This window comes from Artibeus jamaicensis, unplaced genomic scaffold (genome assembly GCF_021234435.1).
Source record: "Artibeus jamaicensis isolate MK-2021 breed Jamaican fruit bat unplaced genomic scaffold, CSHL_Jam_final contig_482, whole genome shotgun sequence".
NCBI classification, from domain to species: Eukaryota; Metazoa; Chordata; class Mammalia; order Chiroptera; family Phyllostomidae; genus Artibeus; species Artibeus jamaicensis.
The window spans coordinates 11,364,847-11,436,935 of record NW_026521857.1 but is presented as its reverse complement, the minus strand read 5'-3'; the positions used below and the strand labels follow the sequence as shown (position 1 = coordinate 11,436,935).

At 38.3% G+C, this 72,089-nt stretch overlaps 2 pseudogenes; one reads left to right on the top strand and one right to left on the bottom strand.

The window, feature by feature from the left end:
• Positions 1–3,376: 3,376 nt before the first annotated feature.
• On the bottom strand, positions 3,377–3,492 carry LOC119038731 (uncharacterized; annotated as a pseudogene).
• Positions 3,493–19,583: 16,091 nt separating this feature from the next.
• Positions 19,584–51,842, top strand: LOC119038727 (PDZ domain-containing protein 11-like; annotated as a pseudogene).
• The last annotated feature ends 20,247 nt before the right edge of the window (positions 51,843–72,089 follow it).

The following is a 72,089-nucleotide window of genomic DNA, read 5'->3' as shown; positions in this document are numbered from 1 at the left end:
AGCTGAACTGTGTGAGCAAGTGTTCTGTGCAACTAACTCGACAAAAATTGTGTTCCTCTGATTCAAGGATATTTCTTAAGAGTCAGTTCCCATCAGATATCTATGTTCAGAAAGCCATGGGTAAAGTTAATCTCATATTTAATGCTTATAAATATTTAAGTTTGAGGGGCAAGTTTCAGCATTAAAACTGGGATCCAAATTTGCCTTTATCTCCAACCTCCTTGTCCCTGAGGATGCAGCCTCAGGTCAGTTTCATGTACACAAAATACCTGCCTGACCCGGAAAACTTGTCATTAAAGGGAATATGTTTGCCAAGGAGCCAAGTTCCTTCAATCTTGGCCGTTGAGAGCAAGTAAGGGTCAGAGCAAAACCAAGGTGGATTGTTTCATCAAGTTATTTCTGTTAAGTTACGTGGAACATCAAGAAATGTCAAAGAGCCTAGAAACAGAGAGATGTATTTCCTAATCCTCTCAAACAATGGCTTTAACCGAAGCAAGAGAGGATTCGACAGAAGAAAGAATGAATTGTCTAGCCTTGTCATGTCCTACTGTTAATAGCACAAAGGCTATATTCACAGTAGAAAGATACTTTCCCTGTCTTTCAAAAGAGACAACGTATTGCAAGATACTTTCAGAAGTCCTTCCTCTCAAGACTTTGTAAACAGAACTGGTTCTTGAACAAAGTCAAAGTTTTAACTCACTAGACCGATTGCCCTTGTATTTTCAGAACCCTAATGGAATACGTGCCCCGGGTGCTGCAGCCTGAACAAGGGACATGCTCCTTCATTTGTCCTGTTTGCAAAGTGACAGACACCCGTGGATCACCTTTCAATCTGTGAAACAGCAATTTCTTTTTCAAATCTAAATATCTATTCCCCACAACAGCTGCATTTGACACAGAGTTTTTCTCCAGGTATTATGTTCCAAAGAACTTTTCCCCAGCCCCAAATCATCTGGGTTCTAAGTCATATCTAAAAGCTGTTACAGTGTAATCTTCTGGCTCCTTCTGGGTTTACCCTGTGCATCATAACCTCCCCTACTTTTCCATAAAAAATGAGTTCGGAATCATAAGTATGTAAAAGATAACCCAATATTCTCCAATGGAGAGAATTTTAAATATCAGAACAAGTGATACCAAAGGACAGACATGTTTGAACAAAAACTTTCTGTGTTATGAAATCTGTCACCCTTCTCAACAGGAAATCATGCAATTTCAACACCAGACCATCAAAAATTCTTAGTTGTGGCTCTCTTCATAGACCTTAGGGATTTTTTGACTATTAATTGGACAGGAAAGCAATTATATTCAGATTGTTTTTTTTTGAATAGTAAAAGTGTTTTTAAAATATTATATGTATGCACTTTACTGAGATGTTACAAAATAATTCTTTTGTAATTAAGTAACCAGGTAAGCAAAGTATGTATTTGTCTCACATTTACTGGTCTTACTAGTTCAGGCACTCTAGATAGAAGCTACTTTGTACACCAGCTTCAAAGATGATATCCTGTCCGAAGTAAATGTTTGTATACCTGTTGAACTACAAATAAACTCCAAATGAACTCTAACTCCAAATCCATGTAGGTGAAAAATTTTTCCCCAAACTATGCTACACCTTGAGTGACCCAATGCATGGCAGAGTCAGAGTTTTTTGTTAGTTGTTGGCTACATTTTTATATCACGTGTGAAATAAACCCCACTATTTTCTCTATCACCTCTTCATTTTGACCATCCCAACAACTTATATGTTTGCTGAGGGACTGATTTGGCTTTAGCCATTGCTGCTTATTGACAAAAATGAGTAGGTCAAGTTCATGTTGTGCCCCAACTCACCAACAGCATACCATTAACTGCTGCTTTGGAGCAATGCTTTGCCTTAATTATGTAACATTGTATTTTAGTGATTAAAAATGGGCTATGTTTTTACAAGCTCAACCCTATAACTGATTTTTACAAAAAATTTTAGACTACAAAACTTCAGACTAGTGTGTGAAAACATGGAATAAACACGCCTTAGCAAAGAAAGCAAAAAAAGTAAAAGTCTTCATTTTGAATGCATTTATTCACCCTATTTGGTCTGCTGGAAGTAAATGTATACATTCTAGGGCATTCTTTAGAATTTGACATCTTTAGAGACATTCTTTTGAGACAGGGTAACAATCTGTCCAAATGCTGCCAGCGGGAGATGCCAAGGAGAGAAGGGACCCCTTGCCTTCAAGTGTGGGAGGGGGTCTCAGAGGCCCCTTAGTGACTGAGAAACAGAACTCTCCTATTGTATGTGGATATTTGGCAGTTGGCTGCTGCCACTCAAGCTTTCATCCACACCAAGGCAGTTCCAAATAAGAGGAGAGCCCAGAGTTTGTTTCTCTGTCCTACTTGGGTAATAACTAAACATTTCAGTGAGAAGCTCTTCACTCTAGCAGAAAAGATTGGTCTGAATTATCATTGGAACGTCAACTCCTCTTGGAAAGGGTAGGGTACACAAACTCACACTTTTATTCTCTGTAGGTTTTTCCCCAAAAAATGATTTTTATTCTGTGGGCAAAACTTTCTCTTCCTTATTCTCAAAATATTTTTTGTGCTTTCCTTCAAAATGCCAATTTGGAAGTTGTAAACTACTCCTCTGAAACAATAAAGGGTAATTATTCTCTTTAAAACTAAATCACAATATTTACTGAAAAGGCTCTGTATTTGACAGATTTGGACCCTAAAAAAGAATAGAATTACTCCAGAAGCTATGTGGAAATACAAGGCCATCGGCAAGCATCCTGTGTAAAATGAAAGGCCCCCATGCCTGTTTGACCTTGGGAAAACTAAAGCGACTAGATAAGCCATGATAATTACTAGTTTTTAAAACTTAGCAACCCTTTTTTTATTACTTGTGAGCCTACAATTCTGCCTCAAAAAAGTAAATTAGCCAAATGCATGTTAACAATAGACATTTAAAATTATTATAAGGATTATTAATATCTAATATTTTATTGGCTAGTGCAACCTAGTCGGTGTTTTCAATTGTATAAAAGTAGCATTATTATGGCAATTTAGTCAACATCTATGTGTGTCCAGATGATTTTCAAAAGGAAGTCCAGGTAGATAAAGTAAATAGAATAAATCATTAGACTGTTGATTTGCATTACAAAACAATAAGACAAGAAACACTGTGTATTTTATTAAGCCAAACATAGATGCCTAGACATAGTTTCATATACATCTAATTCCTTTTATTTATCTATTTATCTGTCTGTCGATCCATCTGGTTCAATTAATCTGGTGCTCAATTAACCTTGTGCACACCGTGCACCATATTGTAACTTCTCAGGTGGTGACGTACTTGAAACTATCATTCATCTTCATTTTTAAAAATTTACGTTTAATTCATAGATATTTAAAATACATGAAATATGCAGTCCTAATAAGGAGTCACCTAGTTCTTTTATTTTAAACTGATAAGAACAGATACTACACTTGATCTTAGCCAAAAAGCCAAGAAGCGATGGTTCTTTTATCTTAAATCACAGGTAAGGAATACATTGAATTGTTAAAGTTCAAATTCAGATAGTAGTAGAAGAAAAGAGGCTAAAATACATACATAACAAAATATTAAGTGGGCAGCAGATTTTATTTCACAGTAGTGGCTCTCCGAAGAACCCCCAAGGTTCCTAACACCCTTTCATGGGTCAGTGAGGTGAGAGCTATTTCATAAAAAAAAACAAGATATTGTTTTCCTGTTTCATTCTCATTCTCTCAAAAGTGTCCAGTGGAGTTTTCCAGAGAGTACATGATGCGTGAGATAATACACTGAATACAGAAGTAAATCTGAGGATCCAGCTGTCTTCTATTAAACCACACAATAAAAATGCTTTTTAGAATATAAAACAATGCCACCCTTATTTTCATTTTTAAGAAGATAGTTATTTTTCATAAGAATATGCATTTTCAACATGTAATGACATTATTATTATTTTAAACAAAGGATTAAACCTTGAAATATTTCTGTATTTTAGTTTATAATATAAATGTTGAAAAATATAGCCCACATTAACAAAAGCTTTTAAGGTCCTCAATAGTTTTTTTTTAATATTTCATCTTTTATTTTACCTTTAAAAGTTTATTTTTTATTGTTGTTCAATTACAGTTGTCCTCATTTTACCCCCATTACTCTCCCAACCCCCCACATTCAATTCTCCCCTCCCCATGACCTTTGTCCATGGGTCCTTTATACATGTTCCTTGATGACCCTTCCCCTTCTTCCCCCCCTTTACCCCCCCCCCTGGTCACTGTCAGTTTGTTCATCATTCCTATGTCTCTGGTTCTATGTTGCTCACTTGATTGTTTTGTTGATTAGGTTCCACTTACAGGTGGGATCATATGGTGTTTGTCTTCACCACCTGGCTCTCTTCATTTAGCATAATGCTGTCCAGTTCCATCCATGCTGGTGCAAAGGGTAGGAAGTACTTAATAATTTTTAAGCATATAAAGGAATCCTGAGACCAAAACATTTGAGATTGCTAATGCACAATTTTAGAAACCCAATTTATTTTTAAAGCCTCAATTATTAATTTTACCAGAATCAAAACTAGGGTGACACTTAATATAAATTCTCAAAAATTACTGGTTAGTGAGATTAGACCTATGTTTCTTACTTTATCGGTTCTAATAAAAAATATACAGCCAATAGAGTAACTTTAAATGCAGCATTTAATGGGATTCGTTCCATGTCTTCCATTCCTGGCCAACCAATCCTTCCGGACCCAACGTTTCATTAAAGCTAGTGTAGTAGGAGGCTTTTTGCTTGGTATCCATGATGCGTCCAATGAGTATTTGCTGCTTGACGTGAAGTAAGGCTACTTCCTCACTAAAGCCTGACTGAATTGTTTAGCATATTTCTTATGATAATCACCATGATGTCCGACGGAACCAGATGGGCAGGCACCAGCGAGTCCAGGGGTCCCCAGAGCCACCCGGGCCGCGCTCGAATCTTGAATCTGCTGCGTGCTCCCGTGTAAACGCGCACCTCTTTTTACAGAATGTAGAGCTAAACTTACCGTATAATAAATGCCACATGAAGGTGACTCAGAAAAATGCCTCATTCAGCTGCTGCTCAGAGCAAGTGAGTGAATGCTGATAACTTGGTTTCCAGAAAATATTTCGCGATTTCAGGAGATCAAGACACATGCACACCCTTAATTCCATGTTCATTCCCACCAGTAGATGTTAAGAGCAGCAAATTAAGCATGAGAGATAGTGCAAACACACAGAATGCTGAGGTGAGAATTGCAATAAAACACAAATCGGAACATAGACACAAAAGCTGAGAAATATGATAGAGAAATTCAAACATATTCAGCTAAGGTAGCAGCAAAAAGACAACAACTGAAATTGATCTATTTGAGCAAAGGTAAAAAGTTAGGTTAAGCCTTCTATCTGGTATGAGTTTACTGTTAAGTGAAAGAAATACTGACATTGTTTCAAATTACCGTTAATGTTATCATCTTACTAGTGTCTTTGTAATTCTAGCTACTCTTCAGAAAATGTCTTTAAATAATAAACATATGTAATGTATTCTCACTAAAAGCAAAGAAAGAAACCTTCTAGAACTCTCTTTCACCCTTGGCTTCTCCAATTTCATTTGGGTTGATTTTTCCAACTCATCTTTTCCAAGAAGATAAATTCCCCTTCTACTTGCCAGACTCAAGTCCACAAGAAGCGAGCATCTTGCAGAATGGATGGGCCGTACTCATCCACGCTGGAGAGCGCTCCCTTCCTCCCCTTTCAATGTCATCATGCAAACGTGCCGGCCTTGGAGCTTGTTCACAACCCATGACAACTCATCACTCCAACTGTCTTTCTAGTTTTGTCTTGTTCTTTTCCTTTAAGCTTATTTGAATTCAAATGATTAGATAACACGGAGTGCATTGCCAGAAAAGTTTTATTGAACTGGCTCTGATTAATTCATCTCTTCATCTATTCGTATTTTACCCAAATGGAATGAGATTGGAAAAATATAGTATTTTTTTCAATTAAAAAAACAGAAAATATGAATTTCCCTTAAAATGGATTATAAACTAAAATTTTCTAGGATCTGGTCACTCGTCATGGGATTGTAAAGTCCCCTGGTCTGTCCCATATTAAGTGGCACCAAAAAGAAAAGGGCAGCCTCATCTTTCCACCGTCTCACTCCGCAGAGCCAGGTGCTGGAGAAGCTCATGTAGCTTTATGGTGACAGGTCATCCGAGGCTACCATAGTAAGAATATATTTGCTGTGTAGACATTTTTTTAATGATGAAGTTTAAAATTTAAACAAATCTGAAATACAGATATTAAAACGTAAGTATTTTGGAAAAATATAAAAATTTGAGATTGTTTTTTGAAAAGTGCTTGAAGTGAATAATTAAACCCCAACATGTACCTTTTTCCTTATGGATGCTTAGGCATGTGAACTCCAAGAAAAGTCCGTTTCTGTGATAACTCTCAAGTGCCTTTCAGTTCATGTCCTTTACAACAGAGGCCCTGCCATTGAGCACCGCGTGTTCTCTATTTAGGTTTCCATAGCTGTGAGCGGCAGCACTTGGGGAGGGTGCAGAGTAGCTTGTGGAGAAATTAGGGGGACATTACATGCAGGAGCTGCCAGCACAGCATCTGTCTCCTCCTTAGTCTTGTTCCCACCCTAAAATTGCTCTCTGATACAGCCTTACCTCCATGCAAAACTGTCAATCACTTTTTCTGTATGTACTGGCTCTGTATATAAAACCAACTGATCATGTCATTTTGATCTTGTGTGACAGGAAGAGGCCCAATTTAGAAAGTGGCATCATAGAACCAAGAACTTTGTATCTCTCTCCACCGATTTCTCTTATTCTCAAAGACCACCCAAATCACATGGGAAATTTTTTTGTAATGTATTCTCCTTTACCAATATTATAGAAAACAGACTTGACTACTGAAAATGAGTAAAGGTGGAAGAAAGCTATCATTGTTACTTTGAGGGGAAAAGAAAAACAGTTTAAGTTACCAGTGAAGAGCAATTGAAATCGAATTTAGCTATAGAACAATTAATTAAAAATAAAGTTTTATTAAGTACCTGAAATTAAAACACCAAGGGCATAAATATGAACTACTCAAAAAATTATAAAACAAAATAAGGAATGTTCTCTTATTTCCATTTATTACTAGGGTGAAGTTCTCTGTTAAAGAAGCATTTGCACTCTGGGCCTGTGAATCACCTGTTAGTAAGCAAGGTTCTCCAGCCAAACACTTCTGGACAGAGCTAGTCGTGGAGAAAAAGATTCCCCTCCAGCTTAACAGTGTCAGTCCTGTGAATCAGGCCAATGAGTCTGAGCTCATTCAAAAAGACCCTTGGCTTTATATCATGATGAAATCACATTCCAAAACCCGAGAGAGGAGTGCATGTTCACAAATGGAAGAGCAGACACTCATTTGTTAACTTCAAGAAAATGTGCCTAAGTGCCTAGACCTTAATATGCTCAAACAGAGAAAGTAGAAATTTCAAGATTATCTGAAAGAAAAAATGGTTCTAGCACTATTTATATTTCCATTACTCTCTCCTCCTAAGAGAAAACCAATAAATTTTTACCAAGAGAGGTTTATCAGAGGTTTTCCAAAGAAACACGTTTCCAAAGGACTGTAGATATTTAAATTTTATTAATGTCCAATAAACTAATGAATAATATGTAATATGCATTTTCATGGTACTAATATTTCCACTTTTATCAAATAAAAGGATTTGGAACTATAGTCAAAGTAGTCATGTGATAACTTAAATTTGGAAAATTGCATCTTTGAATATATATAACTGGGTGATATAGCATGTAAAAAGACAGTTTAATCAGCTGATAAGATCAGTAAAAATAATACTGATTGATAAAACTGATACTTGTTTTTACTGAACCTATAATGTTCAATTTGACATGTTAACATAGCATAAAATATATAATTATACAAGTGACTTAGTTTTTTATATTAAGTTCTAACAACAGTACTTAAAAAAGATAAAAAATTATTCTATTCCTTTTGCCAATAAAGAAAGTGAAGCCAGCCCTGGCTGGTGTCACTCAGTGGATCTTGAGTGCCAGCCTGTGAACCAAATGGTAACCAGTTCTATTCCCAGTCAGGGCACATGCCTGGGTTGCAGGCCAGATCTCCAGTAGGGGGCATGCAAGAGGAAACCCACATTGATGTGTTCCTCCCTCTCTTTCTGCCTCCCTTCCCCTCTACCTAAAAAAATAAATAAATAAACACAAATCTTTTAAAAAGTTAAAAAAATAAAGTGAAGCCAGAAGTGAATAACATTTCCAGAGTAGCAGGAATAGTTCATGGCACAGTCCTATAGTAGCCTTCAGACTTTAGGGTCCTTTAAGAACCCTAAATAAAAAAAAAAAAAAAAAAAAGAAATAAAGAACAGAGATGGGGGTGGGGGGGGGGGTGGGGGGGGGGGGGAGGGGGGGGGGGGAAGAAAAATTTAAAAAAAAAAAAAAAAAAAAGAACCCTAAATGAAGGGTCCTAAAAGGACACTTTAAGAATATGTAATGAAGCTCTGATACAGTGCACATTTTGATTTCAATTCTGTAAATTAAATTTTAAAGATATTTTGATCAACTAAAGGCCATAAAAGATTTTAAGAAAGCCTAAAATACATTATATATATATATATATATATATATATATATATATATACTCCCTCTCTTTCTCCCTCCTCTATTGATAGATGTATAAATAGTTAGATAAATATATATCATACTGTAGCTCTATCTCACTTTATCTCTATCTAACTCTCTCCTCTGTAGGAAATCATGTTACTTCCCATCAGTCATCTGCTAGGAGAAGAATAAATAGGAATAAAACTCTTCAAGGGAAAAATATGAAAACAAATTGAACCTTCAAATATAAGGTACTTCATTATTATAGTTTTCTTGGTTTTTCTGATACTTCTGCAGTGTTAACACCCTCCAGGTCAGGCGTTTTTGTCAGTTAATGACCGTTTGGATCAAGGGCGCTCAGCCTTGCCTGAGGCCTCCAAGTTCTTCACTCTGACATTAAGTGACAGACTCAGGCAGCTCAGAGAACATTCTTACATGAGAGAATTGCTCAGTCAATGGAAGCTTTTCTACTAATAAACATGCAGCACATTAGTGAGGCTTTTGCCCAAAAATTTAATGACCCAAAACCAGTCTCCTCACACTGCAAATCAGTATGAACTCTGCGGGTAAACAGTGTCAGATTTTAATGCCAACATCAACACCATACTTGGAATTCACAAAACTCTACTGAATAACTATTTAGTCCTGAATGTAAGGCTATCTGAGGACCCAAATAGAATGACACCATTTTTCCGAAAACACTCCTATTTTAAATTTTTAAAAAAGAAGGCAGAGAAAGTGTGGTTTTAAATTAACTTTTTTTCCTTCTCTTGAATTTATTGGGGTGACATTAGTTAACAAAAATATACAGGTTTCAATTCCACAATTCCACAACACATCACCTGTACACTGTATTGTGTGTTCACCTCCCTGAGTCTCAGTGCATCATCATTTATACCCCATACCTCCTCCACCTACCCCACCCATGCACCCTAGCAATCACCACACTATTCTCCTTTTCCATGAGTTTTTCCTCTCTCTCTTTTTTGTTACTTTTTTTGCTCAATCCCTCCATGCCCCCAAGCCCCTGCCCCTGACAGCTGTCAGCCTGCTCTCTCTCTATGGGTCTGTCTCTGTTTTACTTATTAGTAGTTTGTTCATTAGGTTCTACATATGATTGAAATCATATGGTGTTTGTCTTTCTCTTGCTGACTTGTTTCACTTACCACAATGCTCTCCAGGTCCATCCATGCTATTGCAATAGGTGACATTTCTTTCTTTTTATGGCTGAGTCGTATTCCATTGTCTGAATGCACCACAGCTTTTTTTTTTAATCCACTCATCTGCTGATGGGCACTTAGGCTGCTTTTCATTACATCTGTTGAAATCAGCTTCATCATCCCAACCTCTCTGTGTGTAACAATCTTAATGTCATGCTGGAGTTATCACCTGCTTTCCAAAACTTTTTATTACAACACCTTTCTTTTACAAAAGACCTCCATTAGTATGGTAATGGTTCTTTCATCAAAAACAAATCTCTTTGATTTTCTCAAAAGGTCTTTCATAAAAGTGGAGTGGCCTATTGAGAACTTTAGGAAACAGGGGGTGCTCTTTGCTTTATGCCACTTTAGTTTATAAACATCCTCATAGAAATGTTCTGCTTTTGGAGAGTGGGAGAAACCTGTATACTGTGCCAAATAGAAAGGGCTGAAATAGCAATGGCCAATCTTCGCATAAACCTGGAAACATATTCATACATCAAACAACACATTGCTGGACTTTGTAAATGAAAGGGTAAATGTTCTTTATGGATGAAGTTTAAAGAGAGCAACAACACTTGTTTTTTTGTCAGGAAAAATCATCACTTCTCTTCAAAGGGTAGAATTGTTTTTGAAAGAGGTTATTTGAATAACAAAAATCAGAAGTCTTGAGACTATGGCATAGGAGTAAATTGGAATTTGTGCAAATTGGATCAAGTTTGGAGATTGTTCTCAGTTTTTGTGTATCCTTACATGACCGGTTCTTGGCCGTACTTTTTCCATCGCTGGTCTACTTCTCTCCCCTTCATACCAGCTTTTGCCTTTGTGTTTTTCATAAAGCTGAAGTTCATGACCGATTTCCCACTCTGTTACCTAAGAGCTTTACCAATGCCTGCTCTCATGGCATTCCGTCCTGTTTTCAAGGACCAGTTAAATCAACCAGTCTAGTGATAGATGCCCCCAAGTTAATCTCTTAAAGTAAGAGAAGAGAAGTGAAAAACAGGGAGGTTCTGAACTCTGATTCCCTATCTGTACGTATGGAGCAAAGCTGTTCAACAGAAGTTTAAGGCAGTATTTCTCACAGCAGACTTCATTCAGCAAACCAAAACAATGGCCCCCTTTGTCCGAACCCACAGGGGGGAAATGATGTCATTGAAAATATTCTCAGTGCCAGTTATCTTCCATATATATTTATAAGTAGTATCTTGGTGTCTGCTACTGCTTGTCCTCTAGGAAATGCTGGTGTTAGTAAGATTTACAAAGGTCATATAAAATTAACAACAGCAAACTCTCGTAAACAATATTTTCCCATTTTTTTGATTTTCCTCTGTATTTCATGCTCCACATGCATTAACTTAAATAGAACCCTGATGATCACTGTGTATATAAAGTTTAAATTCCTTTACTCTCATAATATCTGTAAGAAAAACTCAAGTTTAGTAACTATAGAAGTTAGGCCACACTAGCTGCTAAAACAGGAAAACCTTAAAATTTTATTGGCTAAAAAAATAGAAAAAAAATTCTCTTATATACAGCAGTGCAGTGAAAATGTTGTATGGATAGTCTTCCTTGCAGTGATTCAAGACTGAAGATCTTTACTGTAGCTCCACTGCCTTCAACACTTGACTTCCAAAGTCGCTGTGGAAGCAGAAGAGAGATAAGAAGAGGCACACACGCTCCTTAACCACGTCGGCCTAGAAAGGAACACTTCAGTCCTGCTCCTCCTCTGTTAATGAGAATCGGTCATCTGGCTTCATGTAGAAGCAGTGGGGGTTGGGAAATTGAGACCATGACGTGGAAGCCTCCGCCCAGCAATATTTCCATCCTCTGGTTAAGGAGTATAAAGCTTTCACAGAGGACCGGCCATTTCTGCTAGAGAAAGGGTAAGCTACTTCCTAGCAGCACTCGTTAGTAATTGGCGACTTCGGGATTTAAACCCATACTGGTGTCCAGATTGGAGCTCCTCCTTCCGATGCTGCACTTTTGACAGTATGGCTTATGGTTTACCGTCTCCTTCACTGACGTGCACATTAGGCTTTATGGTTGGGACCGTGTGTAGCACAGTGATATTATAATAATATATATTCTATAGCTTTCTGCAAAGAGCCCCATTACATCCTGAAATTCCATACCTAAAATAATCTCGTGAACTTCTGTTATAGGGTTGGGTAGTCATGCTCTAAGATTTTAATAGGTACCACAAATAGACATAATTTTCAGTATTTGAAAGACACAATTTTCAGCACTTTACCTATAGCATTTTCGCAGAAGAGGAATTTAAATGTACAGTTTGCCAAATCAAATATTATTCGTGTGCTTTATCTTTTTGCTATATCAATCTTATTTGATGAAGTCATATGTGACCTGGACAGTACTGTTTTTCTTATTACTGGCTTTTCTAATATAAAATTTTAAAAAGGCAAGTTTCTTATAAAATTTTAATGTTGAAAGAAACCATAATCCACCAATAAGCTTTTATGGCTCATTTCTAAGCACACCGGAAGGAAGAAACCCATCCGCCGGCCATTGCCCGACAGCAGTGGAGAATCATAGAAACTGAAATGAAGGAAAATGTGTAACGGTGGGGAAAGGCAACAGTAGCCCCTCCTTTATATTCTTTTACACCCTGACAGCATTTGCCACGTATTATTTCTAAGTAAATCAAGCCTCTCTAAAATTGTAAACAAAATTAAATTGCTACATAGCTCTTTAATTCAGTAAATTCAGATATATATATATATTCATTCCACAGTGCAACTGAACTGGTGCAGCTCATGCACAGCACCAGCTGAATGACAGTCTGTACCAAAAATAAGCTGCGAGGTCAACATTTTGCTCTTTCTAACCTTTTTGCTATGAATGACAACATAATTATAATTTTTAAATTAAATGCACCAGTGATTTGTACTTATTTTCCATTCAAATGGAAAGATCAAAAGTAAAACCCATAAATCACTACTAATATTGTTTTCCTAAATGTAAAAAATGGAGATAAATATAACAAAACCATAAGCAGAAAATTAGCCTTTTCAACCATTAATACTAATACACAGTCATCAATTCTATTCCACAAACATTTGAACAGTGGCCATGTACTACACATTGTAGCAGGGCCCCCCAAATATAAATAATACATTATTTTTCTCAAGATACTTGCAAAGTAGTTTGGGAAAATATGTGTATAAATTCTTCAAAAAACAAAATACTAATAACATTCATTAATGTACCTCCTCTTATAGATCACCAATGGCCAAGTCTTGGAAGGGGTTGTATATTCCTAGCATCTTTACAACGATCTGAAAGTGAATCACTAAATGTAACCCACTGAAAATATTCAAAAACCAAAACATTAGGAATCAGGATGAGCCTGTTTGTCACATGCATGTGCAGCCATGAGACAGAGGAAGGCACCAAAGTGGCAGTGGTCCCATCATTCCCATCGTGTGGAATTTCAGAAAGAGCTATGATATGAGGCAATGATAAATCAGAAGTTCAATGATCACATTATCATAATTATCCAACTGTCCACAGCTCTCAGTTAAACCCCCATAATAAATCTTGGTTAGAATGCTTGGCTTAGAAGGAGAAGCCCTTCTTTGGCTTTAAGTTTTCATCTCCAGCAAACTGCTGAGCCCAAACTAATGAGAAATTGAATGCATAAAAGCGATTGTGTAAGATCAAGATGGCTGGACATCACCAGCATCAGGGCAAACTGTACCTGTGGCTTTTACAAGGTAGAGAAGACAGTGAGAAAAGGACAATTGGGCAAGCATGTCCACTTACCACATGAAAGAAGGAGGAAAATGGTAGGGCCATGTTCATGCACAGAGTTGTTGTTTTTTTTTAACAGAGTTACCCCTTGCTACGAAATAGGCCAATTTTAGTTTTAGAATATGGCCAAACTAGCAATTCTTTTGTGGTAGGGAAAATGAAAGAAATGTGAGCAGAGTAGGAAAGGTTTAATAGAGAAGAGAGAACTTTCCTAAAATTCAGATTCTGCTATGTTTTATATTTTAGAAAATTTCTGAGAAAAATTTCAACAACTATTTGTTTTAATAAAAATAATTTGTATCATGAGCAAAGGACTTGAACAGACACTTTTCCAAGGAGGACATACAGAGGGCCCAGAGATACATGAAAAGATGTTCAGTATCACTAGCCATCAGAGAGATGCAAATTAAAGCCACAATGAGATACCACTTTACACCAGTCAGGATGGCTATCATAAACAAAGCAACAAACAACAAGTGTTGGAGAGGTTGTGGAGAAAGGGGGACCCTAGTTCACTGTTGGTGGGATTGCAGACTGGTACAGCCACTATGGAAAACAGTATGGAATTTCCTCAGAAAACTAAAAATGGAGCTGCTTTTTGACCCAGCAATTCCATTGCCAGGATTATATCCTAAGAACCCTGAAACACCAATCCAAAAGAACCTATGCACCCCAATGTTCATAACAGCACAATTTAGAATAGCCGAGTGTTGGAAGCAACCTAGGTGCCCATCAGTAAATGAATGGATTAAAAAACTATAGTACATTTACACAATGGAATTCTATGCAGCAGAAAGAAAGAGGAAACTTCTACTCTTTGTGACAGCATGGATGGAACTGGAAAGCATGCTAAGCAAAATCAGCCAGGCGGTGAAAGACAAATACCTCACCTTTAACAGAAACCTAATGAACAAAACAAACAAACAATCGAGCAAAATATGACCAAAGACACTGAAATAGAGCACAGGCTGACAGTGACCAGAGGGGAGAAGGGAGGGAATTTCAGGGAAAAAAGGGGAAGGATTTACAGGGACAAGTATAAAGGACACATGAACAATAACAAGGGGGGTAGGTGGAAACAGCAGGCAGGTGGGGGGAGCTGGGGGGTTGGGCTGGGGTAGGGGGAAAAGGCAGAAAACTATACCTGAACAACAATAAAAAAAAAAATAATAATTTGTATCATGATAGAATGTCATTACAAAATAAGTCCAAAGGGATATGTTGAACTCAATCAAAAGAGCAACTCACCTTTAGAAAAGTGGAGGGGATGCAGGAAGAGGAAGGAAGTTTCTCTGAGTTGGGCGATTTCCCCTCCACCACATGTAACGTCATGTCATTGTGTGACAGAAGTTACATCCTTGTTCTTTATCTTATCAGAATGCGACCTGTATATACTACAAATAGTTAATAGAGAATAGATTAATGTAATGAATACAGTCAGATACATTTCTTTGAACATTTAATGTACATTTGCTAATTTGGGAAAAATCTATAAGGCTGTAGAAAATCCAATAGTTTTTCAATACATTCTAAAAGAAGCCCAGTAATAAATATTAATGTAATAGGTAAGCCCTGTCTAAGAAGTAACTGAAGCCATTACTCTCAAAGCTATCCCATCAAATTCTGACATTTCATACAACTTATAAACATTTCTTCATTTCTTTCAAAAATATTGCTATATTTTCTTTTAAAGAGCCTTATATCATACTTCCATTTTTGCAGACCTATTGTTGCCGTGGACTATAACATAACTAATGAATAAAAATAATTTTAGAAGGGTGACATCACCATGGTGGCAAAATAAAAGACCTCAACCTCCGTCTCCCCATAAAGAACATCAATTAGACATCTGCCTACAATCAAATATAACACTGAGAGAGCTTAGGAAGCCACTGTGGAAGGTTTGGCAACACAGTGGAGCAAACATATTGAGAATAACTACACAAAAAAATAGGAAAACGGTTTTATACTTCCTACATCGTCCCATGCTCAGTGTCAAAAGGAAACTAACCTAGTCCCAAAGCATTCCCCTCACCAGGAAAAGAAGAGCAGGGGATGAGCAACCAGCTCTACAGCCTTTGGGGCACTGCTCAAAGGACACATTTTGTTCCACCCACCCAGAGACGGCATAGCTGAGACAGCGAGAGACAGCTAGGAACAAGGAGGAAGGTCAGGGACTGCCAGTGTCAGCCACATGGTGTGAATGACCATGCTTCCCAGGGGCCTGTTCTGTGGCTGACCCCAGCAGCCGTCACCACTGAGGACCTCAGCAGACCTTGCAAATGCTGTAGATTCTGGCATCTCTATCACTGAGGACTTTGTTGTGAACCCCAGGAGACTGCTTCATCCCAGCAGTTTTCATTGCCGAGGAAACCAAGAACCAGTACAGATGCCATGGACCCTTGTTGCTTTTGGCACTAAGGGCCCCGCAGGCTTTTGCTTCCCCGGAAACCAGCTGTCTGAGTTTCTCCCTATTCTCCTCCACCACAGGTGCTTCAGCCAGCGCTCTGTAGATGCCCCAGCCTAGGATGCACACCAGCAACTATCCCTGGACTCAGTGGCTGTGTGGGTGCACGACACCAGTTTGGGCCCTTGCACTTGATGCCCACTGCGGTGTATGCACCAGCCCCTGCAGAATTCTGAAAGCCCAAGGCTTCTCAGCAGCTCATGCACTTAGACCCAGCATGCCTACGGTCCCTGACTTCCACTGCAGTGTGCACAGGTACCCACGGCTAACCTCTGTAAGATGTACAAGTGCACATTGACAGCCAAATCCCTCAGACCTGCTCATAGGCCCATACCTGACCCCAACCCTCATTACTGCTTTTCACCACCATGTGTGCCTCCCTGCAGCCCTGCATCTGCACACCCAAGGCCCCTACTTCTCTTGTTGGCCTCACTTCCATGTGTGTGCCATGTCTAGCCCTTATAACCTCGTGCATGCACAAGGTAAAAAGATGAAAAATGACTATGGCCACAATTTCTTAATGAATACACAATATTAAAAAAAGATGTAAATTATGACACCAAAAACATAAAATATGAGGTACTGAAAGAATAAAAATGTCACACTTTCATATGCAAACAAAGTTATAATTTACCAGATTAAAATAGACAGTTATATCAAATGTTTTACATAAGTTTCATGGTAACCCCAAAACAAAACCTGCAGCAAATACATCAAATATGAAGACAAAGGAATCAAAGCACTTCAGTATAGAAAATCATCCAATAACAAAGGAAAACGTCAAGAGAGGAAGAAGAAACGAAGGATCTACAAAACTCCCAGAAAAGCGCAACATGCCAATGAGTGGTAACCTATCAACAATTATTTTTAATATAAATAGATTAAATTCTCCAATAAAAACAGAGTGTCTAAAGAGATTTAGAAAACAAAACCCAAATATATGCTGCCTACAAAAGGCTTGCTTTTAGCTTTAAGGACACCCATCGATTGAAAGTGAAGGAATATAAAAATTATATGCAAAATAATAAAATCAGTCCTTTTATGTTACCACATACGTAAAAATGTAATTCAAAATGGATAAAGACCTAAACATAATGCCTATGACTGTAAAACTTCCAGAAGAAAAATAGGAAAAAAGCTCTTTGATATTGGTCTTAGCAATGATTTTTTTGGAATGGACATTAAAAGCCAAAGTAACAGAAGCAAAAATAAGCATGTGACTACATCAAATTAAAAAACGGCCGCACAGTAAAGAAAACAACCAACAGAATAAAAAGGCGACCTCGCCCTGGGAGGGTGGCTCAGTCGGTTGGAGCATCATCCGGGACACCAAAGGTCGCAGGTTTGACTCCTGGTCAGGGCACATACCCAGGTTGTGGGCTTGATCCTAGGTCTGGGCATGTATGGGGCAACTGATTTCACTTTGATGTCTCCCTCTCTCTCTCTCTCTCTCTCTCAAATCTCTTTTTTAAAAAGCAGTTGCTTTGGCATTATCCTGCAAATCGAAAGGTCAGAGTTCCCAGTTCAAGTCCTATCAGGTCACATGCCTGGATTGCAGGTTCAGTAACCAGTCAGGCCTGCACAAGAGGCAAACCAATCAATGTTTCTCTTACATTGATGTTTCTCATCTTTTATTTCTCCCTCCTTTCCCTTCTCTCTAAAAATAAATAAATAAAATCTTTTTTAGAAGGGCAATCAATGAATGAGAAAAAATATTTAAAAACTGTATGTATGATAAGGGATTAACATCCAAAATATACAAGAAAATCATGGATAACTTAATGGGAAAAGAACAAGTAACCCGATCTTAAAAAATGAGCACAGAATCTAAATATGTATTTTTTTTCAAAGAAGACTTGTAAATGATCAATCGAGAAGCATATTAAGAGATGCTCAACAGTACTAATCATTGGAGAAATGAAAGTTAAAATCAAAATAAGATAGTCAAAACACTTGTGTTAGCGAAGCTATAGAGAATAAGAGACCCCTTGTGTGCTGCTGTTGGGAATGTAAACAGGTAGAGTCAGTATAAAAAACAGTATGGAGTTTCCTCAAAAAAAAAAATAGAACTATCTCATGATGCAGCAATTATCACCGAATTGATTGTGGCAATTATTCACAATGTATACATGCATCAAAACATCACATTCGACTCCTTAAATAAATATAATTTTTATTTGACAAAATGAATGAATTAATTAAAAAATAATACCAAAGTTCAGAACATTTTTGTTTAGGAGACCAAAAAAACTCATCCATCTCTCTCCTTTTTGAATACTTAACCAGAGTACTGCATTTTGCTTTCCAGAATTCAAAGTAAATATTGTTTATCTTACCGCCAGCCATGTCCTTAACCATCTTGTTCATTTAACGGAGTAATTCCCAGAACTTTTATCACCACAGTTCATTGATTAGGAGAGGATGTTAGATATGGTTAGACTGCATTTCAATATAACTAGAGTCAATATGTGGACTAAGTGAGAAATATTGGAGCAAGAGTAGTCACTATGAAGTCTGTGTGGTGGGATTGAAAACAATGTTTTCTGAGCCTGACAGAGAAGAAAAGGCAAGGCAAGGAAGCATGCCTATTGTCCACCGGATTCAATAGAATGCAATAATAGAATCGTGCAATAGAATGGCATCTGTCCGAACTCAGGAATGTACCCAATAAATACTAGGATAAGGCTACTTAAGCTTTTTAATGCATTAAGAGTTTTACCCCATTTGAATCCTTCAAGACCTCGTCATGACCAGACACTTCCAGGAAACGACTGGGGTGACTGATCACATGTCATGAGTGAGGGGGTGGCAGTGACACGTTCATCATCGGCGCGGGCCTGTCTCCTTGCCGCTGGGCTTTGTGGCTTATCAATATCCTCAATACCACATCCCTGAATGTTACTTATTGCTTAATGAAAAAACAGATTGCTCTGCCTGGCATCTAATAGTTGTTAATATCCTAATAACATTAACGTATGCAATATTGAGCTGAATTGTAAAGCTGACAAGAGCCTACGTGTGTGGAAGTGTAATTACAGTGGAAGTTTAATGATAAATCACCGCAGTTTCTCTCTGCCTTAATAAACTGTCAGGCACTACCAAATAGAGAAGAAGCAATTAAGGAAAGCAACAGGATCTTGGGCTGAGGGACAGGAGTGATGGAAGAAATGGAACCTCTGCACCCCTAGAATAGCTTACATAAACTGCTGGTACTTAACAGCAGCTGAACTCTGATCGGCAGGAACAACAGCCTCCTCATTCATCTACCTAGGATATGGCATTTTGATGTCACATAGAAAGGTACAGTATTTTCAACAGCGATAAAGTGCTTTAGACATCCGAACAACTCATTAAATTCCACCCTTTTTTATTTCTGTGTTCCCCACAGTAGCTGCTTAAAGAGGTTATTTGTAAAATACTAATATTTTATTTAGTTTTATCCAAAGGTAGAAAATGCTTTACTTCCGAGGTGTTTCAGCTGTGCGTGTTACGATGGATAGACATGGATACAGAGCGTCCAATGAGAACAGCACAGACAGGCACGGTGCTGTGGGGCAGGAAGCAGCAAAGGATTCAGAGAGTGACAGACCTCAGTTCTTATCCCAGCTCTGCAACATCATGGCTGGGCAGGTTTGGACTAGTTGCTTAAACTTCTTTGATCCCATATTCGGATTTGCAAAATGTGGGTATTAGTTAATAATACCTACTCCATAGGGTTGTTAATGAGGAAAATTAAGATAAATTAAACCTTAGAATTGGTACGATTCTTGCCACCTATGATGTACTTGGTTCATGTTTTTATTAGTAGTAGTTTGTTATTATATCATCAGCTGCTGCATATTTATGTGTGTGCTCCCACCTCACACTCTCAACCCATTTGCTAGACTTTGTTCCTGCAGCCAGGCTAAATAATAGAGTTACACAGCATCTGGGCAGACAGATTATTATAAATATATGGTCTAATTCTACAGTTGGACACTTGAGGAAACTCAGTTAATCTGAAATAGGCACTCAAGTCACAAACTGAGCGGAGTCTCTGTTCACCTGAGACTGACCAGTTTACACTGAAACAGGTGGTGGGTGGAGGCAGGTGAAAAATGCACCAGCAGAGGCAAGTTCCTGTTGCCACTCAGACATCAAGGAGGAATAACTGCCCACTGAGAAGGGCAGTCTGAGAAGATGTGCCACAGAAGGTGATATTTGCTCTGTTGTCCCAGTCTGCATAAGAGAGAGACTCTAAGAAAAAAATCAGAGAAGCATATAGATGAATAAATAAATACAACCATGAGCACATATCATTAGTCATTAAGGAACCACAAGTTATAACCTCAACCATGGTCACTACCTAATAATTAAAATGGCTAAAATAAAAAAACGGACAAAAACGACAATAACAACAAAATAAAGCTAAAATTCCAACCACTGGAGAGGATGTGGAGCAACTAGATTTCTCATGCATTGCTGGTGGGAATGGAACATGGCACAGATACTTTCAAAAAGGGCTTGTCGTTTTCTTATAAAGTTAAACATCTGATTAATAAATGGCGCAATCTCACTCCTAGGTGTTTGCCCCCTAAAAAGTTTATGTTTACATACAAACCTTTCTATAAACATTTATAGTAAGTTGACGATAATCTCCTAAAACTGGAAACAACCCAAATGCCCCTTGATGAGTGAGTGGATTAACAAACCATGGCACACTCTTACCATGGACTACTACTCAGCAGTCAAAAAGGAAACACTATTGAAACACATCATAACATGAATGAATCTCAATGCAATATGCCCAGGGAAAGGAGCCAGACCCAATACACTAATAAGGTATGGTTCCAATTACATGGCATATTGGAAAAAGGACAACCATGCGGAGGGAAAACAAATCGGCAGTTTTCATGGGTTGGAAGGGGGTGTTGACTTTAAAAAGGCAGAAAGGAGTTGTGGGGGTAAGGAAACAGTTCTAGATTTTCATTGTCATGATGGTCCCCAGACTACATATAATTTCAAAAATCCTAAAACTGTACCCTAAAAAGGATTAATTTTATTGTATATTAATTATACTTTTAAAAATTGACTGTGTGCAAAGATCCAGAAATACGATGCAGAGTAGCAAATTCAAGTTTGCCAGTATGACTAGTAAGTACGGGGCATCATATAACCATTACTCAACTAACTAGTGGTCACACAGGAGATGGTTACTATATGTAACATACATGAAAGGGGGGAATGACTATGTTATGAGACTGCAAATAGATAGGAAGCAGCTCCCACAAAATTATGAAATAATTGACAAAGTCAGCATGCTTCTATTTTGTTCAGTGATCTGATGGATATATCTGTCAGTGATGTTATTTGGTAAGTACTGTTTTAAAGAAAGAAAGATAATAGCCCTTGCTGGTGTAGTTCAGTGGAATGAGCAAGGGCCTGCGAACCAAAGGGCCAAGGATTCTATTCCCAGTCAGGCCACATGCCTGGGTTGTGGGCCAAGTCCCCAGTAGGGGGCGCATGAGAGGCAACCACACACTGATATTTCTCACCCTCTCATTCTCCCTCTCTTCCCCTCTCTCTAAAAGTAAATAAAAATCTTTTTAAAAAAGAAAGAAAATGTACAAAGATGGGGAGCATCTTTGGGCCCCTCCATGGACTGATTACAATGAGACTGGTTCTCCTTAAACGTATGCAGTATGCAACTGCACAACCACACACAGCAACCCTGGAGCACATGCTGAGGAAATCTTTCTTCATTTTCACTTTCTCTAGATATCTGCGAACCATTGTCTAAGGAGGACTGTGAATGACGAGGGGAATACCATCAAAGTGTTGAAAATGAGGGCTGTACAAGTCCACTGGTTTTATGTAATGAGACCACCTTAGTCAACTATTTTTTCAGCGATTTTTTCATACATGTATATCTAGCCTATTATATGTGTATTATACTCCAGAGTACTGTATTAAAAGATAAAGTAAAACAAAGTTATTTTCATGGAGTAAAATTTCATCTCAAACGTGAGTCATAATAAGATGTCAACAGAATAACTGGGAACATATTAAAAAAATGTGCACCTGCAGGACGCTGTGCACCCAGGCACTGAGGAAAAGCTGGAATAACGAGAATGAGTCTAAGGAAGTGAGGACGTGTATTCCTTCAGAGTGAAGAGTAGAATTTTTATCGTATTTATCATTTCTGGAGCAATAGGTGTTTAAAGTGATTTACTAACCACTATTATTTATCCATCCCAGAATGTCTATTCTGTAAACATTAGTCTGTTGGGAAAAAATGGCATTAGAAGATTAGCTCAAGAAGAAAGTCTAATTCTAAGTAAGAACTGCCACAGTGAAAGGGTGGTTGTTCAGCAACTTGAGGTTGTATTTCTTTTCAGAAGGGGGACAAATTGGGAGTTTATTTTCATAATAATAATTCTAGGTAAAGGGCCAGATGGGATTACAATGAGGGAACAGAGCCAGAGACAGGAAATGAGGTGTCAGGAGAACAAAGGACAAGTAGAGAAAAGTTTAGAGAAGTTACTCTGTGCTCCTGACGAGAAGCTACACATTGGGGTTTTATCACAACTGAGTCTTTTGAGATTCATCCATCACTAGACAGTACTGAGCACACTGTCTTTAAAGGAAATCTTTGTTCTAATTCCCCCCTGACAGGAAAACGCTTCTGGGTTCACTCAACCCTATCTTCATCCTTTACAAAGGAAAACTGTAGAGAGAATGGCTCTACTCCCGGGGGCCTCACCAGCCCTTATCTAACTAGCTCTGTCTAACCAGACAAGGGCTTGGACTCCCTCCATTCACCTGCTGCAGCCCTTGCACAACAAAAAAAAGCCTACTTAGATGTTTTTTATTTCCTTTCCTTTGGGGTTCCTCGAAGTTGAGGGGCCCCAGGGAGGAATCCTTTATAAGTAGGTCACCTAAGTGATTGGTAAAAGAGCCAGGACATTCCACAAGCTATAGTGGTTATTACTTGTTTTCCTTAATGCTGCATTAGTGGAGAGTACCTGACCCAGATTCAAATCATCAGAAGATGAAACTTCCAATTCAATATGAAAGCACAAAAATGGCAATATTTCTCACATTAAAGTTAATTGCCAAGAGCCTGTTATATCCATTATGTATGAATAATGCAGACAAGCCCTGGCTTCAAAGCAGGATTGCACCTACCTCATTTTAGAGAAATGAGCATTTACTTAATTATAAGGAGTTCCAGTAAAGTATATTGATTCTCAGTATTCAATATCTACTATCCATTTTTTACAGTATTCTGTACTTGGATTTTTATTATTCATCTCCAATCTTGTGTTTATGCTCTGGATTATAATTTTATATACACCGCCAACCTTCAGAAATTTTCCCAGGGAATATCGCTACACCTCGAGCTACAATGATTACCTCCTACTCTAACGATTGCGCTGTTTACGTCACATACGTATCAGGTAAGTTCCTTGGTTACAAGCAACAGAAACTGGTTCAGGGTAATTTAAATAGACAAGCATTTATTGGAAGTATATTGGGCTCACCGAATCCGCAGGAGAATGGAAAGTCAGACTTAGGAAACAGATTAAAAGTAAAGGAATTTAGTAAAGACAAGAAGCAAGAAGCAAAAAAAATGCTGTTTAAAAGAAATGTTCGGCTGAGATGTGGCCTCATTTACCACACAAAACTGGACATCACGGGAGCTGTTAATGCAGCTTCAATCTCTCAGTCTCTCTTGAACTGGCTGCTCCAGATTAAAACTCAAGGCCAAAACACCTCATTGGCCTAGCGTGGGTCGTGTCCTGGTGTGTTCCGACAGCTGATTCCTTACACAGAGCCTTTCTGCAAGTCAGTTACCACTGGAACATCTTCCTTCAGAAGGCTTCTTGACAATGCTGCAGCTCCAAAGAGGGAGGGAAAACCCTTTCTACAGTTACATAACTTGAAGTAGTAACTCAAATATCAATAGAGGTACACATGGTAATAACAACAGAGAAATAAAAGCTGGCCATTACAGTGTCTCAACTCTGCTCTTGGCATTCATTTCAACCAAAGTTTGCTCACATTTGGTTACATCAGAAATTCCTAGGACACTCCCCAGAACCAACAAAGGGATCCTTGCCCCTGTGTTATTTCTTGATCACAGGGAAAAGTCGGTGGCCTAGGGACAGGTGGCATTCCTCAGTCGGCTGAGTTCCTGAGAGAAGACAGGGAGGCAGGGCGTGCAAGATCTGTCTGTCACTGGCTGGCAGCGGCTCAGTCATCCCAAGACTTCTTGTTACTTTCTGGAAAGAAGGGGAAATTTCAGAAACTACAAAGCTCCTCTCATCTCTGATTTGGCCCGCAACTCACAACAGCTGTAAAAGTTGAAACTTGCAGGGGAAAAGGAAAAAAAAAAAAAACAAGGTTAATACTGGTTATAATGTGGTTTTGCTAGAGTGTATTGTTTTCAGAAGAGGGAAAAACCACTATGTACGAATATGCAGAGAGTAAAAAATGAGAAAAACATGTTAGTTTTATTTCAAGCTAAAGAGATTGGGTCCACAATCCCAATTACATGTATGCTTCTAGGGGTAGAATAAATAACTACTTGTCTTTGAAATTTTCTAGGACATATTTTAGCTTACATCTCTGAAAACAATCACTGTTTTTAGTTACTTTAGCCCTCTGGGTTTGAATAAGGAAGGAGTAGGAGACACTAAATGTTAAAGGCTAATGAAACAAAATTATTTTTTTAATGAGTGGCTAATTATCACTGTAGCCTACTGATTCAGAAGTAAAGTGAAAGATATTTCTCCCTGGACTTATTTTCTTTTATTTATTCCCTCCTGCAAAGAGAAATTTTTTTTTTCGCAAACAATTCAAATGCCTCTCTTCTCTAGAGATTCAAACTGGGAAACATTAATTTTATTTTACTTTTTAAAGGGCAGTGGATTAGGAAAGAGTTTTATCCCCATATAGTAACTCCTATATATTTCAGGAGTTACTATATGGGGATATAGTAATTCCCCATATTTTTTATGACTTCATTATCAATTATTGGGACGTGTTCACATCAGTTTTGACAACAAACTCCAGCAGGAAGGTAGTTCTGTTTTAATTATTCAGGATGGTAGTTCTCAGCCCCTGATGTGTATTGGAGTCACCTGGAGCACTTAAACAAAATGGATGTCTGGGCCTTCTTCCAGACCAACTTGATCGTAAACTCCAGACATGGAGTCCAGTCCCTGGTATTTTGTTTTGAAACTTTCAGTAGAATTTAATGGGAAACTGAGCTCAAATTTCCTTCTCCCAGAGAGCTGCCACTTCTTTCTGGCTGAGGATAGAAATTCGTACAAGAATTTCTATCAGGACACAAAGAAGGAATTAGAGTTAAATTCCTCCTGCCTCTCCGGCTCATGGTGGGTGGATGCCATGTCCTTTAAACAGAGGACTCAACTCCGCAGACCTAGTGTGTGACCCAGACAGCTACCACAGTAACAACAAGAACAGTGTCCTTACCAACCCCCACACCTCCAGTTCCCGCTCTCCAAAGTTACTGTTTTGACCCAGAGGTGGCCCCTTAAACTTACCGCTTAAATTCAGAATTTCAGACTCTCAGAGATACTGGCTCTCACTGCATTGCTTGCTATAAATTGTATCATTCATCAGAGAATACAGGAATCCCAGGGTATGTGCTCTCGCCAATTTCTGGAAACATTTTTAAAGTACTTTTGCGATTCTAAGGGTGAGTTCCCCACTGGTATTCACTTGATGGGTAGAGAAAACTCCGTTAAAAAGAGGGCAGAACAGGTTGACACTGAGCCCAGCTGGGGCCCGGCTTCCACAGCACAGAGCCGTGGCTCTGTAATCTGACATTCTGTTTCAGTACATCTGAGGTGAAACCTAAGATCGGCATTTTTTAAATAGGAACCTCAAAAGCTTCTGCAGCAGCTGGTCTGCAGACCACCCAGAGAAACATGTCCATAGGCTGTTCTATGAAAAGCTTCCAGAGAAACTAGGAATATTTAAGTGGGGAAAGCTAAGCTGTCTTCAAATGTTTAAAGGGTTTTCCTGTCTAAAAAAATTTTAAATAGATTTTTTTAAAGTCCTCTTCTTTGAGACCCCAAGAAATTGAAAAAGGAAACATGGGTTGAAAATATAGAAAATTTCATTTGGCCTTAATTTAGAGAAGAATTTCATAGCAATCAAATTAAACTGCCTACAAAAGTGGTATTTCTAGATTCATCATAGAATGATTGCCAGTTAACAAAAATACTATCAAAGGGATTCAAGCTTGTGGTAGGTAGACGCCATGTGCTTGAAACATGCATTTATTCAGAATAATAAAGGTCTAAATCATAAGCTTTACAGGAGGATATTTGTGCACCACAGTAATTAACTCACTTTCCTAAACTAACTCATTACTCCTTAAATATCTTATATGAGAGAATCCCGCAACTAGCTTTTGGGTTAAAAAGCTTTAACCCAAACGGTAAATGGGGATACCAAAATAAAATGTTGATCAACCATTTACAACTTTATAGCTATAAACCTAAGTTTTAATTTATTTTTATTTTCATTATTAATTTATAGTTATAAATCATCGAAGCCAGTGCTATCCAATGTAGGGACTGTTAAATGATAGATTAGATAGATAGATGATAGATAGATAGATAGATAGATAGATAGATAGATAGATAGATGACAGAGTGAAAATGAAAGCTGGAGAGGAAAGAGACTGTCCCTTGTGTCACACACACACCAGTCAGGGACTTGCGCAGTGGCCTATCCCATCATTCAGTTCTCAAAGTCTGTGTCTACTGTTTACATTCAGATCAACTCACATGCAGCTCAGATGAGCACAGAGAAGAGAGAAATTCGTCCATGGACTAAGCAGTCTTCACTTCATCTCTCTCAGTGAGTTCAGATTTAAAACCTGGAAAGAACGTGCGTGGAGTGGCTATTCGAAAACTCTGAAAATAAAATAGTGGCAAGTGGACAGTAGAAGAAAATCAGAGTTCAAAGTACCATCAGAGAGTAAAGTCACCAATCTTATTTCCCTCTAGGCTCTCAGTTCTATGACCTGAATTCAACATGGTTCGAGAACTTAACAAGGTCCTTGGCACAGACAGAAATAGAGGAGAAGTACTTGAGCTCTGGCTCAAGGAGTGCTAAGAAGGTTGCCTAATGCTCAGAGTAAGTGTGGAAGTCCCATTTTAGTTCTTTTTTTTCTTTGTTCCCCCTCTAGTGCCTCAGCCCCCAAATGATCCAAGAGTAGTGGTTGCGATGCCAACAGGGGACCCAGTAGGAGTTCATGAAGTTGAGGGAAGAAAATGTTCCCTCCACATAAAGAAGCTGTGGTTTCAAAATGAGGGGAGGAGCCTCAGCTGCTGCACCTACACGCTTCCCGTCTCCCCTTTCCTGCTTCCCCTTCCCCTTCGTCCTGCCCCCACCCCTCAGTCACAAGGTGAGCACAGCCGAGGAGTGAACAGCAGAGCAGATAGATCTGTTGTAGCCTCAGTTTTCAGACCAGGGGACTAAATAATGGTAGCCTGAAGGAAACAGAAAGTACCAAGGTGATAGCAGAGAGGGAAGAGCCCAAGAAAACACCTTTTATTTGCTATGAACTCCTGTGCTCACCTGAGCTGCATGGGAGTGGAACCGAATCTAAACAGTAGACGCAGACTGAGAATTGAATAATGGGGTAGGCCACTGCCCCAGGTCCTGACTGGTTGCATGTGTGACGTGTGGGGCAGATTTGAATAGCGTAGCAAAGGACCTGAGAAACAGACAATGAAACCAAAGGAGTCTGGTCAAAACTTGTGACTGCTTAAAGAAGACCCTTTAACATTTCATTTAATACTGATTTGGTGATGATGAACTCTGTTAGCTTTTTCTTGTCTGGGAAACTCTTTATCTGCTCTTCCATTCTAAATGATAGCTTTGCTGGGTAGAGTAATCTAGGTTGTAGGTCCTTGCTTTTCATCACTTTAAATATTTCTTGCTGAGGAAGTGGGGGGGGGGCTGGGTGAAGTGGGACAAAGGAGGAAGTTGTGGGACAACTGTAATAGCATAAATAAAAATATATAACTTATAAAAAGAAAAGGAGACTTGTGACTTGAACCAATCAAACCAATCTTTTTGCTTTTGCTAAAGCAAAAAGATTGGCACACTCTCTTGGGTTTCAGCTAGATGGGGAGACACAATATAATATTCAAAATGTCCACAATATAACTTAAAACTACTTAGCACATATAGAACCTGGAAAATCTCAACTTACTTAGAAAAAGACAGTCTGAGCCCTGGCTGGTGTTGCTCAGTAGATTGAGCGAGGGCCTGTAAACCAAAGGATCGCGGTTCGATTCCCAGCCAGGGCACATGCCTGGGTTGCAGGCCAGTTCCCAGCAGGGAACGCAGGAGAGGCAACCATATATTGATGTTTCTCTCTCTCTCCTTCCCTTCCCCTCTAAAGATAAATAAATAAAATTTTTTAAAAAGAAAAAGATAGTCTGAGATGGCATAGATATGAAAATTTCCTGACAAAAACTTTCAAGTAGCTATAAAATCCTCAAAAAAAAAGGGGGGGCAGAAATGCCCTTGACACCAATGGAAGGATAGAAAATCTCAGAAAAGGAGTAGTAGACATAAAGAAGAACTAAATGGAAATTTAAGAACTGAAGTATACAGTAACCAAGATTGAAATATCATGGAATGATCTCAGCAGAAGCAAGATGGCAAAGGAAAGATGGCAGAGGAAAGCAAACTTGAAGATCAACAGATAAATATTGTTCAGACTGAAGAGAAAAACAAACAAACAAAAAGAAACCGACTAGAAAACATGAAAAAATTAGCAGAATACCAAGTAACTGTGGACCAATAACCAAAAGTTCTGATGTTTGAATCGTTGGAGGGCCACAAGGAGTGGAGCTGGGGAAAAAGGTGAAAGCCTGCATCCTGGGCCGCGTGTTGGGGTGATAGAGAGAGAAAAGCAGTGGGGAGAGCCTGGCCCTATGGAACTGCAGCTAATGTAGAGTTAAGTGTGTCTCCCGTCACTTCAGTCCCCAGTGTTGCCATGCGATGGCCTGGGTGCTGGTGCAGAAGGGGACAAAACTGTGGAGATAGGGGTTTGGGCTTATCACTTTCTGAAGATTATAAATTCAAGCCAGGCTTCTCCTGGAGCTTTCTCTACTTCTACTGTACCCCAGCGCTCACGTCCAGGTTTGTAGCAGTGTTAGGTCCAGACCAGGGGATACCAGAGGAAAAAAAAAAGAACTCACTGCTGGTTTGGCAGGTTTTGAAAGCCTGCCAAAATATTGTCATCTCCAGTCCTCTTGCTGCTCCACTTCTACCCTGGATCAATGCAGAGGGAAGGCAGGGGAAGGGTGCCGCTCCCTGCACACTGGAAAATCCGAGTATAACCTTTGACTCCCCCAAAATTAGGTACCGTTGGCCCTACATTTCCACAGATTTCAGCCAAAGGTGGTATTTTTGTGGAAACTGTATTTTTGATCCATGGCTGGGAATGTGAAAACAAAGTTTTCAAATTGCAGTTGTTTGCATCCTTAGATAGGAAATCCACAAATAAGAAGAGCCAGTGTGGTCATTTTTTTAAAAATCCATGTATAAGTGTCTCCAAGTAGTTCAAACCTATGTTGTTGTTCAAGGGTAAAGTCCATTTATTTTACAGAGTCCACAAATAGTTGCTTCCTACAGTCTACCCAGGTTTTATAGCTGCTTTTAATTGGAGAGACAAAAAGTGCCCAGTCCCCATTACCCAGACCAAGAATTTCATCCTTCTAAAATAATTTTCAGTCAATCAAAAATATGAACAACATTTTCTGAGAAAATTGAAAAATATTGCAAAAAGTTTTCTCTTGAATCTTTAGGTAATATCATTGCAGATGAATGCTAAATAAATCACTTTTGATTTCCTGCTTATAGTATTCAGTCTAATTTTAAAATTGTATTCCTAGTCACTTTCCCATTTCACTATTAATGCGCATGGAAGAAGTACAAAGATATTTTTATGTGACCAAGAAAATGACTTTTAGAAAGTAAAACCATTTGTTCTTAAATATATTGATTTTCTACATTTAAATAGTCATAATTTTAGACTGCCCATGCCACTGAACACCAGCAGTACTACAAATAATGGGAAAGTAAAGTGGCTGTATACATATTAAATATAGATATATGGTCTCACTATAACATGTTATTTCACATATTCTTTATCATATTATTTATTCAGCAAATATTTATTGAGTGTGCATCTAGTTCTAGCTTTGACGGTGTGGCAATAAATCAATTGAGTGAGGCCCTATTATCCTCATCTCATTAGTTAGGATTTGAATAAAATGCCATAGGCATGCTGACAAGCACGACTGTTCTGTACTGTTGTTCTGACTATGTAGATTTTTTTCTTAATTATTTTGGAGGTGAAATTTGCCTTTGGTGATTCTCACAGCAGGATAGAGACAAGACAGACAACAATTCTTTTCAAATATACTTCCCATGGAGAAGTTTGGGGCCATTATGAAATTCATGTTCAAGTGAGTGACATTAAACATAGCAGTATGGTTAGGTATGAATATTCCTACACATTAGAAAAGAATTAGGGAATCAAGAATGAAGATGGTTCATCAAAGACCAAGGCTAAGATCACCCACACCCTTGTATGCCCTATTAATATGTACGATTGTGAGGGTTGGACAGTGAAGGAGGCTAACAGAATAAAATTAATTTGTTTGAAATATGGTTTTGGAGGAGAGCTCTTTAGATACCTTGGTCTGCTAGAAAGACAAACAGATGGATCCTAAAACAAATTCAGAAGGCAGAGTTCTTTAGAAAAAGCCATAATGCTGGTAACAAGAAAAGGCAACAAGAAAAGAGGAAGACCAAATATGAGATGGATCGATTCCATAAAAGATGCCATAGGCAGGAGTCCACAGGAGCTGAGCAGGGCTGTTGAGGACCGGACATCACTCATTCACAGGTTCAACAGGCGCCGGAGCCCACTCAACGGCAGGGCACATAACACACACACACACACACTTGCTAATTGAGCATGTGCTCAGTATGAAATTCTCTCCTGGAAATATTTTGCAAATTTCCTATATTTCGGACAATATGCCAGCTTTACAAAAGGAATAAAAACCCCGGGTTAAGTCTGGTCTTTTTAAATCTAATTTGTTCTGTCCTAGCAAAAGTTAGTAATATACCTTTAATTTTCTTAAAGCAACTTTTAACTTTAAAGGGTTAAATGGCTTTATTAGCACAATTTAGCTGTTCCCAGGTGGTTTATTGAACATCACTATTAACAACCTTGGGCCTGAAAAAAATGAAGCTAAATCCTTAATGAAAAATGAGTTTCATTTATGCGTGTTTGGTTTAGTAGCAAAAGAAGAACATTTGCTACAAATTCATTAACTTAAGAACTTGGAGAATTGCGTTGTTAGTATTTCGTATTTTAACTCTGTGATAGAAGTCATCATATTTGTATGTTCGACCCTAGGCTGCTTTTTCATTATTACCTTTTTTTCTCTTTCCTCCTTTACCCTCTCCTCCATTCTTTCCTTCCATCAAACCTGCTTTCTCATCTTTTCTACCTTAGTGCCTCTGGCTAATTATCAACTACTCAAAATGTTCTCATCTGGGACTGAGAGTGTGACTATGCCATTATTTCTTCAATATATCCAGGTATGCCTTACAGAAAAATATAGCAAAGTTGATAACAATTCTAACATCACTATCACATGGAATGTGCACCAGGTGTTAGACTGGAGGGGTCAGATTGGACCTTGGTTCAGCAACCTGAAGTTCTGTCTAAGAAAGAATTCAGAGCCAAGAATCAAATCTTAGGAGAAAGTTTATTTAGAAAGTCACAGAGGTAGGAGGAATGGGCTCAGGAAACAAGTTACAAAAGCAAAGGAAGAGTTCTTGGAGCTTAGGAGAGAGGAAGGTCAAGGTAATGCACCTGGGGGGGAAGTAGGGGGAGGAGTGGACATTCTTGAAGAAGGGAGAGCTTGCTGGGTCCTCTGTCCTAAGGGCTTTTAAATGTGGAGACTTTAGGGGAGGTTCCAGGGGAGGATCTCAGTAGCATATCCATCAGCTTTCCGGGTGTGTCCTTTCAGCCGGTCTCCCCTGACTGGCCAGCACCAGGGCAGGGAGTCATTAGTCGGTGCAGTGGGTCCTGAGGCCACTATGGTATCACTGGTCCGGCTGTACTGCTTTTCTGGGCCTAGACTTCAAGCAGAACTGTGGCCTAGATGTATTTGATGTAGATTAGAACATTGCTGTCCTGAGGGTTTAATATTTAAGGGCTATTTTCTGGCCCCCTGTGCCTACCCTATTTTAGATGGTCTAACCCACATGGCTAATATAATGCCAGGGGAGGAAATGTCAGGTGGGCCATGACTGGCCATGTGAAAGGCCAAAGGATCTACACCACGTCATTAGCCATATAAAAGCCCAGGGGTCTAAACCATATAACCAGTGATAGCTAGATGGCGACAGGTTACCCTGGGAGCAAGGTTCTTATTTTCCCAGTTTTGCCCATTTCTAGGCACTGGGGCCTTTCTACCCTTGTGATCATCTGTACCTGCCCATCTCCTCGCTCTGCTCATGTCTGTTTAACTGCCTACCACACTTACATGAGTCCAAGAATGCAAATAATCTTCGCTTGGCACAAACACGTTTAATTAATTAAAGCTAGTGGAAACTACAAAAAGTTCACTGAATTCCAGAAATCACATAACCTCTGAGTTTGTTTTGAGGCATTTTCCCCTAACATTGGTTAAGTAGCTATCATTTTTAACATTTGCATTCCTCCCACCCCCCCACGGGAGGAGAGTACTATTGTAATTACACTATATTCTTCTGAGGTTCCATAACGAGCTATTATTTTGCTAATGGAATATTCAAGTAGTCTGTAGCAATTTATCAAATAGTCCCAAGTTCCATTTTCTCAGTGTGAATCTTTTTGTTCGCAGGTAAATTGATGTGGGGGGGGGGGTTATAGAGGCTTTTTTGTAATTCAAATGATCCTTTACAAAACATATATGCAATCTTAGAAGAGTTTTTTAGAAATGTTTAGAATTAAAATTGTATAGACATTGTGCAAGTAGTAATTTCTGCATTTTCATTTGTTTTATATTTTTGCATTTTGATGCCTAATTTTGAAAATGCACCTAAGTGGAGAATGGGGAGAAGGCACAACGTAATTCAACTCTTTTCACACTATGGTCTGTTCTTTTGTCAGCTTCAACTACTGCCAGGAGAGCACTATTCCTAAATGAGAGATCCAGCAACAGAAAACCATCTCTGCTCAAGCTCTCCCGTTTTTCTTCACTTTAAAAGACAGTAATATAATCTAGTCTAGCTCTAATTGAAATGGATGCCACTTCTTGGCACAGAACTCTTAAAGGTAAAATGGTATCAATGAATATATAACAGCCCTTGAGCAGAAAACTATGCAAATAAACCCATGTTGGAAGGAAGGTTTTAAACTATTAAACAAGGAAATACAAATTGTTTATAAAATTTACTAGGCAACTAACTGGAGGGTTCCAGTTCCTGCCAAGATTGGGAAATGGCTTATGCTGCTGGCTCAGCTCCCTCGAATCAGCCTGAAAGTTCGTTGGGTAATATTGTCATTACAGGTAAACATTTTTGAGACGCTAACCAAAATAATGAACGGGAGGCCCTGAGGAGGCTGAAGCACGTCTGAAATGGCTGCATGTGGCGAAGGGTAGAAAGTCACATCCTGCTATGGAAAGGCTCCAAAGATGACCTTGAGGAGATACACTGGAGAAAATCCTTTCGAATTTTGTGTTTGCCTTTCCTATGCATTGCCTTTGGACAGGCCTCCCCTTCCCATTCACCAGAAATCCGCTACAGCAGCTCAGATTGCTGAAGTGGTATCCCTAAGATAATAATGAGGCGGTACAGAAGTCCCGTCTGAGTGATGGATTGTTAGAAAAGGTTAAGGCTGTCCAGCTGCCCTAGGGGCATTCACTCTTCTCCTACCAACCCTCAATATTCATTAGCTGATGGATATCAACCTAGGGAGACTGTCTCCTCCCATTGCTGTGCTACCATTAAAAATGAGACATAAATCATTGACCAGATGAAACTTCTGTGAGAGTGACAGTTAAGAGTCTGGAATCTGCAAAGCTTCTGCATGTGCCTGGGACTATCTGCCCAAGGACTTAACCCCTCCTCTATTTATAATTTACCAGATTTTACATAGACTGAAGCCTGGCCTTTGGCCTTTGGCCAGACACACTTCCAGAAATTCAAGACCATCTTTCTATTCAGAGAACCTGCTGAAATAGAGTAGCTGATGCAGTATGAAAGCATGAACACACCAAAATAGCTAGGTGGAAACCCTACAAATGCTTTAAAGAAAGCATGAGCTCTGCAATGTATACCGATTTAAGCAAAAATATTAGAACTGGTGGGTTAAGAATTAAAATAGTATGTAATATATAAAGATATTAAAAATATTGGCCATATAAAAGAAGAATTAAAAGCCACAACAAAATTCTAAATATAAATACTATGCATAAAAAAGTTAGAAATTTTTCTCAGAATTAAAAAGTGAAAGATCTTAGATTTAGAAGGCCCACTGAGTGCCCAATAAGATTGACATTAAAAAAAAACTTATGCCTAGAAAGTTTAATTAAATTTTAAAATATCAAAGATAAAAAGAAAACCTGAATGCAAGCTGACTAGAAAGCAAAGGAAGGAACAAATATCCCAATTAAAAATCATTTTAGAGAATAAAGTGAAATTAGAAAAAAACTAAATCCAGAAGCCGATGGACAAGATGTGATAAGAAAAATAATCAAACAGTGTGGCAACGTTGATGGCAGCAAAAAGAGCACCAGCTGGTAAACCAGTGGAGTCGGACCAAATCTCAGCTGTGCCACCTCGGTACTAGAGTCCCAGCTAAGAATAAATTCAGACTCGAGACTCAGACTGCAAGAAAATTTTATTCAGAAAGTCACAGAGGTAGAAGAAGTGAGCTGTAGAAGAATCGGGCTCAAGAACCAAGTCTCAAAGGCAAAGGAAGGGCCCCTGGAGTCCAGGAGAAAAACAGGCAAGGAAAACAAGCCTGGGGAAGGGAATGGAGTGAAGGCACCACTGTGCTCCCTGGAGAGAACCTCCCTGGTCCTCAGTCTTAAGGGTATTTATCTGGAGGTCTCAGGGAGGGATCCCAGTAGAATATTCAGCTTCCCAGGTATGTCTCCTCAGGGTCATGGTCTTCACTGATTGGCCGGTACCAGGGCAGGGGGTCATTAGTCAGTGCAGCTGGTCCTGATGTCAGCCATGGCATCACTTGTCTGGATTTGCTGCTTTTCTAGGCCTGGAGCTGAAACACACCTAACATCCAGATGTTATCCCAGGGGGTTCCTATAGGAGCAGTCATACAAGGGTCTGCATGGAAGTCGAATGAGGCTGCTCTTTGGCTCCTTGTTCCTTCTCTAATGGGGTCTATCACATGACTAGTGACATGCCAGTGGAACAAAGATCAGGAGAGTGTCTGAACTGCATGACCCATGATATGGAAGATCAAGGGGTCTAATCCACTTGACTAGCAATATGAAAGGATGAAAGGTCAGGGTCGTAAACTGCATGACCAGTGATAGCTGGGGGAGGAAAGTTTACCCTGGGGGCAAGGTTCTTGTTTCCCCAGTTTTGCCCAATGCTAGGCACCTGAGGCTTTCTGCCCTGGTGACCTTCTGTCCCTGTCCCATCGTTTTGCTGCTTTCTAACTGCCTACAGAAACTGCCCACAATCACTGTTACTGTGGACAAACACTAAAGAGGGATGTGTGTGGCGGGGGAGTGGGGGGGAAAGGGGGGGGAGAGAATCTAGAGCAAATGAAGTAAATATATAATAACCCAGAACCAAAATCAACATGATTCAGTTTGATGAGGTAGGGAACCTGAGGAATAAGATTGAGTTAATATATTTGTCTTGTCAGGGAAAATGTCCTTTGGAGAAAGTTACACTTATTGTGCTATTAGAAAAGAAATATATAGAATATATTTGAAACATATATATGTACATTTACATGTGTGTATCTGTGTGTATAATGATGCAAGTTTACAAATTTGTTATAAGAAAATAATCATGTCCCTTGCTGGTGTGGTTCAGTGGATTGATCACCTGACTGCAAATCAAAGGGCACATGCGCAGGTTGCTGGCAAGGTCCCCAGGAGGGGGCGCTCAAGAGGCAACCACACATTGATATTTCCTTCTCTTTTTCCCTTTCCTCCTTTAAAATAAAATAAAATAAATAGATAAAAAAGAAAATCATGATTATGGGCATTTGGGAAAGGTCACTGCCGTAATAATAAAAAATAAATGCCATGTGTATATTTTAAACAGCAGAACAAATTACAATTTTTCAAGTAGAAAGCACAAATGGGAAAAAAGAAAAAAATTGTGAAATTCACATGAAAAATAAGTGCCAATATAACAGTAGTTAAATTTATCTAGTAATTATATTACCTATAAAAGTGAGTTAAACATATGAGTGAAAAAGGTGTAGATGCTAATAACATATTTTTTGAAAAGATCCAACAATATGTTGCCTATAAGAAAAAAAGTAAGATGTATCAAGCAAATGTGAACCAAAAGAGAACTGACATAATAATCTTATTACCTGACAAACATAATTTAATGCCAAGAAGGATGTTACATACTGATAAAAGAAACTCTAGCTAGAGAAGATGTATTTACCATAAGCCATGTTGATTCATTTACATATCATCTGTCTACGGCTGCTTCCTTATAACATTGGCAGAGCTGAGTAGTTTGACACATCAAATGACTTGCAAAACATAAAGTATTCACTATCTGGCCTTTTACGGAAAAAAAAAAATCTAAGTCCTAGAGGAAAAAAATATGACTGAGTCCTAGAAGGAGAGAATAGAGCAAAAATAGTAAATGAAGACTGCCAGAGTTCCACTGGTGCTATGGAAGGTCAGTGGCTCTAAATTACATCACCAGCAATATGCTGGGGGAGAAAAGATTACCCTGGGGGTGAGGTTCTTCTTTCCCAGTTTTGCCTGATGTTTGGTGCTCAATGCGAGATAGGATATTTTTAAAAGCTATTATGTCTATATTTCATATGTTTAAGAAGCTAGAGAAGAGATCAAACATGTTAAGTAAACACACACAAGATATTTTTTAATTTAAATTGAACTTGTACTGATAGAAACTAAAACATTTGAGATGAGAAATTCACCAGATGGGATTCATTCATGACTGATTAAAATTGCAGAAGAAAAGATTAGTAAAATTAAAGACATGTCCATGGAAACCACCTAAAATAAAGGAAAGATATAAAAAATAAAAGGCTGAAAAATTTGGATGTAAGATCATGTGAGCTCTGGAACAAATACATACATGTAGTCCCTGAAAAAAAGGAAGTAAGGGGTACAGATAGAATATTTCAAAAATAGCAGTCTTTCTGCATTTGATGCACACTATACATCCACAATTCTGGGAATTTCAATACACCTCATGGCAAGTGAGATGAAGAAGACTTTACAAAGTTACATCACAAATTCCTTAAAATCAGTGAAAATCTTAAAGCAAAAAGAGGTGGGGAAAAAACATTTGCTATAAAAGAGCAAAGATAACTGTGACGGCATATTTCTCACTGCAATTAATGCAAACTAGAAGTATTAAATGAAAGACCGTCAATCTAAAATACTTACCTATTGACAATATATTTCCAGCACAAAGATTAAATAAAGTCTTTCCAAACATACAAAACCTGAAAGTAATGAAGAGCATTGGAAATGTTAATTATATATTTATACAAAGCTTTCTAAGAAAATTATTTAAATATCTTTAAATGAGAATCTTCCCCTGAAAGAAAAATTACTTACAATGAATAATATGGTTTGTATGTCCAAGCAAAATATGTAATTATAATAGCGCAAAAGGCTGGGTGGGCGGAAATGATAAACATCATTTCAAGTTTGTAATAGTATGTGACTTTGTATATTATCACTTGAAGTTAAATTGTGATAAATTAAACACATGTAATTTATATTCTAAATAGCACAATAAAGTGTTATTCTAGTCATAGCTAATGTACCAATAAAAACAATATGGAGTCATTAAAAAGTACTAAAATAAGAAGGCAGAAAAGAGAAAAAAGGAACAAAGGAAATGGGACAAATGGAAAACAAATGTCAGCATTGTCAATAATCACATTAAATCTAAATGAGCGAAAACCCTCTGAAAAAGGAGGCACTCATGATTAGATTTTTTAAAAGCAAGTTATAACTATAAGCTGTCTAAATAATATCCACTGTATACATATTAAGAAATAAGTTTAAAAACAAAAGGATGGAAAAAAGGAATGTAATATATGAAATATAGAAAAATAAGTGATCAAAATATGAAAATATATTTTTATACATAAAAAATCTTTAGCTAGAAATGGAACTTTTATTTAGGTTGCCCCTCTGTTCTGTATAAACTGGTGACCAGGTATTAGTTGAGAGCATACAGTGCCTACTGATGCGTTTTTCTTGGCCTATAGAGTAGTAGCAGAAAATGTGAATTTGTTGATGGCATTAAAAATATGGAAATTTCACATTAAAATTCATATTTCTGGCTTTTCTCAAAAGGGTGAATAGCTGGCAGGTCTGGAATTGTATTCGCACATAGCAATACAGAACCAGAATCAAGTGGCAACTGCCCTGCCTTTTGTCTGAACCTGCAGGTTTCAGTTAACCACAGCCCTTACCTGCACGACTTCCCTCTTTGTCTTACCTGCCTGACATCAGGTGGCAATTGAGATTGTGAGGCCTAATGTTGCTCAAATGGTTTCTAGACTTTCGTGTTATTGAAGATAATTGTGAAATTATTCCAGCTTTTGTTATTTGCTTTGTTGTGACTTTTTTTAATGTTTCGCCTAAATAGAATTAAGATTACTTTAAGAAGTTGAAACCCCTGGCTGGTGTAGCTCAGTGGACAGAGTGCAGGCCTGGCAACCAAAGCATCGCTGGCTCGATTCCCAGTCAGGGCACATGCCTGGGTTGCAGGCCAGGTCCCCAGTATGGGGTGTGCAAGAGGCAACCACACATTGATATTTCACTCCCTCTCTTTCTCCCTCCCTTCCCCATCTCTCTAAAATAAATAAATAAAATTTTTAAAAAAATAAATAAGAATGAAAAGTTGAAACTACGAATATATGGGAAAGAAAACAAAAGTGTATGAACACATGTGGAAGGTGGAGGTGGATAGGGCAGGGGAGAGTAATGGAGGAAAATGAGGACGACTGTAACTGAACAACAATAAAAAATGCACATGAATATATGTCAAACTGGTTTTTCTCCATTTACTTGTCTGGTAGGTAATTCGTTCTGCATGCCAAAATATTTAGCTTAGAAAGTTTGGTTTCTAATATAATTTATTTATTACTTTCATTTATTATGCCACCAATGAAGGATACCTTAAATATTTTCATCTGACTTTTTATACTTACCACTTTTCTCTCATTATTTCCATGTGCTTATATTTTTCTTCTGCATCCTAAGAGAAACACTGAAGTTTTTATATTTTATTTAAAGCTCCATTTTTATAATGTTGGTACAGTTCCTTATTAATGCTATTAATAATTTTAATTTTGTGATTAAATTTTAGTGTTTTACTATTTTAATAACTAATATTTATTGAGCATTTAACAATATGCCACTCACCATCGAAAGATGTTGAATGTTTTGTCTCAATGAACTTTCACCAGAAAACCTATGAAGAATGCACTATTATTATCCATCTTAAAGTGAAAATAAGGGCTTCAGAGATGAAGTAACTTTTCCTAGGTAAAATAGTGGAAACAGGGTATATAATTAGATTTTTTTTTAATTCAAAACTCATATTCTTGTTCAATGAGCTGCATAGCAAACTTCTTTACCTCCAATATATTTGGTTGGCCCAAAAGACCATAATTTTTCCTATAAAGTAAACACACATTTTTCGTTTTCACCAATAACTTTATTGATGGGTATTTTGAGTATGTCGGCTCTCTCCCACATGATATAATGTTGATTGTTCTCAATTAATGTCTCGATTTGATTGCTGTTAACTTCAGCTGGTCTACCTGACCACAGAGTGTTGTCCAATGAGGAATCTTGAGCACAAAACTTCGCAAACCACTTTTGACAGAGTCATAGGACCTTCTCCATTCATTGCACGAAACTTTTTCTGCATTTCAGTTGCATTTTTACCTTTCTAGAAATAATAAAGCATAATATGCTAAAAGGTTCCATCTTCAATATTAAAATGGCTACACAAAAATTCACAAGTTTTGATAAGCTTTCTTAAAATGCGTACTAATATGACAGCTGTCACAATACAATCTAACAAAATTGTTTCCAAAGAAGTTAAAGACAAGTAAGAGCTGCTAGAGCCCACGTACAGAGAAAAACAAACATTTTTGCCAACCCAATATTTAGCTTACTCCTCATGCAATTCATTTATTATTTATTATTTATTATTTTTATATTTGATTATGTTTCTTCAAAAAATTCAGTTTTGATAAAAACGCAATAACACAAAATTTACCATCTTAACCATTTTAAGTGTACAGTTGAGTAGTGTTAAGTACATGTATTGTATAACCAGCCATCTCCTAAATTCCTCATCTTGTAAAACCAAAGCCTCGCACCCAGTGAACAGCTCCCCATTTTCTCCTACCCCAGTCCTTGTTAACAACCATTCTAATTTCTGTCTCCCCAATTCATTCCTGATTTCAATCTGCTTTAATAATAATAATTTATAATGTTCTTGTTCTTTAGGAACCTTGTTTTTCCAAATTTTTAGAACATACATACAGAAATATACAAACTTTTATATTTTTATTAGACACACACTTCAAAATGTGTTCTTCCTCTCTTCCTCTGGTGCTATACTTTTTGTGTTTTGTGTAGTAAAATTACTTCATTCAATACTTATTCTTACAAGGTAGTCTCTTGTCTTTGAAGAGAATATGTTATTCTTTGTTGATATTAATCAAATTTATCCGAGTCCAGTTGGAATCATCCTTTCAGATCTGAAGATGTGAGAGATATTTCTGTTCGGAACCCCAGTCTACTTTCTGGTTCTGTGTTGTCTCCCATTTAGAAAAGATCTTTTGGCCTGAGGAACAACCCCATGGGCTAATGGTCTGATTATCTCATCATAACCTTATTTTATGCTCTATAGCTTAAAGTTGTCTGTGCTTTTTACACTGCAAAAACCCCCAAATGGTGAAATACACATTCCAACGTCTGGATCGAAGGGGTTTCCACACCCATGTTGGCCTCAGTAGAGTCTCATTCCTGAGTAATACTGGTCAGAGAGTTGCATGAAAGATTGCAGTGGGGCCAATGGGTGGAACAATGTGTTGGGATCCTATATTGAGGACCTTTCCCAATACAGAAAGGTGGGTTGTGCCTCTATGAGTCTGTGTAGGTGGAAATCCCCTACCTTATTAACCCAGGAGGCTTTAATGTTCTACCTTCAGGCTAAGCTTTCCTTAGTTGACTCTCCAACATTAGCCTGATGCATTTTTTACCAATATTTCTATTTTCCATTGTTACTGCATCTCTTGTCCTGTTTTCATGAGCACTGTAGTGAAAGATTGCAGAGGGTGATTCAGGAACTGCTGGCTGCCAACACTGCAGCCAGAATATCCTCTGTCATATTTAAAGAAGATGCAGCTGGTAATGGCTTTTGCCCTAGTGTGCCGATCTGACCTAAAACCCAACAGTCTTTGCCAACACTGTGTGCCAATAGTCTTTTAGCCATATATATGAGCAAAGGGCTCTTAAACTACAACTTTAGCTGGTCTTTGAAAAGCCAATATTATTTTTTGCTATTTTCATTTCTTAAAAGTATCATAGTAGGAAGAGGCACATATAAATTGCATGAATTACTTCTATTCCATTGAGATGCTCTTTGCTAGTATTTTTTCTTAAAAATATTCAGTTTTTCGAACATTTTTAAGACCAAGTATGATCCTGACACAATTAAATGATCAGATATCTTTTTCATGATCAGGTTTGAATGGCTTTCAAACCTTCCAAATTCTATTTCATGTCCATGATACATGTTAGTTTAATAAACAGCCTTTATGGAAGTGATGGCAGCTAAATTATAAAATCTGTTAAAAATCCATTCTACCATGGTCTGGTTCTTCATTACTGGTTATAGGGAGGAAAGAACAGGTAGGAATAGAAAAAGATAAAGTGTGAAGTTTAGGCAGACACTGTGGGCTGAAATTTAAAATGAAAATTTCAACTAAAGCTTAGTTTAAGAAAACAAATAAAAATAATCTGTACTTACAACGACATTGTGTGTATATTAGCTATGGCACATGAACATTCTAAGAATTAGCTCATTGGTTACAAGTGCAGTATTTCTTATGGAAAGAATGGGTGGCTTGTTAGCAGGATCTCAGCCACCCTCAAGGAGCAGGAGGTTGTTTATGTGCGGAGGCTGTTAACAATAATAATGCTGAAGAGAGGAAGCGTTGTCCAGTGTGTAGAGGCGCCATCTTAGATTCTATTTCTGGATCCATCAGGTTATTTTCTTTTTTAGGAGCTTTTAGATAAGTCACGTTTTCTTAGGACTACTGTTTCTATAGCTGTTTGAATGGCCTACTAATAGTTTCCACTTTATTACTTCACGGATACTTTTGTGAGTTTTAATAATTTTGGGTAAAGTAATCTGCAAAAATGCTTTAAGTTATTGGAGAACCTTCAGAACAAAGGAGGAAGTGTTACTGCTCTGGAGAAAACATAATATCTTTTCATAGCGAGTGTTGTGTGGTCTTTCGTTCTTCATTTTTTTCTTCTTAATGGAAATACTCAGCATTGCCAAGTATATTCTATAAACTTTCTTTCCAAAAGTGCCACTTAGCAGCTTCTTAGCAGAATCTATATGTTTCACATGATCTCATTATTAGATATGTTTTGTGACTAACTAATTTTCCTGTTATTTTCCAGAGGGGAAAAATCACAGTGAATTGAGGAGTCACTTGGGTGACAGAAATTTGGGACTGTTTCTGGAGCAACAGTTCTTCATATTGAAAATGTACGTATGAGGACAAGTCCTCTCCTCCTCTCGAGATGCCAGGACAGGTGCAGGAGCCAGTGAAAACACTGTTTAGCCAATTAAGGCTGAAGAGGAAGCATAGGTGTTTGAGACTTAACTTTAGGGAAAAATGACTGAGCAAATGGGCTTGAAGGAATCCAGAAGCCAATTACGTCCATTCATCTCTGGATACTAATAAGAAAAAGTTAAATTTGCAACATACTTTTTAGTTTAAAATAACACACTTTGTATGTATGTTGTTTCATGTAAACCATGAGGTACAGCAATGTGTTTGTTCAGGATGGAAAAAAACAAAAATTTGAAGTTATTAACTGATCTGTCCAAGGTTGCACATCTGAAGAGCTAGTACTCTAACCCTATATTTTGGTTCTTCACCTAGCAATTTATGGTATATCCTTAATTTTCAACTCAGTAGGGAGTTCTTACACATTTCATGTTCCCTACCTGCCTATCTGCACATTCTGACCTGTGATGCTCCAGCAGTTAAAAACCACAGACAGAGTGAGCCTTCATGATGAGTGGGCTCCCTCCTAATGTATTTGCACAGAAAATAGCTTGCCAACCACAGAAGATGGCTTTTTTGTGGGTATTTTTTTCTTTTTAATGTAAATTATAAAATTATAACATGAGCATGAAATACTTATCTTCATTCTCCCAAGCAAGGGTTTTGAATACACCCAGATACTGGTGACCATGTTTACCCCCACTCAGAGTGGAAATTTGGCTTCTGTTTTTTATTCTCTCATAGTAGTGCTAGCCATCCTCCACCACCTCTATCTAAAACTAACATTTCCCAGGCCTAATTCTCTTCTCTGATGGCGCCCTATGTTTTTTTTTTACTCATGAACATTTTTAACTGAAAACACATGACATTGGAGAGATTAAAACCTCTCTAAAACATAACCAAGGCAATATTTTATAACTTGACTTTCCTCTGGACTACTTTCCAGTGAGATTTTCATGCAATTGCAGATGTTGAACTTTACATTCGCATCTATGTTTTTGCATAAACTTGGAGAGAGAAGGAAAACAGGCTCCTTTCTCATGAAAATCTTATATGAACCCTCAGAGAAAGGAATGGAGGGCTGTTTCAAGAGAGACATACCTTAATTTTGTAGCAAATCTTTTTCTGCCTCCAGCCTTCAATATCAATATGTCACACTAAATTATTTTATTAAGCACTTCATCTCCTCTGTAACCTGCTTGTCTTTGAGGACAAAGTTAAGATCTGCCATGGACACGTCTGCAATATTTCTACTCAAAGAACACCTGCTGACTCTTAACTGGAGAGCTGTGTGCATTCTTTTTCTCTCTCCTTCATAAATATATATTGCAATTGCCACTGTTATTTAAAAAAATTATCCTTTGGTCCTCAGTGATCTACCATGGCCTACTCTCCCTTCATTTGTAAGCTGACCTTGCTCCCTCAGAAAGACAAGAAGACAACCTTAAGTGACAACGAGACAAATTTCATTTTGTTGGGAACTGCCTTTTCAATTATTTCTCTCTTCTCGATTTTTCCTTGCTGACCTGGTCCAAGCTGTTACTTTGACAGGGGTCCCTAACCTCTAAATTAAAATATGCAAATTGTTATGCTTCCTGCACTGGGACCAGTATAGTCTATGCATTGTAATTGCCAAAGATCGTTCAGTTCCATTTTACACCAGAACACAGTTACCTACTTCTGCCATTTCCTGTTATGAGCAAAATAATACCCTGCAGACTGATACATTATAAGCAATACATTTATGCATCAGTATATTTCTATTTTTAAAATGAAAGATAATTATTTTTTGTGACACATCCTGCCGCAAGTTAAATTTGCCCAAACATATCCAAATACTTTCAAGGACTTGGTGGATATATTTTAAATGGTTCAATACTGAGGTCTGGTCAGCCTTAATTTGAAACATATACTTTTAAGTCCTTAATTATTATTTACTCCATTTGAAACATGGAACAGTTACCATCAATGTATTTTTCTTTACATTCCTTTTCTAGTAAATTCTTGGAATTGGGATGGTTCCCTCGTCACCTAATCAATCAGTCAGTGTTGACCCAGGCTGATAAATGATCATTTCTATGCTAACCTACATGTGCAAATATAATTTTCCCATTGTTTCAAAAAGTTTTGTTTTTCAACCCTGTAAGAAACTAGCTTTTTCAATACCCACTGCAATGACAAAGAATATTTAGACATTGCTTAAGCCTTATAGCTCTGAGGCAACTGTGGTGCTGTGTTTCTCAGAAATCACGGAAGGATCATGAGTCGTCTTCTGAGCATCAGGACTCCTCCCAAGTTGTCTCAGGAGACGTGGGGTAGAAGCCCATTTGGAAAGTACTGGATGGGAATCCCTTCCCCATAGGATAAATAATAATAATAATTGAAATTACTGGAAATTCAAAAGGTTATGTGTTGCTCAGAGATATATTTAATACTTTCTATTTACTTTTTTATCAAAATTTGATTATGTTAGATTGTTTTTAAATAATTTTTTAATCTTTAAACATTTATTGATAGAAGCAAAACATGATATCAAAAACTTGATATCAAGTAATGGGAGGAAAGCCATCTTGGGTTCAAATTTTTATACAGTGTAAAAATTTGAAGAGAGAGTTGAATGATAGAGCCAATGCTGACATCAAGCACCAAGTTCCATCTCTGCTGGTAATGAGCAATATAGACACCGGGTAAGTAACCTGCCTGGACCTTATTTTCCATATCAATTAAATTGCACACTCCCTGTCAGTGAAATTTAAAGCTGAGATGACTCTGGTCAACTAGTTAATCCCCTTGGCTTAAACAGAATAACAGGATAAATTATTTGACAATTATTGCACATTCAATTATCCAGTAATGCGGGTCTAGAATCCAAGCCATTCATTCTTTCATTTAATGCACACTGCTAAGGAATGAAAGGTTTCATGAAATCATTGTAATCTATGTAAACGGTGGGGGAAGGGAGGGTGTAGGTAAGGAGAATGACTGTTGCCTGTTGCCGCAATCCACGGCCATTTGAAAATGTGCAAGGGTCTCATCAGGCTTCTCCTAACACCTGAAAGCTGTGGAGCTACGGTCCAATCTAGTGTCCATTCTCTTTTCTCACTGGGTTGCTGTTACTCTCCTAGAGACTACAAAAAGCCATTCCTCAATTATCTTGTCTCACAATATCCCAATTGTTTGTTGGATTTTAATAGAAAGGGAAGAGAAGCAAAAGGGACCAGTTTTGTTTTGTTTCTTTGTTCTTAGACGTGTGGATCTGGCAGATGTGGCAGATGGCCACGTGCTCCATTCCTCCGCTGAGGGGGCGTGGCCATCTGGCCAGGCTGCAGGAAGGCAGCCAGAGAAGCACGGGGCAGAGACAGGGCTCCTGAGGGCCGGCTGACTTGGAGACCTAAGTAAGCTCTTGCAAGTAAGTTCAGTATGTTTGCCTCTGCGTGTATGTTTGTGTGGTTTTTGCTGTGCATCTGTGTCTGTGTTTAATTTCTGTGACAAGAGGAATTTTTAGGCCAGTTATTGGCTAGACTCTTGAACTCTGTTAAAACTAATAAAAAGATTGATGACATCAGGTTCAATACACAAAAGGCTTAAAAACTCTGAATAGAAACAACTCAGAAGAAGATATATGTGTTTCTTTATTAATTGAAATAGTTACAGAGGAGCAAAAGATAGTCAAACACACTAGTAGGCAATTTTTCATGTCAGGATGAGGGAAGCTAAGGTTCCACCAGAACCCTCCCAGTCTTGGGAAAACCAGTCAGTGTGTGTATGCATGTCTCTGTGTATATGTGCTGAAACCTGTAATGAGTTTCTAGAGACCAGTGTTCTGAATAAGATGACGGGTGTGCATACTAAAGTTTTAGGGCTTTTTTTCTGTGCAAAAAGGTCTAAGGGAAAATGATAAAGTTTTATGAACTAAAATAAAAATGAGAAAGAAAGTTGTCTGGGGTGTTTTAGAGATTATTGAAAAATACCAGTTCTGTAATTGAAAGACACTGCTTCTGGGCCTTCTTGTCTAAACTCTCCTACTTATTGTGAGAATATTAAAAAAGAAATTTATTATTATAAAACCTCCTTTATCACTCTAAATCTCTAAGATTATTAAATAGACTCTTTAAAAAAAGAAAGTTATTTTTTCTCTTCATTTTCTTTTGTTTTGAGTAACTGTCTTTGAATTTCTCTCTTTAACACCAACCTTAATCCTACATTTTATCTTCAGAAACTAATGAAGTTCTACCAGCATTGAGATGGCAACAAAGGTCCTTTCTGACCTCACAAGATCAACTAACAACTATCCATGGACAAGATATCATTGTGAAAACCCTAGAACATTTGAATGAGGCTGAAGCACCTTCCTGGATCACGGAGGCCAAGAAAGACTGCACTGGAAGGTAATGGGACTGACTGCACTCTGACTGCATCACCACTGTAATGTCTCAGCATCACACTGAGAGGCCCCCCCCCTTTGGGCCCTTGCTTTCCCCCGGGGGAAACAGAGAGCCCAGGGTGGACATCCAGCCCCCTCAGCATTGTGTGTCACTCCCCAGGAAGCTCATTTAGATCCTATCTCATGAAGATTGCAGGGGGAATGTGTTGGGCTGACTACTGGAGGTCAGATTGTGATGGAGAAGAGGGGCAGGGCTCGTATCCAGCAACCAGCACTTGAATCTTGGCAGACTTAGTTCCTTCTCACGGAAGCATCCAAGTATAAATCCCAAAAAGCAGCTTTTCCCACCTTCGGAGCCAAGATGAAAGTTCTGTCCAGATGGGGAACTTGGTGTACAGTATTGTTTGATTTGGGACCCCAAATGGCAAGTCATGTTGGCCTTCGATCCCATTCTGTTACCCTCCACCCTGAGCAGAGACATTACTTCATAAACCAGCCTACTGTTGAATGTAACCCCAGCTCTGCCTGACAGGAAGCCTTGCCAGGGCACCTGAGAAGCTCTACAGCCCAGCAGAACTAAGTGGGCAGTGCTACCCATCTTGAGAGCCAGGACAGTGGCCCTTTCTGGCCAGGTAACTCAGCATACACTTCTGTCCAATTTGAGACCTCACATAATGAGCTTTGCTGGCTTTAAAGCCTGATCTGCCATGCCACCCAGTCAGGGAGTCTAATTCACAGCGTTGCCACCCTCACTCCTAACTAAGCAGGAAACCTGGACAGATACCCAGGAAGCTGTGTAGCCCGGCCTCACTTGAGCAGAGAGAGCCTGGCCAGCAGCTCTGCCCTTCTGCAAAGCCAAGTTGGCAAACCCATCTGGCTATGGAATTTTGTATATAACTCTGCCTGAGTTAGGAATCCCCTAAAACAAATGTTGTTGCCATAGAGCCTGCTCTCCTGCCCCACCTGGTCAGGGAGGCTAATTCATAGCCCCCACACTGCTAACATTAATCCCTGTACCTATCCAGTTAGGAAACATATCTGGAGCACTTACAAAACTGTGTGGCCCAGTAGCACTTGATCAGACAGCTTATCCAGTGACTCTGACCTTCTATAGTGCAAAGCAATGACCCATATGGCCAGGGAGCTTATTGCTGGGTTCTGCCTTATTTGTGACCTCCACCAATAGTCTTGCCAGCTTGGGATCCTGTTCTGTTGGGAACAGGAGTCTTCCAGATGGGGAAGCTAATTCATAGCCCTTCCTACTATTGAGTGCTGCCCTCATCCCTACCTGATGAGGAAACTTGGCTAGAGCTCCCTAGACATTTCATGATTCAATAGTATTCAAGCAGGGAGCCTGGCCAGTATTTCTGCCCATATAGTGCTAGGTCAGTGGCCCCATCTGGCCAAGGAGCTTGGTGTATAGTTCTGTATGATTTTTTACCCAATTAGTAAATCTTGCCAGCATTGGAGCCTGTTCTGTGGCCCCAGCAAAGCAAGAAAACTAATTTGTAGCCCCAACCACTGCTGAATATAGCACCCAGAGCCACCAACCAGGAAACTTAACCAGAATATGTAAAAAGCTAAATACAACATCCTACAGACATATTTACACTGATGTGAAAGCAGAGAGCTAAGCCAGTGGCTCTGCCTATCTGTAGAGCAAAGCCAGTGGCCCATCTGGCCTAACAACTTGGTACACAGATCTGCCTGTTTCAGATCACCAAACAGCTGACCATACCAGACATGTGGACTGTTCTACTACCCCAACTGGCCATTGAAGCTAATATATAGCACTACCTACTCTTAAGATTGGTACCCAGACCTGCCCTACTAGGAAACCTGACAAAAGAATCCTCTTAAGAATATTTTGGTGAACTTCAGGAACACACAGACAAACAAATAAACAAAGCAATGCATAAACAAAATGAGAAATTTGGCAAACAAATAGGAATCATCAAACACAAATTCTAGAGCTAAAAATACAAGGACTGAACAGAAGAAATCAGTAAAGAGCTTCAAAAGCATACTTGAGTAATCTGAAGAGAGAATCAGTGAATTAGAAGATAAGTCATTTAAATTATCTACTCAGAGAAGCAACATTAAAAAAAGAATGAAACAAAGGGTAAAGAATCCCCATAGAACTAGTAGGAAACCATAAAAGGAAACAATATATGTATTATGGGAATCCCAGAAGGAGAAGAGAAAAAAAAAGGATATATAAGGTCTATCCAGAATGTATCTAGCTGTATAATATGAAAAATATAGGATAGCGATAACTCAGTCCCCTTCAAAGTAGGCACTTTGAGACCACACGCTGTTTTCCCACTCACCATCAGCTGCCCTGTTGTATTTTCCTGAATCTCATCGATGATCTGAATTCTCATCCCTTTCAAAGGTGATTTTAGTTTGGGGAAAACCAGAAGTGGCAGGGTGCCAAATATGGGCTGTAGGGGAACTGAGTCACCTGGGTGATTTGATGTTTCACCAAAAAACTTTGCATGAGATGTGATGCATAAGCAGTCACATTGTCATGATGAAGCTTCCAATCACCAGTTGCCCATAGCTGTGGCCTTCTGAATCATCTGAGTAGTTTCCATGGAGGAATGTTAAAACTTAATGCAAAGTTTGATATAGACTCATTGCTCTACTCACTCAGTCATTTTGAATGTGCTGGCCACACAGTGCACATGCTCACTCCATGGTGTTTACTATCCCCACTGACTAGTACAATGAAGTTGTCATTGTTCCCGCATGCTCATTACAGTCCACTCTCCTTGGCTGTCAGGTTACATTGGCGTTATGAAAACTGTTCTTATTATATTAATAATGGTTATATTTTTCCAGATGGACCCCATATATTTAAAGCAATAGTTGCTGAAAACTTCCCAAATGGGGAGCATAATGGACATCCAGATTCATGAGGCCTAAAGAATTCCCAATAGGTTCAACTCAAAAAGGGCTACGACAAGACATATAACTACATTGTCAAAACTCAAAGACAAAGAGCATATTTTGAAAGTAGCAAAGCTTTCTTTTAGACAGAAAGAGAGATAAAGACTCTGTGAACAAACAAAAACTGAGGGAGTTTATTACTACTAGAACTGCTTTACAAACAATAATAAAGTTCTTCAAGTAGAACTGAAAGATTACTAATTAACATTATAGAATCATAGATGTAAGTATAAAATTCACTGGTTAGAGGAAATAAATAGTCAGAATTACATTTTCTAATATTGTAATGGAGGTATATAACTCATTTAAAGCTCTAGTTTAAAAGTTATAAAAGTATTAATAATAACCATAGATATAATAATTTGGTTTTGGATACACGACATAAAATTTTTTTAATTATAATATCAATAACCTAAACTGTGAGCAGAGTAGGACTAATTAAAGTTTAGAAATTCTGTCACAGTTAAGTTGTCATCAGTGTAACACAGAATATTTCAAATCAAGGATATTTTATGTAAGCAATATTTTAACCACAAAGGAAAAACATGTAGTAATTACACAAGAAGATTATAATAAAGGAGTCAATGCACACTGTTACAAAATGTTATCCTATAGCAAAAGACAGGAAGATAAAAGGAATAATGAATCTTTAAAAGAGTCAGAAAACAATAAAATGGTAATGGCAAGATCTTACCTATCAATAATTATGTTAACTATAAATGGATTAAATTCTTCAATCAAAAGATGTAGATGGCTGAAAGAATTTTAAAATATCCACTGATCTCCTACAATACTCACTTTAGCTTTAAAGACACACATAGAAACCCTAGTTCCCAGGCTGAAATGGTGGTGAGCAGAATCTGCACTGTCTGAAGCTTGTTGGCAGGACTTTGCCAGAGACCAACAACTGGGCTCCTTATGAAAACTGCCCAGTGGATTACTTGCCTGCCTATGAGAATCCGCCAGCATGCTTCCTCTGCATGAAAGAGTATACCACCCAGGCTACAATAATGAGTTGACCCAGTTTTTGCCCCAAATCATCACACTGAAGTAGGCCCCTAGAACTCATTTAGGATTTAACATCCTGCAAGAAAAGGCCTCCCAGCTAGGCATCTTGATCTACAAGGTGATTCCTGACTCTGATGCACAACAAGCAGGACTTCAGGAAAGGTAATACATCCTAGCTGTGAATAATGTGCATTTCCAAGATATTGAGAATAGTGAGGCTGTTGAGATAGTCTTAAAGATAGTCTATGAAAACCACATGTACATCCACTTCTTTCTCTATAATTATCATCACCAAAAAGAGAGGATTATGCACTAGAGAGTGGCAATCCACAGCCCTCCACACGGAATCTTCTAGATAAAGCTGGCCAAGCCTCAGGGAAGCCACTTGGGAAACTCTACTCTTACTCCTACCTTTGTATAGTGGCATGGGGAAGATGGGGAGGCAGTAAGGTCTTGCACTGAGGCAGCTAGCGACCTACATTACCCAAACTTTGCTGTACTTTTCCTTATCTGGTTTCTAGGTGAGCTTCATTTGCTGAAAGGAGACAGATGTCTGCGTATAGCCTACTCTGTGGATAATGCCCCTTGGGAAGGCAACTGACACTTATTAAATACCATATGCTGCGCAATTACACATATGTCATATCACCTATGTATAGAAGCAAGTTGAGAAAAGAATCTTAGAGATCTTCCATCTAATCTGCTTGGCTATCTTATCCCATCCTTATAGTACCAGTCTCTTACATTTCAGAGACTCCAGTGGATCCTGTTGTTTCTCCCCTCTCTCCTATTCTCTCCTCCAAAAAGCGAAACACAATGCTGAAGAAAAGAAGTGGCACACATAGACTGAGAATGAAGAAATGGAAAAGTAAATACTTCAAGCAAGTGCACCAGAGGAAAGCAGGGGCAACTGTTCCTCTATTAAACAAAATAGACTTTAAGCTAAAAATGTCAAAAGAGATCAAGAAGTTCAGTATATAACAATAAAGTAGTCAAGCCATCAAGGAAGCATAAAAATTTTAAATACTTATGCATTCAACATTAAAGCACCTAAACTTTTTAACCAAATGCTAACAGAAATACAAGGAACAAAAACAGCAATACAATACAAGTTGTGGTCTTTAGTACCCACTTCTCAACATAGATAAATCATCCAAAAAGAGAATAAATAAGAAAGAGTTTATAAAGAAGGAGAATAAATAAAGAATAAAAGAAAGAATAAATGAATAAAGAAACTATAGGGCACATTGACCTAACAGATATAGAATGAACATTTCATCCAATAATAGCAGAATATACTTCTCAAGTGCACATGGAACATTCTCTAGGATAGATCACAAATTAGTCCATAAAACAAGTCTCAACAGATTTAAGAATGTTGAAATAATTCCAAGTGTCTTTTCTACTACGCTGGTGTGGTATAAATCAATTACAGGAAGAAAACTGGAAAACTCACAAACACATAAAAATTAAACATTATACTCCTGAATAACCAATGAATCAAAGAACTTGAAAGGGAAATTTAAAAAGTGTCTTAAGACAAATGAAAATGAAAACACAATGTACCAAATTTTACAAGACGCAGCAAAAGCAGTACTAAGAGGAAAGGTTATAGCTAAAAAATGCATACATCGACAAAGTAGAAAAATCTCTAACTTTACACCTAAAGGAACTAAAAGAAAAACAAACTAAGCTCAAAGTTAGAAGAAAGAAAACATAATGATTAGAGCAGAAATAAATGGGAAGAGAAGAGGAAAACAATAGAAAAGATTAATAAAACTAAAAATTTATTCCTTAAAAATGAAAAAACTTTTAGACAAACTGACCAAAAAAGGAAGAAGAGCCAATTAATAAAATTAAAAATAAAAGAGGAGACATTAACAATGATACCACAGAAATACAAAGGATCACAAGAGACTACTGTAAAAACTCTATTCCAACAAATTGAACAACTCAGAAGAAATGAATACATTCCTAGAAGTGTACAACCTACCAGGTTTGAAACAGAAAGAAACAGAAAATCTGAATGGACAAAAAACCAAGAAGATTAAATTAGTAATAAAAAACCTTCCTACATGGAGATACACTGGTGCTTATGGCTTTACTAGTGAAATCTATGAAACATTTGAAGAATTAATGACAATCATTTTCAAACCCTTTATAAAACATGGAACAATTTGAAATGCTTAATATGTCATTTTATGAGGCTGTATCATCCTGATACCAAAGACAGAGAAAGACACTACAAGTAAAAAAAAAGTTACAGCCCAATATCTCGGATGAAAATAGATGCAAACATTCTTAACAAAATACTAGCAAACCAAAGTCAGCAGTACATTAAATAAATCATATGCAGTGATCAAGTACAATTCATCCCTGAGATGCAGGGATGTTTCAAGGTATATAAACCAGTAAATATGATGACATCACATTAATGGAATTAAATATAAAAATTATATGATCAGCCCTAGCTGGTGTGGTTCAGTGGATTGAGCACTGGCCTGTGAACCAAAGGGTCACTGGTTCAATTCCCAGACTAGGACACATGCCTGGGTTTCAGGCCAGGTGCCCAGTACGGGTGCACAAGGGGCAACCACACATTGGTGTTTCTCTCCCTCACTCTCTCTCTTCTTCTCTCTAAAAATAAATAAATAAAATCTTTTTTGAAATTATATGATCATCTTAATAGATGCAGAAAAGCATTTGACGAAATTTAATGTCCATGCATGATAAAAAGTTCTCAACAAATTAGGTATGGAAGGAACATACCTCGATATAATAAAAGCCATATAGGACATGCACAGGCAACATCCTACCCGATGTAAAAAGTTGAAGACTTTTCTCTGAGATCAGGAAAAAGACAAGCATGCCCTCTCACTTCTCCTATTCAATACAGTATAGAGATTTTAGCCAGAGCAATCAAGTAATAAACCAAAAATAAAAAACAAAGGACATCAAACTTGGAAAAGAATTAAAATGATCCCTGTTAGCCCCTAACAAGGGAACCAGCCTGTCCTGTGAAATTTCGAAGCCACTTATTAACTTCCCTTGCTATGAAGGTCCTGATGGCATCTTCTTCCAAAATAAGGTGGTTTTGTTTCTACTGAAAACCTGCCATTTAGTGTAGCCACCTTCATTCATTCCCGCAGCTAGATCTTCTGGAAAACTTGCCGCTGCAGCTTCTGTATCAGCACTTGCTGCTTCACCTTTCATTTTAATGTTAGAGAGGCGGCTTCTTTCTTTAAACCTCATAAACCAACCTCCGCTAGCTTCAAACTTTTCTTCCACAGCTTCCTCACCTCCCTGAGCCTTCACAGAATTTAGGAGAGTTAGGGCCTTGCTCTGCATTAGGCTTTGGCTTAAGGAAAAGGATGGTTGGGTTGATTTTCTTTACAGGTCACCAAAATTCTCTCCACAACCACAATAAGGCTGTTTGGCTTTACCGTTTTTATGTTCACTGAAGTAGAAAATTTTATTTTACTTCAAGGACTTTCATTTTCATGCAAAACTTGTCTGTTTGGGGCAAGAGGCCTAGCTTTCAGCCTATCTTGTTTTTGACATACCCTCCTAACTAAACTTAAATGTTTCAGATTTTTGGTGTAAATTGGGGGATGTGCACCTCTTCCTTTCACTTGAACATTGACAGGCCAGTGGAGGGTTGTGCATTGGCCTAATTTCATTTTTGCTGTTTCTCAGGAAACAGTCCCAAGGAGAGGGAGAGACTTGGGGGAATGTTGACCCATTGGCACATACGCATTTATTAAGTTCAGAACACACACATTTATTGAGTTCGCCATCTTATGTGGGTATGGTTCATGGTGCCCCAAAATGATTAAAATAATAACATCAAAGATCACTGATCACAGATCACCCTAACAAATCCAATAATAATGAAAAAGGTTAAAATATTGTGAGAAACACCAAAATGAGACACGGGGACACCAAGTGAGCAAATGCTGTTGAAAGACAATCCTGATAGAATTGCTCTTTTGCAGGACGGCCATAAACCTTCCGTCTGTAGAAAATGCATCGTCTGTGAATTACAGGAAAGAGAAACACAACAAAATGAGGTATGCCTCTATTGTACTGGCATCAAAATAGACACATAGACCTGTGGGACTGAACCTGGAGCCCAGAAATAAGGCCGTGCACGCACAGTTAAATGCTACTTGACAGAGCACCAAGAACGCTCAGTGGGGAAGCAGACAGTCTCTTCAGTACAGAGTGCTGGGAAAATCGGACACTCACATGTAAAGAATGAAACTAGGCTCTTATTATAAATACCACAAATATTTAGTCAAGATAGTTAAATGAAAGACCCGAAGCATAAAAATTCTGGAAGAAAACATAGGTAAAAAACTTTTGACATGTGTCTGGGAAATGATTTTTTTTAACATGACCCCTAAGGCCTAAGAGACAAAAATAAACAGGTGGAATTGCAACAAACAAAAGCTACACAGCCAGGAAACTATCAGCAAAACGAAAGGGCAACTGCAGACTGGGAGAGAATGTGTGCAAACCATACATCTGCTAAGGGGCTGATGTCCGAAGTATTTAAGGAACTCATAAAACTCAATAGTGAAACCGCCACAAATAACCCAATTTAAAAATGGGCGAAGGACCTGAAGAGACATTTTTCCAAAGAAGATATTCAAATGGCCAACGGGTACATTAAAATGTGCTCAGTATCACTAATTATCATGGAAATGCATATCAAAAAATGAGATATCGCTACACATCTTAGAATGGCTACTATCAAAATAAAAGCGATAAGAAATGCTGATGAAAAAAAAGAAGAAATGCTAGTGAGAATGTGAAAAAAATGGTACGCTTGTTTGCTGTTGGTGGGAATGTAAATTTGTGAACCACTATAGAAAACAGTATGGAGTTTCCTCAAACATTTTTTTTTTAATTTTATTTAGTTATTTTTCAAGTACAGTTTTTTGTCTATTTTTCCCATCCCAGCCTCCCCCGCCCCTTGCTCCCCACCTCCCTCCCATTTCCACCCCCCTTAGTTCTCGTCCCTGTGTCCTTCCTATTTGTTCCTCCAAATCCCTCCCCCTTTTTCCCCTTAACTTCCCTTCCTTCTCCCCTCTGGTCACTGTCCCCTTGTTCTCTATTTCAGTGTCTTTGTTTTTTGGTGTTTTTTTTTCTGCTTGCTTGTTTGTTTTGTTGTTTAGCTTCCTGTTAAAGGTGAGATCATATGGTATTTGTCTTTCAGCACCTGGCCTATTTCACTCAGCATAATGCTTTCCAGTTCCATCCATGTTGTTGCAAATGGTAGTAGCTCCTTCTTTCTCTCTGCAGCATAGAATTCCATTGTGTATATGTACCACAATTTTTGGATCCATTCATTTACTGATGTCCACTTTCACCACTTCTATTCAATATAGTATTGGAAGTTTTAGCCACAGCGATCAGGCAAGAAAAGGAAATAAAAGGCATCCAAATAGGAAAGGAGGAAGCAAAACTGTCACTGTTTGCAGATGACATGATAGTGTACATGGAAAATCCTATAGACTCTACCCCAAAAACTGCTCAAACTAATTAATGAGTTTGGCAAAACAGCTGGTTACAAAGTCAATATTCAGAAATCAAAGGCATTTTTGTATACCAACAGTGAATCAGCAGAAGCAGAAATAAAAAAATTTAAAATAAGCCCTGGCTGGCATAGCTCAGTGGCTTGAGCGCAGGCCTTCGAAGCTGCGCAGAGAATTGCGGTTTGATTCCCAGTCAGGGCACATGCCTGGGGTTGCAGGCCAGTTCCCTGCAGGTCAGTTCCCAGAAGGGGATGCACTAGAGGCAACCATACACTGATGTTTCTCTCACACTATCCTTCCCCTCTAAAGATAAATAATACATAAATAAATTTTTTAAAAAAAAGAAACTAGTTTTAAAAAATAAATAAAATAGAATTACCATATGATCTAACAATTCCACAGCTGGGAATATATCTGAAGAAAATAAAATCACTGTCCAAAAGAGATATCTGCATCTCCATCTTCACTGCAGCATTATTTACAATAGTTAAGACATGGAAACCACCTAAATGTCCACTGATGGATAAATAAAGAAAGTATGATGTATGTACACAATGAAATGCCATTCAGCCCTAAAACTGAGTGAAATCCTACCATTTGCAACTTGGAGGGACCTTGAAGGCACTACGTTAAATGAAGTCAGACAGGGAAAGGCAAATACCGTATGCTCTCACTCAGTCCAAAATCGAAGAAAACCAAGCTCACAGAAACAGAGATCAGATTTGAGATTGCCAGAGGCTGGAGCTGTGGGGACGGTGGGATTTGGGTAAAGGTGGTAAAGGAGCAAATTTCCAGTTATAAGACACATAATTTCTGGAGATGTAAGGCTCAACATGATGACTTTTTAAAATTCTTGTGTATTTTATTAGAGTCATCTCAATTTTCCCCCCTTTGCCTTCTTCTGCCCCCCTCATCCCTCACTCCCACAGTCCATCCTCATCTGGTTGTTGATGTCCATGGGTCATTCACACTTGTTCTTTGACTACTCCCTTCCCCTTCTTTCCACCATTCCTTCCCTCCCCTCTTTCCTCTGGAAGCAGTCAGTCTGTTCCCTGTTTCTATGCCTCTGGTTCTGTTTTGCTCATTAGTTTATTTTGTACATTAGAGTCCTCTTATAAGTGAGATCATATGGTACTTGTCTTTCACTGACTGGTTTGTTTCACTTAACATAATAGTCTCCAATTCTATCCACATTGTCACAAATTATAGAAATTCCTCCTTCTTTCTGCTGTGTAGTATTCCATTGTGTAACTGTACCACAGCTTTGTACTCAATTCATCTACTGATGGACACTTAGGTTGTTTCCATTTGGCTATTGTAGGTAGTGCTGCTATGAACATTGGGGTGCAAAACTTCTTTTGAATTGGTGTTTTGGGATTCTTGGGGTGTATTCCCAGCAGTAGGGTCTCTGGGTCAAAAGACAGTTCCATTTTTCATTTTTTGAGGAAATTCCATACTGTTTTCCACATGGCTGTGCCAGTCTGCATTCCCACCAATAGTGCACTAGGATTCCCTTTTCTCTAAGTCCTCACCAGCACTTGTTGTTCCCTGATTTATTAATGATAGCTCTTCTGACAGGTGTGGGGTGATATCTCATTGTGGTTTTAATTTGCATCTCTCTCATGGCTAATGATGTTGAGCATCTTTTCATATGCTTATGAGCCACCTGTATGTCCTTCTTGAAGAAGTATCTGTTCAGGTCTTCTGCCCATTTTTTAATTGGATTGTTTGTCTTACTGCTGTTGAGTTGTGTGAGATCTATGTTTTGGAGGTTAAACCCTTGTCTGATGTATCATTGGCAAACACATTCTCCCATAAAGTCCATTCTCTTTTCATTTTGGTGATGTTTTCTTTAACCATGCAGAAGCTTTTTAATTTGATGTAGTCCCATTTGTTTATTTTTTCCTTTATTTCCCTTGCCCTAGGAGATATATCATCAAAAATATTGTACATGGTATATCTGAAATGTTATTGACTATGTTCTCCTCTAGGACTTTTATGGTATCACAACTTATATGTCTTTTTTCTATTTTGGTGTATGGTGTAAGTTGGTGGTCTAGTTTCATTTTTTTGCATGTACCTATTCTCCCAACACCATTTATTGAAGAGGCTATTTTTACTCCATTGTATATTTGTGCCCCCTTTGTCAAATATTAATTGGCCATAAACGTATGAGTTTATTTCTGAACTCTCCATTCTGTTCCATTGATCTATGCATCTGTTTTTATGCTAGTACCAGGCCATTTTTACTACAGTGGCCTTGTAGCATAGTTTGAAAAGAGAGAATAGAACTGTCATTACTTGCAGATGACATGATAGTGTGCATAGAAAACCCTATAAGCTCCACCAAAAAACTGCTCAACCTAATTGGTGAATTCAACAGAGTAGTGGGGAAAAAGTCATTATTCAGAAATCAATGGCATTTTTGTACACCAACAATGAACTATCAAAAAAAGAAACTAAGGAAAAAAATCCCATCTACTATAGCAACAACAACAAAAAAATACTTAGGAATAAATTTAACCAAGGAGGTAAAAGACCTGTACTCAGAAAAATATAGAACACTGAAGAAAGAGATTGAGGAAGATGCAAATAAATGGAAGCACACACCCTGTTCATGGGCTGAAAGAATTAACATCATAAAAATGTTTATACAACCGAAAGCAATCTATAGATTCAACTCAATTCCTATTAAGATACCAATGGCACATTTCACAGATCTAAAACAAATACTTTAAAAAATTATATGGAATCAACATGATGGCTTTAGTTAACAATACTGTACTATAATATGAAAGTTGCTGAAAGAGAGTAGATCTTAAAAGTTCTCATTATATGGAAAAATATTGTGACTGTGCATGGTGTTGAATGATAACTAAACTTATTGCAGTGATCATTTTGCAATACAATTGACCCTTGAATGACACAGGGGTTAGGGGACCAGCACCCTGCACAATTGATTTCCAGCTTCTGATGGAAAATGCTATTTTGGATCCATGGTTAGTTAACTCCACAGATGTAAAACCTGGTGATATGATGTACCAATTGTACATGTGCTGAAAAAAACTTACATATAAATGGACTTGCATAGGCCGTGTTGTTCAAGGGTCAACTATACACATGTATCATTTCATTATGTTGTACAACTTAAACTCATGTAAAGTTATATGCTCATTATAACTTAACAAAACTTGAGAAATAAAAAGAAACTGAGTTCTGATTTCTTTGTAAGAGTAATGTGGTCATAAGCCCATCATTCTCTTTAAAAAATGTTCAGATCACTTCCTTTATCATTCAAGAGGGTGCACGCTAATTGAGAAAGGGAATAGCAGTGGGATAAGAGAATGAGGGGAAAAACAATTTAGACTTGTAGAATCATGCTAAGGTTATCATTTTTAAAAAATTTGTTTGAAAGAAAAATAGCACTATCATTTATGCTTAAGGATGCTGTCAATTTGTGGGGGGACTATATTTTACTGTACCTTATTGGCTTTGCTCAGTTCATTAGAGAGATTTTTTCAGATATTATCATGATCAAAATGAGCTAAATAATGCCTGAGATTCAGCCTGAAGTCTCTGGTGGTCGTCTTCCTGTGAGCAAGGTGCTATGGCTGTAAGCACAGGCTTTTGTGGAAAGAACAACCCACCAAAAAAGGTGTACAGTCAGAGCCCAAATGGTCTGTGTGAGGTACGTTGCTACTGTAGTAATATTAGGGTGGCCGGCCTTGAGTAATTTATTCCAAAAATAATTTACCTGTAGGATATACGTGTGCACTAGGAATTTATTTTTTAATCTTTACTGTATTTTTTCCATTACCATTTAGTCCTCTTACTGCCTTCCCTCAACAATCGCCCCACTGTTGTCCATGAGTTCTTTTTCCTTTTTGCTCAATCCCTCCACCCCCTAACCTCTCCACCTTGGGAGCTGTCATCCTGCTGTCTATGAGTCTGTCCCCACTTTCTTTGGTAATTCAGTTTGTTCATTAGATTCCATATATGAGTGAAATCATAAAGAATTTATGTATGCTGATACTTTACCCTAAAAAAGGAAGGCAATGGTATGCCCCCCCCCCAAAAAAATGCAATGAGTATTATACCTGTCAAAAACAGGTGTATTATTTGACCAAAAGGGTAAGCTGGCATAATGAGCAGACCTCAATATTCAGGGGCTTTTATAAGATTAGAGTTTATTTCTCTCCAGTTGGAAGAGACTGCTTTTGTATCATTTTAGGAGGCATCCATCCCTTTGCTCTATCCTGGCCCAAATCTAGTCACATGGCACCGCAAGCTGTGAGAGAAGCTAGCAAACATAGTTTCTATCTGGGTGGCTATGCAATCAGGTACAACTAAGGCACTTGCTTATTAAGAAGGGGAAAAGGAAACTAATAGGCAAGCAGCAGTTTCTGGCACTCAGCATTCAACTTTTACTGAATAAATGGATGTCATTTATGTGACATTCGTTTAAAATCCAGAACAGTAATACAGGGTGAACTCCCAATTAAAGCAGGATAGTTTTTCTAAGATGGTGTTATATAGTTTTAATATATATTTGCATTAAGAATCAGTAACAGGAGACTGCCCCTCACAAATATTCTTTTTTCTATTAGGAAAATACAATACCGTACCAAATACAATAAATAATGCATTTTGTTCTTCTGCTTGACTGAATAGTGGAGTACTATAAAATATTTCTGAATTAAGCAAGAAACAGAATAAGCCCATAAAAGTGTGTTTGAAAGTATCAAGGGAATTCCACACTCATGCTTATTCTGAGATGTATAGTGAGGAAAAGAACCAATATTGTATTACTCATTATTACCCATTGAGAGTCTCCCCAATACTATTTTTATCTTTCCAGGCCAATTGCTTTGTTCTCACTGAGACCACCTGGCACATACCTATTTTCGTGCCAGCTGAAGGAGAACGTCACCCCCAGGCCCTACGCCACATCTCCGTCCGTATTTCAACAGTTTTAGCAAGGCTGTGATTGCTTAATTAATTCAGGGCAATAGTAGTAATAATTAAGTAACATGAACAATCCATTTTAAGCAAAGTGGCAGCAAGTGATATGGTTTCCTCCACCAAACCTTGTTTAAATCAGCAATGTTCGTTTTCTAGTTTGTTAGCCAGGCCGAATTGAAATTCAGTTCACTGTATCTTAGTCATTACCTACACATTATGCACCACTCTGCCAAGGGCTTTCAAAGACGCTTATTTATATGCGGCCTTTGGGCTTCCCAACACTATTATAAAACCAAGCTGACCTAGAGATGCTCATGTTTTCTCTAAGGGACTGAAATGTCTGCTTCATATAGGCAGCATTAAGGGCAACGATTTATTTAAGTTCTTGGTTAGCGCACCTAACCAAGCTGCCTATGAGATATTGATATTAAAGTTCAAACAAAGGAAATCTTAGAAAATAATAAAGGTAAAGACAGATACTATCAAAGTTGATCAAATCTCAAGCTAGAAATATCCTATGTATTGATAGTATTAAGTAACTTATTTTTATAATGCTACATTAAAGTTAAACCATTTATAGATGCTGTTTGAGTGTTTTAGCAACATTATTAGTTTCCTGTGTTTTAGTTGCTCTATTCACATGCTGCATACACCCCTTTGAAGTAATTAGCATAATCACTAACATTATAAGATCATTTTCCTCACTCCACATAAGTGACCATCAAACTCGTGCCCACTCTCTATATTCAGAAAGGCTTAAATAGTTCATTATCACCCGAACGACTATGGGGAAACGCCGTGCATAAGATGAAAGGAGTAATGGCTCCTGCCCCCCACAATGAAGATGAAACTCTCCCACAGAAGAATTAATTCACTGTAAAATCTCTGAGCATCAGGAAGATAATTGAAAGGACTAAAAATAAAATTCAATGCAATGGGTAATCTAAAGGTCATGAGGCTTGTCACTAAACATTTGGAAGATTTTTCTTCATTTTGATAGGTTTTATGAATATTACTGTGGCTTGTGTTTTGAATATAGATTACTTTTAAATGGAGTTCTCCTGTATATAAGTGTTATCTAATGAATATATTTTATATGCTATAAGCTTTCACTTGTCATATTGCATTACATTGATTTAAAAAAGTGAAGGTCATGAGACTTCCCACAGAAATTCAAAGATTTTTAAAATTTCGGTGAGGTTAACTTTTATGAATATGACTATAGCTTCTGTTCAGAACTCAAAACAACTTTCAAATGGTGCTTTGTCTATTTAAATGTACATCTAATAAAATATTTTCATGTTGCATGTTTCACATTTCTTACCACACTAAATCTGAGAAGAATCCGAAACACTTTAGTAGTACCCATTTAAGTATTCAACAATCTCCTCTGTTGGTAATAGATTTCATTGATTTTGAAATCTGAACCTAAATTATCTGAACAAATGAGGACAAATGAGGAAGATGTTATTCCTAAATTTAAAGATAGTAGCAAATTTCCTTATAGGAAGACGTGTTGATTTGCATGACATCATACGTGGATTAGTAATTCTGGTTAATAAGAGAATTTAGATTCCATAACCCTGGCATCAGAGCCTTGATACAGGCAAAACTGTACAGGAAAGTGTTTACTCATAGCATATTTTCCTTTTTGTGTACGTCCATTTTTTCTCAAATGCCTTGAGTCCACGCTGGCCCCCCGCATCCTGGTACCCGGAACTCATGCCCATCAGCACACATCTGTTCATCTGTAAGCTCTATATGGCTGGTACCCACATCACAGGTCAGTGCCTACACCAGACATGTGATAAAATAGTTTGAAAATCACCCAGGGTGTCCACTCTAGACCAAGACTCTCTTTGCATTGGAGACTTTCCTAAAAGAACTCCATGCCAGGGTTATCTTTTCCTTTCTTCAATATCTGCTTCACTTTATATGCTTACAGTCCAAGAGACTCTTACAAAAAAAAAAACAAAAAACAGCATTACATTTCACTTGGCCGGCGAACATCTGTGAGGTGAATTGTTTACCTGCCTTTAATGTTTGCAGTGGTTGCCTGTCAGGGACTGTTGTTTACACTAGGTATCAAGGTGCGCATCGAACATCTTCCGGGGTTGTCACACACCTTCAAGTCACTGCAGACACGTGAGGTTATTGTAACAGTTTTCCCAGCAGATGGCTTTGAGGAGGCTTGAAAAATGAAGTCTGTTTCCTAATTTGCAGCAATGGCCAATAAACATAATTTTTTCTAACTTCCAAAAGGTCAATAAACATATCAAAAGGTGCGTAATATCATCTGTCATTAAAGAAAAGCAGGATCAGAATACAATACAACTAAACAACTACAAAAATGGCCAAAACTGAACGAACTTAGCAAGCCAGATTCTCACGCCCCAGTGGTGGAGTGCATCTCGATGCAATGACTGATGACAACTGTTTGGCAGCATCCAGCAAATCTGGACACACAAATGTGATGTAATTCCAGGTGAGGTTGCATCCAAAAGAAAGACACATATATGGACTCTGACAGACACATAAAAAAATTCATAGCATACTGTTCATAAAAACAAAACACTAAAAATAAAGACAGTGTCCATCTATAGTACAATGGAAAAAGAAAAATTGTATTTACAGATAATGGCATGCTATAGACATCGAGGAAAAGTAACTATCACTACATGCAGAAAGGATGGATAAATAACATGGAGCAAAAGCCCTGATTTGTGTGGCTCAGTTAGGTGGGTGTCATCCTGCACAGAACAAGGTCACCAGGCCAATTCCCAGTCAGGGCACATGCCTGGATTGTGGGTTCAGTCCCTGGTCAGGGTGCACATGAGAAACAACTGATTTGATGTTTCTCTCCCTCTCCCGCTCCCTTTCCCTCTCTCTGAAAATAAATAAAACCTTTAAACAATATTGAGTAAAAGACCAGTCATAAAAGGCTGAATACTATGTTAATCCACTAAATTAAAGAAAAGTTGATATCGATCTATGTTTACCTTTGAAGGTGAGGGACTGTAAGGGAGGCTCTTCATCTAAGTGGTAGTTAGATACAACGTTTGCTTGTAAGCACTGACTGGCCACCTACTACGATGCCTCATTAGGCAGCACTAGAATGCCATGGTTAGAAAAGATAGTCCAGCCCTGGCTGGTGTAGCTCACTGGATTGAGCGCCAGCCTGTGAACCAAAGGGGCGCTGGTTTGATTCCAGGTCAAGGCACATAACTGGGTTGTGGGCCAGGTCCCCTGTTGAGGACACGTGACCTGTGTGAGGGGCAACCACACACTGATATTTCTCTCCATCTCTTTCTCCTTCCCTTTCCTTCTCTGTAAATAAATATATAAAATAAGATAGTTCACATCAAAAAGGGTGATTCATCTGTCAGGGACTGATTCCTATTACCCAGGCACAGGAGAGTCAGACATGCCTTTTCTTCAGTTTAAAGTAGTAAATATAGCTGTTTCATAGACAAATGCAAGGACTGTAAATGTTGACTAACAAATGTCCTTTTACATCACGATGCACAGAACATTTACCATGCTTCATCTAAAGGGCATGTTTGTTAATTCAAGAGGCAGTTAGTCACACTGAGTGAGCCTGGTTGAAGTTTGCTACGCAAACACCAAACATTGTATCTATCTCATCTCCTCACCTTCATATGGCTGCAGACACAACCTGACATCTAAAGCAGTTTGCATGTAAGAATTTGAAGCCACTTCGGGATAATGTGACTCAAAAAAAAGTTAAAAATTGGCATTTCCTTATTTTCTAAGTGATAATAATTTAAAGACATCGAACCTTAACCCAAGTCATGTTGGCTTGGAGGTTGTAGATAAAACCAGAATAGGACAGAGGACGCAAGCACATATTCATTCAAAAGCTACTTATTGAGAAACAACTTTTGTTTCCCAGCTATTGCCTCATGTTTTAGAGACACAACTGTCATCGGACAAGTCTTTGCCCTCAAGGTGATTACATTCTACAGAAAAGATAAGAACACTTCACTTAACGGCGCTTGCTCTGAAGAAAACACTCCTTCCTAGCAGAGGGCATGAAAACATGAAGACCCTGAGGCAAGAACAAGGGGTCACATTCCAGGAACAACAGGGGCTCAGGATGGCTCGAGTACAGTGGGAGGAAAAGTGGTAGCAAGTGCGGTAGGTCAGGCAGGCGGGGCCTCCTCACGTGAGGCCTTCAAAACCATGATGAGTAGCTTGGGCTTTATTATAACTGAAAGGAGAAAACATTTGTATGGCTTTAAGCAAATCATAATGCCTACGCTTTGGAAAGTCTACTCTGACACATTATATACAAACATGCATTCATATTAAATATATTAGAAGTGAAATACCTTTAAAACATCATCATATTTACTTTCTATTAGATGAAACACACTCTCTTAAATGTTTTATAGTAACACCCAGCTCAGTGTCCTTTCCTTCACATGTTCCACACAGTTAATTTCTTGGAATTTTATGGTTGATAGTATCATCATTGATTTCATAGAAATCTAAGGAATCTATGAAACAAGGGGAAGTCTTATCTCAGGGTTGTCTAAAGGAAAACTTAATTATGAAGGAATAGCAAGTGACTTAATTTCACCAATATATAATATAAAATTTCTATGACAGAATTTGTAACAGTGTTTATGACGTGTGTCCTTCCCAGTTCTGCATGTTCCTAGCTAAAAAAGTCAGTGGATTTCTTGGTTCAGGTTTGGTGGAGATTTTTCATCTCCAGTCCTCTGAAAACTCTGAAGTTGTTTCTTATGCTAACCCTGATCTCTGAAATGAAAAGCACCAACTAGGTTGTCAGCTCACTAATTACAGATTTCATATTTGCCGCCAATTCATTTGAAGATATGAACTGCCACTTACCATCTTTATTATACGTAAAACCATGAGTTGCTTAGCTTCCCTTGTAAAACAAATGTTACAAGCAATTGGCTATCTCTTGAGTTCACTCTCAGGTGAAACACAAAGGACCAAGAAATAGGTCGGGGGTGAATCCAATTCCATCCACATCTGAAAGCTTTCATCTAGTGGAACATTCAGTCCTCCTCTCACAGCCAAACAGATCCCTCCCAAGAAAGTTATTAGTCCAAAGGCCAGACTGGAGTTCCCGTGGCGATACTTCTAGTGCTGTGAGTCCTGGGTTAAGTGAGGTAAATAATAGATGGCCTGTTCACTGGGGAATTTATTTCATCTCTTCTGAAGAAGCAGATGGAAATTTTAACCCACTCCCATCTCATCTCAGTTCCGGGCCATCTTTCTTTCCCTCAAACAACAGAAACTAAATTTCAGCCTAGTTAAATCATCTCCCAGCCCAGTATACGACAAGAACTTGAAAATTACATGAAAAAATGACTGTTCTGACCTTCTGCCCTGATGTAGATAACTACCTAAGTTATTTATCTTCCAAACCAAAACAATCAAAGTTCTAACACTTAACCTTATGCTGGGAGGGGTGGGGGTGAATGAACCTCTTTGACTTTGAGTTTACCTGTGTATATTACACACACGGAGATGTACACACACAATGATGCTGGATAACTTTTGTTTCCATTCCCAGATTCACTCTCTTTGAGTTCAGCTAATGGGAGCCTCTGGTAAAACAGAGGACGGGAACACCATGAGGGCAGGTTGTGAATGTCCTAGTTTTTTCCCTGCTGAGCTACTGGCTGGCTATGGCTGCATTTGTCCATGGATGGCCACAGTGCCACTGGCTGCTCTCTCCCACAGCTGGGGCTGACTCCAGGGCTCCAGCCTTGCCATACCTCCTTGAAAATCTCATGCATTTATTTCTTCTTGCTGGAGTGTGCCATCTCCCTCCTGCCTTGCTACACCTGCCTTTACTTGCAGAATTTGACTTAAAAAATATGATACAGTGATTAGATTTGCTCTGGAATGTGTTGTTGTTATTATTATTAATATTATTTTACTATACAAAATTAAGGGTACAGTTTAGTCAGCGTGTTAGAATTAATTGTAAAGGATCAGTTTTATATAACTCCCCAAACAGTCAAGTAGTGACAATTTTCCTTAGCATGTATCAGCCAATAAAGTAAGGTTAAACTTTTAAAGGAAATAGGAGCAGATGAGAGCTAACATGTATTTTGAGTCCTCTGTGTACTAGAGAACTCCCATACTATACACTTTAATCATTATAACAACCATAAGAATTAGAGTTAGTAAAAATCAGAGCAAATATTTAAAAGCTAACTTTACCCTGAAATATTTCCACCATATTTATGCTACTGTCATTCAAAGGGGTTAATACACATTTCCGTTTTCATTATTTGCCTTCCAAAGATCTGACAAGTTACAGAAGAATTTATAAAAATTCAGCAAACACTGTAATCATTGCTGCCTCTAAGCACTCCCTTCAGAGGCTATGGTCTAAAAGTTTGCACCCCCCTAAAATTGGCATGTTGAAATTCTAAGCCCCAAAGGTGATTATATTAATATGTAGTGGCTTTGGGAGGTGCTTAAGTCACTGAAGGTGGAGCCCTCACGAACGGGATTAGTGCCCTACAGAAGAGTCTCCAAAAAGATCCCTACCCGCTTCCACCACGTGAGAACACAAGGAAACGTTTACAACCCTGTAAAAGGCCCTCAGCAACCATGCTGGCACTTTGAATTTGGACTTCCAGCTTCCTGAACTGTGAGGAATAAAGTCCTGTTTTTCATAAGCTCCCTAGTCCTTGGTGTTTTGCCATAGCAGCTTGAACCCACTAAGACAGACTGGGTCCCCTCTCAGATCCCACCAGATCCCTTGAATTCAGGTATCTGCTTCTCAGGTGTCTGAGACCACCAAGTACTTCCGTGAGGTCAGTGAGGAGAGGGTAGCTCCCTTGCTAAATAGTGGTCTTTTCTTCACAGTCCTTCCTAACTAGGAACCACTATCTCTTTGAGCTGAAGCCACTGGTTCTTCCACACAAGTAAAAAAATGAATCTTCTGCCTTTTAGGCACAGAATAAAAAGCAGATATAGTATGTCAGGGAAGGCACATGTTTTAATACAATTTTTCCTCCAGCATATTAACCAAGGTGCAAAAATACAACACACATGCTTTTCTACCATTTTCCAATTATTCCCATTAACAAATGTTTACAGCAGAAGGATTTTCATCTCTCCCCTGACACTTTAGTGAGCAGGCCCCTGATCCACATCTCTTCCTTTGTTTTGTGATTGCGAGACATTGAGAATCTCCCACAGTCCAGGTTCCCAGAGCCGCCCTCTTCCTGCCAGTTCTTCCCTCCAGTGTCAGACTTTCCTCCGGGTCTGCGCATTCAACCTCAGCTCGCCAGGTCTCCGTCCACGACCGGAGAAGGTACTGGAGCACGTTGCCTTTCTTTTCTCTCACAGGTCCGTCTCGCCTCAGCTCCGTCCATGGCACTGTTTATGGGTCTGCAGACTTCTTCCTCTTCCTCTGCCACTCCCAGAGCTCACAGGAATGCGTGGAAGTGGGGCACCCCTGTTCAGCGTTAGCCTTTCCCTTCCCTTAATTGCAAATGACTATATTGATTGCTGGAGTGCAGAGAGTCCAGTCAGCGTCCCTAGAGAAGACTGTCTGAAAGGGTTTAGCCTTTTCCACTTTCCTTTTAAGGATTCATTTTCCTTTTCTCTTGGGGTGTGCTGTTGCAATTAATCTCTTTAAATCTCTGCGTTTTCCCATCCCTCTTAATATTTCTACTTCTACTCTCTATTTTTCTTTAGTGTCTCATTTTCTCCCCCTCTTCCTTTGTTTCTTCTTTCTTCTCTTCCTCCATTCCACTCTGTTTTTGCTTTTTTTTCCAGGCAAAATGGTAAGCAAGGAATGGTGAGCAAATTGTAAAAAGTGATCATTAACAGGTGAACCTCAATGGGTCAGTAGCCTGTTGCTGGAAATATATATTTCAAAGAGAGAAAGAACTTCATAGAAAGAACCATGCTTCTAATATGTCAGCCTGCTAGTATGTCAGCAGGCATATTAAGTAAAATGCATACTTGCTAATGCTAAAAATGTGATAAAATGTGCTTAATTCTCTACATCTAAGCAAAGACATTAGAGGTTGTGCACAACCAAGAGGAGGGTTTCAGAGCTTTTTGCACACCTCTGGCATCTCGTGTCCTTTAACGTTAGCTGTGTCCATTTCGGTATTCTACATGTTCTTGTCCACATGCTTTTCTTATTTAAAAATCAAGGAAATCAAATGCATGACTCCATTCCCACACCTTTCCCCCCAATGCCTGTGTTAGTCTTTGCTAATCATTCACTGTTATTTTTCCATTTGAGCTCAGAAGCACCTTCTGTCTTTCTGAAAACAGTAATCCAAGCATTTTCCACCAGCTGAGAGCAAGCATCACTGGTAGAGATGTCTATTTTGCATTTTTGTAAAACAAGTTTAGACACCAGATATTAACCATGATCATCTCTGCATATGGCGCTATGGGTTGGCTGTCATTTATACTTTTCTAGGTTATCAGGATGTGCTATAATGATTATGTATTATATTAATAATTAGATACAAATTTAGTTTTAATTCAGTAATTAATTGACCATCCTATATAATTTGGACAGTTACCAGGATATAGATTTAATTCTGATAATCCCAAAACAGGAAGTTATGTAAATCATCTAAGCAATTCTTGTTATCTCACCCCATTCTCTAACTATTGTATACACCCCGAGATAAACATATTTAATTATTTCATTTTAGAAACACAAAAACTAGGATTGGGTTTTTTCGAGCATAGTTTAAGGTGCATTATATTATGTGTGGGGGGCAAAGAGAGAAGGGGACTCACTGAACGATCTGTGCTGTCCCGACCAGCAGAACGTTGTGAGTAGAACAAAGAAGCTGTAAAGAAAAAAGAAATGTCCTGAAGGGGGAAAACATTTTATTTCCATTTCAACGGATCATATTAGCTTCAGTATAGCACTTGGAAACATGTTAGTTAACATTCACAGGCAATAATATTACCCCAGGCTGAAGTGTGTGTATGTGTGTACATATGTGTATAAATTTCTATCTTACTCACCATTACTTACCTTGAAATTTACCTGGACTTGGGAAATGGCATTTATACTTAACAATTTATTCTTAACACATATCCTACAAACTTATTCTCAAAAGAACCTCTTCGTAAATATTGGTCAAGGATAAGAAATCTGTCAAGGAAGCTAATATTGGCTTTGACTTTTAGCAAATTCTTTTTATTTCTATATGAAAATATCGGAAACCATTAGCATTTGTGGTTTAAATTACAAGCCCTGGGAATGATATCAAACCTATGGGAAATTTTTGAATCATTTTATGATATATCGTTGTGAGACATTCCTTACTAAAATGACTTAGTTTCATGTCACTTAACTGATACTGCTATTCACCAACATAAAATCATAAAAAAAGAGCCTCGAATAGTCAAAGAAACATCACAGTTTTTGCATTTATTAGACAAAAAATTGGGGTATTTTGTACTGCTAGATTTGCAGTTCTGAGAATATGAGCAAGATAAATATGTTCTCTGCCTCATAGAGCTCCCAGTTTAGTGACGAAAACAGAGGGATAAAGGTTTTCCAACTACAATTCGGTGTGTTAGTACTAAATGATGATTCAGGATTGTGTTGCATTAATATCACCTAGAGAGCTTTTAAAAAATACATGCTCTCAGGACTCTGCTCCAGGTGTCCTGAATCAGAACCATGTGTTAGCATCCCAGGGAGCCAGGAGAGACAGCTCCTTTCCTAGGGAAAATCAGTCTCAAAGGAGGATGGGAAATTGTCAAGGAGAGGCTTGTTTGAGGTTGCTGTCAGGACAGGTCAAGGGCATTGCGGGGGTGGGGGGAACATACTGAATTAAATGAGAATGGGAGAAGAGTGTTCCCATCTGGGGAGCAGCATGCATGACCCCTTAGAAGTGAATAAGCACTTACCACGATAACGTCCTTGCATACACTGTGGAGGGGTACCGGAGTGTGGGCATAGCTAAAACAAACTCATGAAGGAAACTCCAGCTCATTCGGGACCTTGGATGGTTTCAAGTAGTCTAAAGAGTTAGACTATTTCAACAGACTAT